This window comes from Schistocerca serialis, chromosome 1 (assembly GCF_023864345.2).
Source record: "Schistocerca serialis cubense isolate TAMUIC-IGC-003099 chromosome 1, iqSchSeri2.2, whole genome shotgun sequence".
Lineage (NCBI taxonomy): Eukaryota > Metazoa > Arthropoda > Insecta > Orthoptera > Acrididae > Schistocerca > Schistocerca serialis.
The window spans coordinates 277,702,763-277,774,851 of record NC_064638.1 but is presented as its reverse complement, the minus strand read 5'-3'; positions in this window follow the sequence as shown (position 1 = coordinate 277,774,851).

Sequence of the window (72,089 nt, the reverse complement as noted above, 5' to 3'; positions counted from 1 at the left end):
TGGCCCTGTGCAAAAAAAAAAAACCAAAATTAAATTCTTACCTCATTGCAACACCTAGTCAAATTTCTGCTCTTGTTGTTGCGCACCGCTTGGAGGAACTGCATTGCAAATAATAATATACCCTTTTTTTTTTTTTTTGTAATCTAATTGAAAACTGAAACTTTTGTTTAGGGGAAGTGGAACGAAATAGTTACTTCAATAAAAATGAAAATTTTATGTAAAATTGCTTTTGAAATCAAAGTTATTATTGGGGGCACTTGTTGAAAATTAGTTACAATAGTTAAACTTTACATTATCCGATGATTATCTTAATTAACAGTATACCTCATTCAGCATCTTGACCAGTGTTGTCGCCAGACCACATCACGCAATCCCACTGGGCTGCTACCACTGACCGAGCGCTCTGCATGACGACTACTAGCGTACTGCACGCGACGACTACTGACAGAGTACTGCTCGCGACGACTACTGACAGGGTACTGCCCTCAACTAGACAGAGCTACAGACTCGTAACGACTGACTGACAGACTGAGAACCGCTCGCAACACTCGCACGGTCAAGCGCATACTCTCTGGTCACAGATGCTACAATGCCTCGCCATCGCTGCTATGTTACATACGTGTTTCATAACCCTCCACTGGGGGGGGGGGGGGGGCAAAAATTTGGCAGCGATGGTGAGTCATTTGGACTTGCCAAGCGCGGCAAAATTTTTCTTTAATTAACAAAATTCCAAAATATATCAGACAAAGACAAAATGTGAGTACAAAACATAGTAGCAAATCAGAAAAAATGTATATACAAATTATTTGACAGATAACAAAGTGCACAGGCACTGAAAAAAAAAATTCTTTAGCATATTCAGAACAAATAAACAGACTGGCAAAAAATATTATGTTGACAAGTGACATGAGTGCACATGCACTGCAGTTGAGACCATATCAGTAATTGATGAAATGTATGAACAATTAGTAACAAATGACATAAGTGCATACGCATTAAAGTATTGAATATACAGAATAGTAGAAATCATATTGAAAAATGAGAAAAGTGTACAGGCACTGAAGTTCAGTAGAAAACATATTAAAACCTAACAGAAGTGCTCATGCACTGTAGTTCAGAAAATAAAAAATGGACAAAAGTGCACATATACTGTACTTCAGAACAAATCAAAAAAATGTCTTTAGCATTTTGGCAATAAATAAACATAATAGCAAAAAAAAAATCATGTTGACCAGTGACATAAGTGTACTCGCACTGGAGTTTAGCGAATTGAAAAAATGTATAGCCATGAACATAAATAATGTTAGCAAAAATGATTTTCACTATGTGACAAGAATTAGGATAGGAAAGGGAAGGATTGCATCATGGTTGTAGCACTTTAGATTGCACACAGCTGTTTTGAAAGTCCATATCTTTCCACAGAAGTACAACACCAAGTGACACAACTTGAAGTTCTTTTCCCCTCAGAATTTATCAGCGTAGCCAAGACACTGAACTGTCGTAGTAATATTCCATTTTTTTTTTTATTTTGGTAGTATATTAGGTGCACCAAACAGTGGGACCATAATAACGTCTTCATCGCTCACGGTGGTGGACAGCATGTCGTGTCAACACCACGCTCTTACACGGCACATCAACGTAGAATTAGTGCAAAACCAAATATAGTGCTCCATGATCACTAGGATAAACAGGACAAATGGACATTGCAGTAATTCAGGGTAGTTAGCTCATAAGGTGAAGGACATTAAGTCACATAATATTGTCAATTACAGTAGTAGTTTGCGGCATTCATAGCCCAGTTATTGAACATTTCTGTACCATGTATGTAGTATTACAGAAAAATGTTCATTAATTGTTTTACATAGAATCAGTAATCTTCTTTTCCGAGTTACAAAGCATTATTAAATAATCGCATTCTTTTCCAGTTACAAAGTATAGCATAGTTAATTAATCATTTGTCATTTCAATAGTAATAATCATTAGCTTTTTCCTAATTACAAAGCATTATTAAACAGTCACATTCCTTTCCAATTATAAAGCATAGTTAATTAATCATTTGTCATTTCAATATAGTAAGAATCATTAGCCTTCTAAGTACAAAGTATTATGAAACAATCGCATTCATTTCCAGTTATAAAGTATAGCATAATTAATTAATCATTTGTCTTCCAATAGTAATAATCATTAGCTTCTTCCTAATTACAAAGCATTATTAAACAGTCACATTCATTTCCAATTTTAAAGCATAGTTAATTAATCATTTGTCATTTCAATATAGTAAGAATCATTAGCCTTCTAATTACAAAGCATTATGAAACAATAGCATAGTTAATTAATTATGTGTCATTCCAATCTAGTAAGAATCATTAGCCTTGTTCCAATTACAAAGCATTATTAAACAGTCACATTCATTTCCAATTACAAAGTATGAACATTGAAAACAAGAGCTAATTAATGGCATAATTAATAACAATTCATTAATTGACACTAATTATTGGCACTCAGTGGCCATCAGGTATCGAATAGTATAAAGCATTGTTCCTCATTCAGTATTATTCAGATCATTACGAAGTCATTATTAAAAATCAGTTAATTATAGTCATAGCATTAATAATCATGAGGATTATAAGTAGTCTCATTACAATAACAGTGGCAATTACTAGCCAGTTACTAAGCATTATTTTATATATATGTGTAACTTTGTTGTCTCATTAAGAAGTCATTACTCAAGTGACATACTATTCAGAGCTAATCAGTATTATTCAGAATTTTCTCAAACTGGTATCACTATTTGGGACTGTTAATACAATTTTTTTTTTTTGTTAGCAATGCATTGCGTTGGGATCGATAATTAATTGCTGAGGCATAACACTTTTTGCTTTTGACCTATTGCTGCAAATGAGGATAGGTAACGTCATTCGTCATGAGTCAGCTGTAGCAAGGTTATGTAACAAGGCAGTATATGTGATTACATTTATAAATGGTAAACACAAATGGTAAAAAAAAATAAAAATGCAAGTACTAGAACAGGTATAATAAGTAACAGTTTTAGTAAGTATCATGACAAGCATCTCCTGGAAAAAATACAAAATGGATTATTGACCTGAAAGAAGAAACGCACACTATGCTGAAAAGTAGTGAACTTCGAATTAACAAGTAGTGAAATGTGTATAAAATGTGTTCCATAGCTGTCCTTTCCAAAACTTTCCGTCATCCTACTATGCAATATAACACCTGCTGTCAAAACAAACTGCAACAAATACTTAAATAACTACATAGCATAAATATAAAACTCCAACATTATCCTCATCTGTAAAGAAAAAACTTCATTATCAATCACTTCATTATCCATATTATCATAACTTCACTATTATCATCACCTGTAAATAAAATCTTCATTATTCATAATACCATATCCTTCATCATTATTCATCAGTATTCATTATCATCTGCAAAAAATCACTTCATTACTCATTATACAACTATTCCTTATCTCTAGCATATTTCATCACTAAAACTAAGATGTGTAGTTCAGTCTGACAGCCCGTATCAATCACCTTGTATTCTGAAAGAAAAAATTAGCTAAGGCTGCTATTCTACGATGAGTATAGTACATTCTTGTTAATGCTTGTTAATCCTGATCCATTTACTCTTCCTCATAAAGTTATTGCATCTTCTATCGTTTATTCCGTAGGTGAAATTCCCATTTCTGTTGAATTTATTTCTTACACGCATCATTTCTTTCTGAAATTGATGAACAAAGATTAATGTCCTGCATTTATATCATATACCCACTAGATAATGACTGGTTTATGATGACATAATTAACCATACAGCATAACATGACAGAAAACGTAATATGTCAAAGACATTGACCATGTTCAGATGCAAAAATGTACACAAAATAATACAATGCAGCAGCAAAATGTAAAACAGTCACGATGTTGAGATGTCATAAGGCAAAAAAAAAAAATGTCAAAGTCAACTGGTGTGAGTTATATCTTAACTATTTCACAGTGCATACAAACAAAACTGGAATACAATCATATACACAAAAAAAAGTGGAAAATGTGCACGGTCTGATGTGTAACGACAAGAAAAGCGACCTGCTAACCTTACCTTGCCGGGCACTTGCCAAGAAAAAATGCGATAATCATCAGTAATTAGTCAAGTGAAATAATTGCATTAATAAACGACATCATAGTGTGTTGAATCATAAAGTGTCTTCATTCAATAAACGGTTTAATGTTTGAGATATGGTGGTTGCCTTTCGATTTTCTAGTTCTCAAAGTTTCGACGTGTACAACATTGGGATGAGGGATGCTGCGAATCCGATATGGACCTGCGTATAGAAGTTCAAATTTACTGCACTTACCTTTTAATTTGCTGGATAAATAGTGTGTTCGTACTAATATTTTCTGTCCAACGTGAAAGTCTCGGCGTCTACAAACCTGTTTTTGCTGTCTTCTCCGGCGCTCTGCGGCACGTTTGATGTTGTTCAGCGCAATGTCAATTATTTCGTGGTGTCTTAGTCGACGACATTTAGGGAAGTTTACTAATTCTTTAATTTTGTTTGGTGGTTCAACGTTTTTCAGTATAATAGACGGAGATAACATAGTGGATTCATTTGGAATGTAATTAATTACATCTTGGAATGAGAGTATGTGTGTATCCCAATCAATATGTCTTTTGTGGCAGTATATTCGGCACAGCTTACCAATTTCTTTCATTAATCTTTCACAGGGGTTCGAAGAAGCGTGGTACTTGGATATATAAATCGGAGAAATGTTTCTAGCTCGTAACATGCGTGTCCATACGCTACTACGAAATTGAGATCCATTGTCAGAAATTACTTTCATCACATGCCCTACATGAAATAGAAAATGTTTTACAAATGCTTTCGAAACAGTTTTAGCAGTAGCTTTACGTAACGGAGTGAAAGTAACAAATTTTGAAGTGAGCTCAACAGCGACAAAGATGTAGCAAAAACCTCTGTTAGTTCTCGGAATCGGACCAAAAATATCTACTGCGGCCATGTGTCTTAATTTAACAGGTATAATGGGATATAATGGAGGAATATGTGAAGTGGTGTCTGATTTAGCTTTCTGGCAAATTTTACAAGACGCTAAAACTCGTCGTATACGTTTCTCCATGTTAGTAAAATAAGAGTTCTGTCTCAGTATAAGAAAACATTTTCGTGCTCCATAATGTGCGTAACTTAAATGAGTGTACCAAATTAATTTGTTAACCAGTTCGTCAGGAATGCATAATAACCAATTGTTGCTGTCAGGATGAGAGCGGCGAAACAGAATGTCATTGCATACAGTGTAGTAGTTCCTAATCGTAACATTTTTCCTATCTTGCAAAGGTGTTTAATTTCTTTCCACACATTGTCCTTATTTTGCTCTTGCGCTATGTCCTGTAGTGACGATGAAATAAAGTTTTCAAATGCGACTTGCTGAATGTACATGACACTGAAATTTGTTTTGCAGAAGTTGGTTGCTACGTCTTGCTGATTGTTGCCGAGAGAACGCGATAGTGCGTCTGCTATAACATTTTGTGTGCCGGGAATGTGAACAATCGTAAAATTAAATTCTTGTAAATATAGTTTCCATCTACTTAACCTGTCGTGAGTAAATTTAGCCGAAAGTAAAAATTGTATCACTCTGTGATCTGTGTAAACGGTGGTATGTCTGCCATAAAGAAAGTGCCTAAACCTCGTAAAAGCCCATACAACACATAATGTTTCCAGTTCTGTAACGGAATAATTTCGTTCAGCATGTGACAGAATGCGGCTTGCAAATGCGATGTTTTTAATAACTGTAGAACCATCTTCTTCAATTTCCTGGAAAATATGTACGCCTAAAGCGGTGTTAGAACTGTCGGTGGCAATGGAAAAATTTCTAGTAAGATCGGGGTGCGATAAAAGTGGAGCATTCAACAAAGCATGCTTCAGGTTCATGAACTCAGAATGTGCTTGCTTATCCCAAGACCAAATAGTGTTTTTACCTGTTAATTGACATAATCTGGGTGTGTCTAAAGCGGAATGATGAATAAATTTACGGAAAAAGTTAATTAAGCCCAAAAAACTGCGTAGTTGTTTCTTTGTCGTAGGAACAGTAATGTCACGTAGAGCCTGAAGTTCTTCCGGATCAGGTGCAATGCCTTCTGCTGAAATTACGTGTCCAAGAAATTTTATAGAAGTTTTGCCAAAGTGCGATTTACTAAGATTAACTGTGAGTCCTTGAGCATGAAAAGTTTGCAACAGTTGTTCAAGAATCATATTGTGTTCAGACCAGTTAGTTTTTGCAATAAGAATGTCGTCTACTTACGTCGTGATTCTGTCTTTAATGCAAACGTGTGGCGGATGGCGTCAAAATTAATAACATTTTCGTGAACAAGATTCTGCGTGCCTAAATTATTGCTTACGTTATTGGAATATGCAATCTGTACTGTGTCTGGTCAAATTCTATCGTACGTGCTATTATTTACGGGAGAATATTGTGGCATATCCACTATATGAACTGCTTTGTTATTTCTTACTGACGTGTTACGCTATGGATGACACCTATTGTCTGTTTCATTCATGATTATTTGTTGTTGCTGATGTTGTTGCTGCTCATAAGATCGACTGTTATTAAATGTACGCCGAGAATTGTGCTCATTATTTTTACGTCTGTCGTGATAGTCATTCCTATACGGTGTATTGCGATACGAGTTGAAATAGAGTGTTGTCTGCACGTAGTTATTTCTTTGCTGCCATGCGTTACCATTTGTTGGAGCTGGGACTATATGTGCACGCGGCGAAACATTAAAGTTTGGTTGACCTTGTAGACTGCATTGTTGGTTACGTATGCTAAGCGGTTGACTTTCATGCTATTGTGGTGAAAAACATCTATTGTTACCAAAAAATGCGTTTGCTGTTAATTTTACACATACTGATGATTACGATTTTATCTGTTATTAAAATTACGCTGGTTCTGGAGTGCCTACTGAAAATTGTCACATTCGGTAAAAGTTTGTCACATCGGGTTTACATTACTCGTTTCTTAATACTAGGTAGAGCAATAGTTAAAGAGCAGTTTGGATAGATATAAAGGATAGTAGAAGAAAAGGCAGCAGTGCAGAAAACTAAAGATGAAACAGCACTACTACAGCTCGGGGCCCTATGCTCGCTACGGCACATATTCATTAAAGCGTAATGAATCCCCTGAGGTCATTTACGCACTGCAAATCAATTTTAGCTTTTGCGTTGCAGGAAATGGCGGTACAAATTCAGAAATAAATTGCTGTCTGCATGCTAATTCTAGTTTCTTCATTATAGGCAATGCTGTTGTAAATACAAAAATAAATTGTCGCATCTGGTTCAAAGCTATCTTCTCCATTACAGGTAATAGCGGTGAATGTACAAAGGTAAATTGTCGTATACAGTGCAAAGCGTGTACCTGTACGCTGTCATTATTAAATTCCTTAGATTTTCTTACAAATGCAAATTGCTTGAAATCTACGTTCTCGTCACTCGGTTTGATAACACGTTCAGGTTTGTGAGTGAATCTGTTCGTCTGTGTCATTTCGGATTTCAAGTTGCATAGCTTTTCAGATTTTAAGTCGCGTGGCTTTTCGGATTTTAATTCGCGTATTCTCTGTAAATTGTTCACATTATACACGCTGCGTGAGTCAGACAAATGTTCGCAAACTGGCGGATTCTGTGACGTATTGGTGACTGGAATAGTTTTCAACTCTGTTACTGTAACACTTTCGTCAATTTGGTTGATCTGCCGTGCAAATTTCTCGTCAACTTCCGTATTCGGAGTGTGTGAAACTTCCACTGACTCTAAATTAACCTCGTCGCGAATCTGTACTGCGTTTTTACGGCATTGTTCGGTGACTGCATTAATTTCGTGTATCAATGTTGCGTTTGCCGAACATTGTTCGGTGATTGCAATAATCTCGTCTTTATGTGATTCTGTTGTGTCTACACGTGTGCTACTTAATTCTTGTGCAAAAGTGCCAACTTCTTTATTACTGTTTTTAGCACAATCCTCAGTATCCTCACGTAATTGTTCTTTATTGTCCTGACATTGAACGGTAACAGCTGTAATCTGTTCACTAACTTGTTTCTTCTGTTCATTAACGTTGTCGTGTTTTTCGTTCTGCTGTTTAAAATTTTCAGAAAATTGTTTGTTCCGTTCTATAAATTCTTTGTGCTGCTCATCAAATTTTTCACAAATTTGGTCAAGTCGTTGCAACACTAGTGCCAAAAATCGATCAAAGCCAAAATTAGCGTTTATACTCTCTGTGCTGTTTAGTGGTGGATCTGGAATTCTCTCGCTTTCTGTAACCATTTGGTTATTCTGAGATTTACAAAAAGGTTTGCCAGACGAATGTACACTGTCACTCACTATTTCGGAATTAAATAAATCCGTCTTACTTTGTGTATCCTGTTCATTTTCATTAGACAAATTTGTCTGTTCGTCACTTAAATTTTCCAAATCGGGTGTGTTAAGCTCGGCAGCGCTCATTACAATAGAGCGTCCCGCGTCATCAATTGTCGTCAAATTAACAGACGAGACAATTGAGTTCGTTTGTTCATCATTAAGATAAAAGTCATCATCAGTGGTTGTAATGCAGTGATTGTTAGTGAACGCAGGATTGTCATCATTACACTGCGTGTCACATGTCCTATCGGTAAAGTTGTTTGGGTCGGTAATTTCATTCATAATACCTCGCGATACACTATTCACAGTCTTTCGCGGCATTTTAACAATAGTCAATTATTCACAAAATAATAAGCACAAATGCAAAAGCAACACACAAATACAATAGAGCAACGAATTGCCGTTGACCTGTAGAAAGAAAGTCACAAGATTAATAAAAGCGTTGCGCCAAATCCTAATTATATCTAAGCAAACAAGAGCAGATATCTGACTGTTGTTCAAAAGACTCTCAACGAAATACGATCCTGGACTGGGTGTCGCCAAGTGTAACCTCCCCACAAAAATTTTACAAGACAGAAATATTATTTATGGAATGCCAATGGACATTGCTCTAAGTGTAACCTCTCCACTGAAATTTTAAAGACAGAAATAATAAATGAATGGGAGCCAAACGTAACCTCCCTGCAATTAAATTTAATGACAATGAAAGTGAGAATCGCAATCTGACTCAAGTATAAGTTCTTCATAAAAAAATTAAGGTCCATTCAGTGATAAGAAAATCTCAGTGATAATAATGATTCAATTAAACCGAAATATCGGTCTTTGGCCCTGTGCAAAAAAAAAAAATCAAAATTAAATTCTTACCTCATTGCAACACCTAGTCAAATTTCTGCTCTTGTTGTTGCGCACCGCTTGGAGGAACTGCATTGCAAATAATAATATACCCTTTTTTTTTGTAATCTAATTGAAAACTGAAACTTTTGTTTAGGGGAAGTGGAACGAAATAGTTACTTCAATAAAAATGAAAATTTTATGTAAAATTGCTTTTGAAATCAAAGTTATTATTGGGGGCACTTGTTGAAAATTAGTTACAATAGTTAAACTTTACATTATCCGATGATTATCTTAATTAACAGTATACCTCATTCAGCATCTTGACCAGTGTTGTCGCCAGACCACATCACGCAATCCCACTGGGCTGCTACCACTGACCGAGCGCTCTGCATGACGACTACTAGCGTACTGCACGCGACGACTACTGACAGAGTACTGCCCTCAACTAGACAGAGCTACAGACTCGTAACGACTGACTGACAGACTGAGAACCGCTCGCAACACTCGCGCGGTCAAGCGCATACTCTCTGGTCACAGATGCTACAATGCCTCGCCATCGCTGCTATGTTACATACGTGTTTCAATGTTAAGTCCCATAGTGCTCAGCGCCATTTGAACCATTTGCGGGGGCGTTATCGTGATGCAGTTGCCAGTTTTTCGCCGTTCCACATGTGTGTCTTTTTGTTTCTGGCTCGTACCCGTACACCTATGACTCTCTAGTTATCACGGTATTCAGAAACCCAGGATCAGTGTTGGTGATGTCCAGAAGGTCCTGTGCAACGTCAGAACAGAGGTCTTTTTGTTGCGGCGACAACAACTTGGGCACGAATTTCGCAGCCACTCGGTGCATGTTCAGATCATCACTCAAAATTGCATGTGCAGAATCTTTACTCACTCCAACCTCTTGGGCAATCTCCCTCACGGTGAAACGGCGATCTGCCATCACCAAATTTTGCACCCACTCAACAACAGCTGCACTCCGAGCAGTTTGGAGCCTGCCAGAACGCTGGTCACTCTCTGCTGATGTGCGGCAATTTTTGAATCGGTTGAACCACACCTCAATTTGTATTACACCCATCGCATCTTCTTCGCTTTAAGAATCGCCAAGCTTTTGAAAAAAATTGATGCAGTATCTTTGCTACCATCAGCTCTTACCGCGTGAAATCGGGACTCATCTGATCGGGTCACGGTTTTCCAGTCGTTTGGGGTCCAGCTGGTATGGTCACGAGCCCGGGAGAGGTGCTACAGGCCATATGGTGCTAATAGCAAAGGCACTCGCGTCCGTTGGCTGCTCCCACAGCTCATTAGCGCCACATTTCGCCGTACTGTCCTAACGGATAGATTCGTCTTACGTCCCTCATTGATTTCTGCGGTTATTTCACGCACTGTTGCTTGTTTGTTAGCACTGACAACTGTACGGAAACTCCGCTGATCTCGGCCGTTACGTGAAGGCCGTCGGCCACTTCATTGTACGTGGTGAGAAGTAATGCCTGAAACCTGGTATTCTCTGCACACTCTTAACCCTGTGGATATCGTAAAGTAGAATTTTGTAACGAGATGCGAAATGGAATGTCCCACACGTCGAGCTCCAACTACCACTCCACATTGAAAGTCTCTCAATTCCCGTTGTGCCGCCATTATCACGTCGGAATGTTTTTCACATTAATCAGCTGAGGGCAAGTCTCAGCTCAGCCAACGCACTTCCTTTTTATACCTTTTGTACGCGATACTACCGACATTTCTCATCTCAGTGTATAATACGTGGCAAATTTGAAGTCCTGTCCATCCCTACGACAAGTTTCTGTGGACGCCTATCTTATAGGCTGTGATAATCGGCGTGTTTCTTAAGTAAGTACCGTTTTGAAATTAAAAAAAGATATCTCAATAATTTTATTTTTACATGAAAGCCTGTACCTTAATCTACGCACTAGCGCCATTAAAGTCTGATTCTTCCTTGTTTACGTTGTGTACTGAGTGTTTAAGATGCCTCCGATAATCGTAGTCCCGCCGATTGTGAAGTACGGGCTGTTATAAGATTTCTTAGTGCTAAAGGCCTAAAAGCCATCGATATTCATCGTGAGATCTGTGTAGTTTACGGAGAAAACATGATGAGTGATGGAATGGTAAAAAAGTGGGGAGAGCATTTAAAGATGGCCGCACAAATGTGCATGGTGAACAACGGAGTGGGCGTCCTTCGGTCGTTAATGAAAGGTTGGTGCAGGAAGTAGACAATGAGTTGAGAGAAAACAGAGACTTTACGGTTTCCTCCTTGCGGGATTACTTTCCTAATGTTTCTCGTAGTGCTTTGTATGGAACTGTGACTGAGCACTTGAATTACCGAAAATTGTGCGCACGTTGGGTAGCGAAAATGTTGACAGATGTGCACAAAACCAAACGTTTAGGCAGTGCATTGACTTTCCTTGAGCGGTACCACAACGACGGTGATGATTTCTTAAGCCAAATTGTTACGTGCGATGAAACACGGGTGACCTACGTCACACCAGAATCAAAGCAACAGTCCATGGAAGTTGAGCAAGGGCATCGTTTTGCTGCAAGACAATGCTCGTCCGCATAGATCTCATGACATCTTTTTGATGGGAAACTCTAGATCATCTTCCGTACAGCCCCGATCCTGCGCTCAGTGACTATCATCTGTTCCTGCACTTGAAGAAACACATGGGCGGTCAGCGTCTTGAAGACGATGACGAAGTCAAAACAGTGGTGATGCAGTGGTTAGCAAGTCAGGCGGCAGACTTCTATGAGGAGGGTAATCAAAAACTGGTACAACGTTATGACAAGTGCCTCAATATTGACGGAAATTATGTAGAAAAGTAGATTAAGGTACAGGCTTTCATGTAAAAATAAAATTATTGAGATATCTTAGCACGTCTTTTTTAAATTTAAAAACGGTACTTAAAAAACACGCCTCGTATTTGAATGTATATTTGATTGCGGGATATGGTGCAATGTACACGAAATTGTGCAATATGAGCTTCGCCATCAGTTCGCCTTGCAGCTTCCCGTTTAGTTAGGCAGTACGAAAATACGCGGTGGTGCGCTGTCGGCCACTTCTCGGCCAACCGTAAAATGCGGCAGCTGCCAGCTAGCTTCCTTAAGGCGCACACGTGGACAGCAACACGTCGACTCAGCTTCAAACGTCCCTTCTTCTTGTCCTTGAGAAGCCGTGGTGTCTCATTACGTCTCTCTCGCGGGCACGGCTGGAATACGGACAATTTTAAAGATGAATGGCGTGCTAGGACAAATTACGCAACGTGTTGCACTATTGATTAACAAGGAATCGTTTATCGCTGGACCTGCATCAATTTTCTCCTTCGATGAGCTTACAAAAGAGCCTTAATAACAGTTAGTAACTTCGCTTTGACCCGCGAGACTAGGTTAAAATTATCGTTGTCCCAAATCTATTGACGTCTGCCTTCTGATGGTCTAATTGCAGTCAGAAAGATCTGAGATCTGACTATTGTACTATAAAACATACGAGACGTGTTCACAAAAAGACCAAACTTTTGAAATAGCGCATCTACCGGTAAAGGGAGCGTGTTGGAGGTACTGGGAAGCCTTTTGTGGCAACTTTAGACAACAAGTTGTTGTTAGCCACGTTTCACTGCGACTTTTAGCTACCGGGTACTGCCACTGAGAATTCAGCAGCACAAGCTGTTTGTCGGATGTCATCGTGACATGGAAATAACCTGAAGAACAACGTGTCAGTGTGAAATTTTGCCACAAACTTGGTAAAACTTTCGCAGAGAAATTCGATTGTATACGCTGGTGCTCCAGTGAGTGGGCAAAGGGTGTCCTTGTCCAGAAAAGACACGCATGAGTCCGTCAAAGATCAAGGTGATGTTGGTTGGGCGGTTGCGTTCATGTTCTCTTTTTCCTGGGAAGCCATTGTTCATCAGGAATTCGTACCAACTGATCATATGGCAAACTGGGAAGTCTGCCAGCGAATTTTCGGACGTTTGAGGGATGCTGTGAGCAGGAATAGGCCTGAAGTGTGGAGAAACCATACTTTTTTTTGTTTATTTTTTTATTTTTTTTGTTCGGTTTCGGTCGTTGCATCTGCTCGGGGCGGACGTCTTAAGACATCCATTTCAGTTCGTTGTTGATCGATTAACTCAGTTTTTTTATTACAGAGGGCAGCTAACCCTCTGACCGAACACGCTGAGCTACTGTGCCGGCACTTGGATGTTGCCTCATGACAATGCGCCAGCTCTCGCGTCGCTCCCTGCCCGTACTATCTGGAAAACCATCAAACTCGGGATGTGCCCCTCCCAACGTAGTCTTCGGACCTAGCCCCAGCAGACATTTTCTCGTTTCAGAAACTTGAAACCGAATTGAAAAAACCTCGTTTCTAAAGCACACAGACGATTCAGTACAATGAGACAAGAGATCTGCACGTCATCGCAGAAAGTTCATTCCAGGACGGTTTCCAAAAATCGAAGAAACGTTGTGAATGGTATATTGCCAGTGGACGGGACTACTTTGAGGGAGCAGTGCTTGAAATGTAGTGCAATGAACAATACGAATGTTATCAGCAAAGCTCAGTCTATTTCTGAGCACCCGTCGTACATATTTAAAATTCAATACCCTGTTACCAAGTCGTTCCTTGCAATATCCGCAGGTACTCATGGACAATTATGTAGATCGAGAGACATGCCTGCCGGTCGTTGTGGCCGAGCGGTTCTAGGCGCTACAGTCTGGAACTGCGCAACCGCTACGGCCGCAGGTTCGAATCCTGCTTCGGGCATGGATGTGTGTGATGTCCTTACGTTAGTTACGTTTAAGTAGTTCTATGTTCTAGGGGACTGATAACCTCAGAATTTAAGTCCCATAGTGCTCAGAGCCATTTGAACATTTTATTTTATTTTATTTTATTTTTTGAGAGCCACGCCTAAACCTAACACACCACCTTTACATGGAAACAGAATAAATTTATTGATTTCAGTTAGGCCCTAGCAAATCCGTCTCTCTCATTAAACACAACCAACAACTAGCTAATGACTCCCTGATCTGATACATGGCCTCTGCCAATCAACAAAAACGTTCCTGGTGTTTCTAACTTCACTACTGGTCATTAAAATTGCTAAACCAGGAAAGATAACAAATATAGAAAGTTTACTTTTGTGCGTATACATGTTCTGGTACCGAGCACAGCGGGTTTCAAATCCGCGCCAGACGGCATGGAACGAGATGACCACTAGAGGTCACTGCAGCAGTCGCGCCGTAAGCCGTGGCTGAGCGCGATCCTGGCCCCGAGTCTAACGTGAGGGCGCCACTGTGGAGCACGTGGTCCCAGAGGTCAATAGCGACATACCCTGTCGTGTATTTAGGCGGCTGCGTCTCACTCAGCGAACCCCTCCTACCTTTTACAAATCCCTTCTCATCCTAGAACGCCATGCAATTCGCCTCGCCTATCGCATTCGTTTCCCCTCCCCCACGCGGATCCTGTATGACCTTATTCCGTTCCCGCACATCTTGCTTTTCCTCGAACGGATACGAATCCTCTACACCTCCCGTAAACTTGATCCCCCTCACCCGCTTGTCTCTCCCATCCTACCCCACCCCCATCCGCTGCCGCGCCTGTATTCCCACGTCCCACCTGCTCTCCATCTCTCCACTCTCCATACCCTCGCCCAAGGTGGCTTCCACCAACTCCCCCTCCCTGATGATGCCCTCATCCTCTCCATCTACCCCTCCTACCAACTCTGATCCTCCTCTACCGCACCCTGTGTTTTTTTCCCGAGGGCACCCTCTCTCCCTTCTCTCCCTCTTCCCTTCCTCCCTCCATCCCCCCCCCCCCCCGAGCTTCCCCTACCCACCTACCTTCCCCCCTACATTCTTTCCTCCCCCTCCCATCTCCTCTGCCACTGGCATCTACACACTCCCCTCTCCCTTCCCCCTTTTTTCCCCTTTTGGCAGGTCCCCCGGACTCGTACACGTATAGTGAACTTTCGCGGGCCGGAGATCATCGGTAGTGTTTGTCTGTGCCGGCGTGTTCGTGCTCCAGTGTTTAATCGTTTGTGCTCCAACGTTCGCGTGAGTCATCTGTCATCTCTGTGCATGTCCACGTGCCTGAATATTTTTATTTTGGACTCTGTGCCCGTGAACGGCTCCGTGTGTTTTAATTTTGTATGTCTACGTTTGTATATCCACCATGTCTGTTCTGCGATTGTTTTCTTTTGTATCATTAGTTTTATCTATGACCGAAGAGCGGCGTAGTATGCCACTGCTGGCCTACTTGTATCCACTTACAGACATCGTGTTTACGTTGCCTGTGCTTACTTCCCGTTTAAGAGTGGGCGTTGTTTTGATTTCGTGAGGTTGTCTCTTGTGACCCTGTTGCTTAATACTTTGTTGTTGATCTTGGTGCCTTGCTCGGTTGTCTGTCGTCGTGCTTGTCCTTCCATTCCCGTTTGTCCTTCCATTCCCGTTTGTTTGCGCGCCGCTCCCGTCGGTCACGCCGCGTTTTCGTTGGCGGCAGCCCCTCTACAGTTCCCGTCGCGGTTACAACACATGTAGTAGCAAGGACACATTATTAAATCTGAGGGTGATTTGGAGGTGTACTGGGTGCAAATATTAGTGCACTGAATCGCGAACTCTGGCCGCAACTGAGCATCTAATCCGGCGGGCATCACGTCGAAAACAGCTTGGATAACAGGTTCTATGCTGCTTCAACTCTACGGTGAAGATCATTAATCGCAGTTGCTGCCGAGTGGTCGTATGCCAGTCTTTCGGCAACCCTCACCGCTTGTCATAAGGTGAGAGACCTGTATCGAGGTAGGTCAGGAGGCATTGGCTACGTGTTGGCCGCATCTTGTTGGAAGATAACGTCAGGGAGACCTCGAAGATAGTGTGTAGCCACCGGTCGAAACGCGACAGGAATGAAAGGCTTTTGTGCAAATTACCGGCAATACGAACCATGGGTAATCGCGTTATGTACCCACTGGCACCCCGTGTAATCACACCAGGTAAGCCTACTGCGCCCATATGACGAGGACGAATGCGGTCTGATAGTGTTCGTTCTCGTCGGAGCCTCCAGACACGGATACGTCGTTCGTTATTCTGTACGAGGAACTAGGAATTGGGATTGAAAAGACAACTTGGTGTGTCCCTCCTGTGTCCAGTGTTGTCGTTGAACGCACCACTGTGGGCATGCATCTCTTTGTTGCCAGGTCAGGGACGAGCGCAACAGCTGATAACAGTTCGTAACAGTTTGTTGTGCTTCAGACGTAATCGCACTGTTCTTATGGACAGTTGTCTTGCTATAGACAAGTCATTTCCTGACTCAAGGATCGTGACGTTTCTGCACGAACGTACGCAGCCGAGTGTATAATAAGAGGGTAGTTTGATAAGTCCAGTAAATTTCCTCAAAAGAATGGAACATTTTTGTTGCGCCTTCATGGCTGGTAAGCTTGATTATTCCAAGGATTGTTTACAGAAGTTCAACAACGTACAGTGTACAGTTCATTGTTGACAACCGTCTGAATTGATCAATGAGTCGACTGCGACTGTAAATGGAAGTAACCGAGTTTTGTGCTGTTATTAAACATTTTCTTTTGAAGGGCTGGCCTGCCGCACAAAACAAAACAGAATTTAATGTAGGTCTTGTGGACTTTGTACCATCACTGAAGACCATTTAATTTTGGATTAATGAATTTACACTTAGTCGGACAAGCACCAAAGACGAAGCGCGCTCCGGCCGTCCAATTGAGGTCACCACAAAGGGCACCATTGAAAAAACCCATGACATGGTAACGTAGGACCGCCGATTAAAAATTCGTGAGATCCCGAGACTGTAGGCGTCCCTACAGTACGAGTGCATAATATCCTGCACAGAGAATTGGCTATGAAGAAGCTATCTGTGACGTGGGTATCACAGTTGATCACAGTGCATCCGGCACAACGTTCCAGCACAATGTCTATATATTTAGTCGCACTCCCAAGACGTTTATCACCAATTTGTAACTGTTGATGAAACTTGGATCCATCATTACACACCAGAGTGAAAACGGCAGTCAAAACAATGGACAAAGGCTGAAAGTGCACCGAAGAAGGTTAAGTATACTTAGTCAGCTGGTAAGGTGATGGTAATTGTTGATGGGATTTGTAAGTAATAACCCCCTAAATTACTTGGTAAAAGGCAGAACCATAAGTGGGCCCTATTATGCTTCATTGCTTGATCATTTGGAACTTGCGTTGGCTGAAAAAAGACCGAGACTGGCACAAGAAAGTGCTCTTTCACCAGGATAACGCACCATCCCACATATCAGCGATTCCAATAGCGAAAGCGTATAAATTGATCTTTGAATTCGTTCATCATCAACCATACTCACCAGACTTAGTGCACAGTGACTCCTTCCTGTTCCTTATGATGTGTTGGCAAATGTGCCAACACCTTGTAGATAGAGGAGGCCGAAATGCACGCTATCTAACGCAGACGGTCGTGAATTCTAGAACAGGATAAGTAGTGAATTCTAATAAGAAAAGTATGCAGCTCCTCAAATACTTAACTTTTAATTATCCTTGTTGGTTTACAACGTTCTGGATGAGACATTTCATACGATAACTATCATACTATGTAAGGCTAATGGCGCCTTGCTAGGTCGTAGCCATGGACTTAGCTGAAGGCTATTCTAACTGTCTCTCGGCAAATGAGAGAAAGGCTTCGTCAGTGTAGTCGCTAGCAAAGTCGTCGTACAACTGGGGCGAGTGCTCGTCCGTATCTCGAGACCTGCCTTGTGGTGGCGCTCGGTCTGCGATCACACAGTGGCGACACGCGGGTCCGACATGTACTAAATGGACCGCGGCCGATATAAGCTACCACCTAGCAAGTGTGGTGTCTGGCGGTGACACCACACCTTATCTTGAAACTTTGGCTTGCTGGGAAGACATTTTCATCAAATGAGGAAGTGAGTATTTTGTAAAGGTTGACAAAACCTATGTTCAAAAATGGCTCTGAGCACTATGGTCATCAGTCCCCTAGAACTTAGAACTACTTAAACCTAACTAACCTAAGGACATCACACAACACCCAGTCATCACGAGGCAGAGAAAATTCCTGACCCCGCCGGGAATCGAACCCAGGGACCCGGGCGCGGGAAGCGAGAACGCTACCGCACGACCACGAGCTGCGGACAAAAACCTATGTTTTCGATGTGACAAAAAAGCCAGAGGATTTCTACACGAAGTGTATATCCCTCAAAGGAGACTATGCCGAGAAATAAGGTGAGCTTTTTACGGAACAAACATATTTTCTTGCTTTTCTGCCCAAGCTGTCAAACCACCCTCGTTTCTGAGTACGCTTGTCCTGACCCCATCGACTTGATATTCACCTGAAAGTCCTGCGATCCCGATCATCGAGAGCAGACATATCGCCGGACGGTAAACTTTATTCTCTCTAGGACACGATCCTCCTGCTGCCGAATTCTGATACGTGATTGTACATATTCCTCATTCTTCGACGAGGCATAATCTTCTCACGAACAAAGCACATTCAAATGGGATATCTGAACGACAAACCCGCTGTGCAGTCTTTCCTTAATGGAGCCCTCTAGCCTAAAACTTCATTTTTTTTTTCAAGAAAATTTCAATGGCTATTTCACATCTTTGGAGTGTTTACTTCTAGAGGCGAAAACGATTTGGCTGTATTCGAATTACAAGGGTTAGGTGAAGTACAAAGGCCTCACAGAGATAATATTCATACTTCTCTTTAGTGCAAATGTCGTGTTCAAGATAGTACCTGTCTATCAGAGACTTGCATCCGACACGCTACTGGCAAGATGTACTAATTGCAACACAAAATGCAAATGAAGTCTGCACAGTGTCATTTGGTCCAAGTGTCCCAAAGAATTTTTTGCGTCTAAAAAGAAGATACTTTTGGGTCTTATAGAAGCTTTTTGTCAGTTCAGTGTGGAATGTTTGGAGATTGAAGAGAGCAGGAGTCCCAGTACACATTCATCATCCTCCTAAAAGAAGTTCTGCTTATCTAGAGATCAAGGTACAAATGGTTCAAATGGCTCTAAGCATTATGGGACCTAACATCTGAGGTCATCAGTCTCCTAGACATAAAACTACTTAAACCTAACTAACCTAAGGACATCACACACGTCCATTCCCGAGGCAGGATTCGAAGCAGCAGTGCGGTTCCGGATTGAAGCGCTCAGAACCGCTCGGCCACATCGGCCGGCAGAGATCAAGATTGCAGTCCACAAGATGCTGCCTGGAGAATAAAAATTCAAGAAATAGGCTACTCTGGTCTTGCAATTACATCTTACAGGAGCAGGAAGGGAAAACGTAAGGTGCTAGTGAATTTTAATTGTTGTTTATTTTCTACAAGCAATCACTTTTAATAAAATTTTAAATTCCATTGTTTTCTACGTTCAATGCCAACTTTTTTATCCTAAACATTAACTAATGTAAATCAAATTTGTGAGAGAGGTAGCGTTGAGGCATTTGCATACTTCTATGGGTTAATATGATCGAAAATGTAGTTTCTCTATTATACTGTCACGTTCATGCACCGATAATGAAAATTTAACTTTAAAATTTGAAAAAAATAATGAAAGTAAATCAATAACATTTCTCATAAAAGATTCCGCAAAACTACTGGACTATCTCTTTCGAATGTAGATAAAAATCTGGAATGTGAAAATTGAGGTCTGAGTACCAACCGTTGCTTTTCAATAATAAAATTAAACTCATATTAAAAATTCAAAACACAGAAATCAATGAAGTTCTGAACATCGGAAGTTGCTGCATCTTTGCATGATAGATACGATTTTAAAATTTGGTTGAAATTGGCGGTTCAGAAGAAATCAAAACACAGAAATCAATGAAGTTCTGAACATCGGAAGTTGCTGCATCTTTGCATGATAGATACGATTTTAAAAATTGGTTGAAATTGGCGGTTCAGAAGAAATATTAAATTCTTGGATAGAGTCTCCCCTTAAGAGGCATTCACTCGTTCAATATTTATTGCACAATACTGAGTGTTGCGCAATAATGTTGGCCGTCTGAGAATGGTATGGTCCGCGCAATATACTGAAGGAGACGATAGAGATTAAAAAATATTGATGCTAGCTCGACATATTGCACAATATACTGCACCTTGCAAGGATATCACTGTGCAGGAAAGCGCAGTTCCCGCCGAATCCGAGAGAAATTCCGATCGCTCGAAACGAGTTTCCGCGACGAATCGAAAAAAGAAGGTGAGAAAAGATCAGGGAATGTACTAGAGGATGTATATTATAGATCCAGGCTTTACTTTGAGAAATGAAATTCCTGATTGTTTTACAAACGCCATGTATCTCACGGTCCACAACAGCAAATGCAACTGAAAATCGTTGTGTATGACAATACAGAGAAATGTTTATTTTATTTGTAGCTGTTTTCAGAACTGCCCCCTAAGAACGAGCCTGGTGTCCAGTGAGTACAATTTTCTTTTTTCTTTTTTTTTTCTCCTTTTTCCAGTTGTTATACTACGGACAGAAGATAATGCAAGCTTTCAATCAGTAATCACAAACAATTGTATTATATCGTTTGCAAAAGTTTGTACGGTACAGAAATGCAAGGGGAAACAGCACATACTCGTATACGCGGTAAATAACGCGGTTCACTTTCTTAGTTCGTAATCAGGTATTGTTGTCATTTACGAATCCATGTTGCAGTGAATGAGGCACTGGTACACTGAAATGATTACTGGAAGCTTTACGGACTTGTTTCGTCCGTTCTGCTTGTGTTCTGCACAGAAAGCAACTCAATGGCAATAAGTAAGACTTTCACGTCGTCGAGCACCGATACGTTCGCTATGAAGATAAAGAGTCCTAACTAACGCCATTCCAGGTATAAATATTGTGCAATAATATTGTGTCGTTCTTGACCTCGCACTTCCGCGCAATATATTGACGCAATATTTTTGCAGAATAAATACTGAGCGTGTGAGGGGCCCATTTACTACTATCCAGTTTATGCGGTTGCGCTTAAATGCTTATTACTTGCATATCCAAACTTGTACTACATTTCGTGACAATCTGGCGTTTGTTGCCTGTCGCCTTCGTTGTCTTGATTTTTCAGTGGCCAGTAGTGTACCTGAACGACGACAGTAGCTTTAAAGAAAAACTGGAGAAAAATTCCGCCTTATGCAAGACACCATTTTATTGTTTTGTTGATACCTATGAATATTTCAGTACTGTGTGTGCTACCTTCAGGTGGATACTTTTTTTATTTACTTCTCACATGAGGTTATTTGCTGTGTACGCTGGTTGTTTCATGTCTGCCATACTGCTGGGACCTTAGAAATTACATATCAGCTCATAATGGGAAGAGTAATCAGTGCTCCATAGTCAAGCCGACCTACGTACGTGACAGATGGAAGACAAAGAGGGTATTGGAAGGGAAGTAATGTTCAACATTCACAGCAGCCACGTCTGGAAGTCGGAAAATCCCAAGGGAATTCAACAGACATTTAGCATAAATATCTGTACTGGTACTTTTCGCGATCGTGTGATAGGGCAGTATCTTTTGCTTAATACGCTCAGTGGAGGTAATTGTCATATCTTTCTCCGTGAAGTACTACTGGAAATGTTGGGCAATGAGACAGCAGTTTTGGTTCAAGCATAATGGAATCCTATCGTACTTCGCTGTTGATGTCAGAACATTCAGACCATGTTTTCCTCAATTGTTGGGCTTCGAGAGTGGGCCAGTACTCCGGTCATCAAGTTGTTCCGAACTCACGCCGATGGGTTTATTTATATTTGGGGATATGAAGTATCTGTTTACGAGACACCGATAGTCACTTCAGTAAAGCTGGTTGCCCTTTCGGCTGAAGTTCTGAGTGTGTTAGACCATCATCAGCCCGCAGATGGAAGTTGTGAATTAACGTAAACGGATGACATTTTTCAGCAACATCTCAACAAATAACTGTAGTACCCCTACGTAAGCGCACCGTCATTCGAACCGAAGCGAAACTCACCGAGGGATGTAGTGCAGTGGTGAGCACGCTGGATCCGCGTTTGCTATGTTGACAGTACATCCGGCCAACCTTGAGTAAGTTTCTGAGACTTACCTGTATCGCTTAAGGCAAATGCCGGGATGTTTCGTTTCATAGAACACGGTCCTTCCCCATCCTTTCTTAATCTTGGCTTGCGCTACGTCTGTAATGAGTTCAGATTACGTGACTTGTCACTGCAGCTTCGAGAATGAGTAAGCAAGGCTGAGAGTGACAGGGAAGTATACTGCAACGGAATTAAAGGGCAATGAGACAGCAGTTTTGGTTCAAGCATAGTGGAATCCTATCGTACTTCGCTGTTGATGTCAGAACATTCAGACCATGTTTTCCTCAATTGTTGGGCTCCGAGAGTGGGCCAGTACTCCGGTCATCAAGTTGTTCCGAACTCATGCCGATGGGTTTATTTATATTTGGGGATATGAAGTATCTGTTTACGAGACACCGATAGTCACTTCAGTAAAGCTGGTTGCCCTTTCGGCTAAAGTTCTGAGTTTGTTAGACCATCATCAGCCCGCAGATGGAAGTTGTGAATTAATGTAAACGGATGACATTTTTCAGCAACATCTCAACAAATAACTGTAGTACCCCTACGTAAGCGCACCGTCATTCGAACTGAAGCGAAACTCACCGAGGGATGTAGTGCAGTGGTGAGCACGCTGGATCCGCGTTTGCTATGTCGACAGTACATCCGGCCAACCTTGAGTAAGTTTCTGAGACTTACCTGTATCGCTTAAGGCAAATGCTGGGATGTTTCGTTTCATAGAACACGGTCCTTCCCCATCCTTTCTTAATCTTGGCTTGCGCTACGTCTGTAATGAGTTCAGATTACGTGACTTGTCACTGCAGCTTTGAGAATGAGTAAGCAAGGCTGAGAGTGACAGGGAAGTATACTGCAACGGAATTAAAGGGCAATGAGACAGCAGTTTTGGTTCAAGCATAGTGGAATCCTATCGTACTTCGCTGTTGATGTCAGAACATTCAGACCATGTTTTCCTCAATTGTTGGGCTCCGAGAGTGGGCCAGTACTCCGGTCATCAAGTTGTTCCGAACTCACGCCGATGGGTTTATTTATATTTGGGGATATGAAGTATCTGTTTACGAGACACCGATAGTCACTTCAGTAAAGCTGGTTGCCCTTTCGGCTGAAGTTCTGAGTGTGTTAGACCATCATCAGCCCGCAGATGGAAGTTGTGAATTAATGTAAACGGATGACATTTTTCAGCAACATCTCAACAAATAACTGTAGTACCCCTACGTAAGCGCACCGTCATTCGAACCGAAGCGAAACTCACCGAGGGATGTAGTGCAGTGGTGAGCACGCTGGATCCGCGTTTGCTATGTCGACAGTACATCCGGCCAACCTTGAGTAAGTTTCTGAGACTTACCTGTATCGCTTAAGGCAAATGCCGGGATGTTTCGTTTCATAGAGCACGGTCCTTCCCCATCCTTTCTTAATCTTGGCTTGCGCTACGTCTGTAATGAGTTCAGATTACGTGACTTGTCACTGCAGCTTCGAGAATGAGTAAGCAAGGCTGAGAGTGACAGGGAAGTATACTGCAACGGCTGACTTTTTCGAAAGCCCGAAATTGTCTCCCGTTGTAACACAAAAGTTTGCAATTTGGCTACAAAGTGAGTACAACCTTCCTCACTAATGGCTCGAAGACGCTTCAAATAGCGTTGTGTCGATACACACAAAAGAAAGTCACAGTCAGAAGTTCGTGATTTCACCCCTTCTTTTGACGCCTCTGCGATGGAGGTTAGGACCGAGATGCCCAGCGTTGGAATGAGAGGCCGAGGAAAACATTCCAAATACGCCGTCGCTCGGAAACGGCACGGAAACGCCTACGTGTTAGCGTAAAGGGCGTCTTGCGGCAGCTGTAGCGCCTGAAGGCAGGCAAACATCGCCTAAAGAGTGTAGAGGGGTTCGTTAAATCTCAGCCGCTAGAGCTGCCACGAGGTTTGATTTGTGTCCAAGTTTCAGACAGGCACATTTGTAACATGCTCAACTGAGGTGCGCTGATGGCACACAGGATATTGCCGAACTGGGAGGTTTTAGAGGAAACATTTGCCATTTTATTCACACACATCTCTTAATGTTGCACCCCCCTCCCCTCTTCCACCCCGCACCTCACGGGACCACCCCATATGAGGACGCGAAAAAGGAGGGATGAAAGTGTTGAAGTACCCTTTCCTGTCACAGATCACATTCAAATTTTGAACGGTCCCTAGTGGTTGCAACCTCTACACAAGATCAAAAATTATGGTTGCACTGCCCTCCAAACGGGTCAGATGTATAAAGGGAACGTAGCCCCACAGTGTCGTAAGCGGTTTCAAAGATTATCATGAACGTCTTTCTGTTGCTCACCGGACTGCGAACTTCCGTTTTCGACCGCGAAATGGGTGGCACTGAAACACGTATGTTGTGTGGCGGCGGTGGCGAGGCATTGCAGAGTCTCTGACCAGAGAGCCTTTTATCGTGGCTAGTCTGCGCTTGACCGCGCGAGAGTTGCGAGCGGTACTCTGTCAGTAGTAGTCGTGCAGTACAGTTGCGAGCAGTAGTCAGTGGGCAGTCTGTCAGTAGCAGTAGGGCAGAGCAGTATGTCGGTAGTAGCAGCCCAGTGCAGTTGTGTGTGAGGAGTCGGCGGGCGTCGACATGGCACTCTGGTCAAGATTCAGGATGAGGTATATTATTTTTAAATGCGCTCAGCTAATAATGTAAAATAACTGTAACTAATTTGTGCAACAATCGCCCCCATAATAATTTTGGTTTTCAAAGCAATTTTTTAACAAAGAATTCTTTAATGAAAGAAATATTCCCTTGATATTCCTTAAAGAAAAGCTTCCCTTAAATTCAAAATTTTTGCAATCAATTTCCTCCAAGCTATGGCAAAAATAAATAAGAGCAGATGCAGCTTTACTAAGGTAAGAATTTCAGTTTAATTAATGAACAGGGCCTAAGATCGACATTTCGATCTGTTTTGTCACTGAGATTTTAGTATCACTGAATTGACTTTCACTTTTTGTGAGGAACTTATATTTGGGTCAGATTGCTAATTTTTGTTTAATTGTCATTGTCAGTAGATTTCATTGCGGGCATTCAACTATTGTGTTTCAAAATTTCTCTGGGGAGCTTACACTTAGCTCAATGTGCATTAGCATTTAAAATAAAATTATCTTTAAAATTTCGGTGGGGAGGTTACAGCACTCTACGCTCCAAAGAAAGGGGTGGTTTCATTGATGCCATTCATGCCAACCCCTGAGGCCTTTTCGTGCCGATTCTGAGAGTTGGTGTGTCTGGAATGTTTTCCTCGTCCACTCATAAGAAAATCTGGTCGTTGTGGTTCTAATCTGCGTCGCAGTGACCTCAAAAGAAGGGATGAAATGTGGGTAAGTGGATGTGTGGCGACCTTCCCATCGTGTGACACATCAACAATGACACTGAGCTGAACTGTGGTGAAGTTTGGTGGCAATGTGACGTCATTAACATCTTACACACATGAATTGCCGAGCTGTGGCCTTTTCTTCGCATGTGACACGCGGGGGTAACGTTGCAAGGCGCCACGTTTGTGTATCGTTTGAGAGGTGGGTTGTACGCAAATTTGAGACAACTTTCAAAGGTTATGTGTCACAATGGGGGACAATTACGGGTTATGAAAAAGTGACCCTTCAATTCTCTTGTGCAGTGTATTTATAATTGTTGGATGTGCGATGCGCCAGTTATGCAAAACACCTTTTTTTCTCAGTACCCAAACATGTTTCGGCACCACTGTGCCATCATCAGTGGGGTTTCGTTTTTATTTATTCTGTAATGTGAACATTTTTGTTAAATGATTATAAAATTATGTGGATGTTTAGTTCGAACAACAGATCGTTTCTGTTTGTAAATATCTTTACAGTTGGTGTGCATGAATTTTCTGGATCACTTGTGTGTTAATTACTACAGGTAGCTTGTCATCTGCAACCAAATGACGTTGATGAGAAAGTTTTTTGCTGGGAGTTAACCTATCTTCTAAAATGTAATTTAGTTTGTCGCGATGTTTTCGAGCCTATATTCGTTTTTACGTACGAAAGTGCTTGCCACACGAAAACGTAAGTAAAAATGAATATAGGCAGAAAACATCGCGACAAACTAAATTACGTTCTAGAAAATAGGTTAACTCCCAGCAAAAAACTTTCTCATCAACATTATTTGGTTGCATATGACAAGCTACCTGTAGTAAATTAACACACAAGTGATTCGGAAAATTCACGCACACCAAATGTGAAGGTATTTACAAAAAGAAACGATCTATTGTTTGAACTAAACATCCACATAATTTTATAATCATTTAACAAAAATTACAGAATAAATAAAAACGAAAACCCACTGATGATGGCAAAGTGGTGCCGAAACATGTTTGGGTACTGAGAGAAAAAGGTGTTTTGCATAACTGGCACACCTCACATCCACCAATTTTAACTGCAAAGTCGGCCAACACAAGAAGCTGCAAATCAAAATGACGAATTGTATTTATAGATGAAGACAGGAATAGATGTTGCTCCGCAATACGAAATATTCTCCACACTTGCTGGAAAATACCAGCAACATCTCGCCAGTATGTCGGCAACGACCTGCAACAGCCTCTCTCTCACCAACATTGCCCAGACATCCTGCAGTATTGAGGAATATGGTAGCCACATGGCAGCAATATTGATGAGAATACGTCTGCGGCTACACATTAGTGTAAAACATAGCCCGTGTTAACGCTCATTTAGGGTGTGCGTGCACCTGTTCAAGTAAGCGCTCTACGAAGTTTCCTTCGGTTTCTGACGGCTGGAGCGCCGCCGCTCAAGGTCGTATTGAAGATACAGACATTCGGCCGGCAGCAGCCGGCGGATGTCACCACAGACCGCGTAACGTATGCCCCTAGTGACGCAGGCCTTGTAAACAGCATTTCGTTCGATGAAACGACACGCGTGCCTGCGTCTAAATAGCGTGCAATCAGTTTCCCGGGCGTCGTAAGCAAGCTGTCCCCTGGCGCCCTAAGGCGCACACCTGCTGCTCCCGGAATTCCCCGAAGGCGACCATTCACAGCCGATGCTGCGCATTTAGCGCCACTGGAAACAATCAAACCAACTGCGTCTCGATTCTTCGACGTGCTGACGTCTTCCGTGGCGCCTCACGACAGCACGTCGTTACTCATACAGAGGGGCCTGCGGAAAAATATGTTGAAACACACTCACGAGTGTCGGAATGTCCCGGCAACCCGCTAGTCACGTACGCCGCTAACAGTGCAGAACTCAACATAACAACCATACTGTAACCTCCCAAAAGATAAATTCCGTAACCTCGCAATAAAAATGTGACTAACCTCCCAATGAAAATGTGACTCATATATAACCTTTCATTAATTAAATGACTGTGAACCTAAACTGGTAAATCTGGACGTCAGCAATGCTTCGTCATGGCCCGGAAAAGTCATTCTGTACGAACTGAAAATTCTTACCTCAATTAAGTCGCCGGATAACGCGTATATATCTGCTCCTATAAGAAATTTTTCTGGCACAGTCCAGTGCAATGCTGGCCACTAGATTTTGTTACGTATAAAAAAGAAAACAACGGATTTTTCTTTACGATAATTGGCATGACTGCATAGGAGAAATTAGTAAAAACTTTAAATTCAGATGGATGACTGTCAAAAGTTATCTTTGTAAGAAAGATTATTATTGAAAAATTATGGAAAATTATTTAAATGTGACTTCGATATAACAATAGTACAAAATGAGTTGTTGCAAATTACATATGCACGCGGCAATAAATAATAATAATTTTGCTTTTACCTTATACTATATCGCTCAGGCACCGCCATCGTTCTCCACGACCGGCCTTCGTAATTCCATACAGGACACAAGTGCTCTCTGTGAGCTGTACAACTAGACAACTGCTCTCTAAGAGCGACCTGACCCAACCGCCAGACTGCGAGCTGCTACCACTACTGCTGCCGCCACTGCTCTCTGGTCTGCGATTCTCCTGTAGCTTACATATCGCAGGCAGCGCGTGAGCAATCCATCGAGGTTACATCTGCTCGAGTGCGCTAGCAGTAAATTCCTTAGTCATGGACCTCTTACAATACTGTTACAGTTTTACAACTAAAGTGTTCGGCGCACGGCTGTTGAGTTGCTTTAATCGAACAAGATGTACGATAGTAGGACAGCAGTCTGCGCTTCTGCAACATAGTCGAAATTCTCTCCCCTGTGCTCTGATAATTTCAGTCAAAAAAAGCTCCCTGTGCTCTGCTAATTTCAGTTATAACACGCTATAAAACCCGCCTGACAGCATCCTGTCCTGACCGTGACCCAAAAAATTGGCAGGGTGAAACTTACGGCCGGACGTTCTGCTTAACGACGGCAATTGGCTGGTTAATGCTATACATAGAATGATTCTGACGGATATGGAAAATGTAACACCATGAAGCTACAGTCCAATACTCAAGAAACTTGTGGAAATGTTCGTCACATATGTTGTTGTCATGATCTTCAGTCCGAAGACTGATATGATGGCACATTCCATGCTAGTCTCCCCCGTGCAAGCTTCTTCATACAAGCATAACTACCAAAATCTAAATCCATTTGAACCTGCTTACTGTATTCAAGTATTAGTCAGAAAATTTAACCCCTTTCTTCCCTCAGTTGCCAATTTGGTAATTTCTTGATGCCTCAGGATGTTTCCCATCAACCGATCCATTCTTTTAGTCAAGATCGTTGTAAATTTCTTTTTTGCCCCAGTTAAATTCGGATTTACCGATCTAATCTTCAGCATTCTCCGGTAAAAAGCCTGCACCTTCTTCTTGTTTGAATTGCCTATCGTCTACGTTTTACTTCCATAGAAGGCTACTCTCCAGACAAATACCTTCATAAAAGACTTAATGACAAATTCATGTTTTCCGAAATCCTTTTCTTGCTATTGCCGGTCTTCGTTTAATACCTTTTCTAATTCACGTATCATCAGTTATTTTGCTGCCGAAATAATCAAACTCACCTACTACTTTTACTGTCTCATTTTCATATAATGCCCTCGGCACCGCCTCAATCATTTTGACCACATACCATTATTCTTGTTTTATTTTTACTGACGATCATCTTATGGTCTCTTCGCAAGACACAATCCATTCCGTTCAACTGGTACTCCAAATTCTTAGCCGTCTCTAACAATCACAATGTAACTCGCAAATTGCAGGTTTTTATTTCTTCTCCCCGAGCTTTAATTCCTTTTCCAAATGTGTCCTTGGTTTCCTTCACAGTTTCCTCACTGTACAGATTAAAAAATGTCGGGGATAGGCTACAACCCTCTCTCACTCCTTTCTCAACCAATTGTTGCTTTGACTTTTATAACTGCAATTTGGCTTCTCTACAAGCTATAAATCACCTTTCGATTCCTGTATTTTATCCCTGCTACCTTCAAAATTTCAAAGAGTGTAGTCGAGTCCACATTATCAAACGCTTTCCGTAAACCTAAAAGTGCTATAGGCGCAGGTTTGTCATTCTTTAACTTATCTTGTAGGATAAGTCATAGGGCCCCCCCCAAGAACCATAGACCTTGCCGTTGGTGGGGAGGCTTGCGTGCCTAAGCGATGCAGATAGCCGTACCGTAGGTGCAACCACAACGGAGGGGTATCTGTTGAGAGGCCAGACAAACGTGTGGTTCCTGAAGAGGGGCAGCAGCCTTTTCAGCAGTTGCAGGGGCAACAGTCTGGATGATTGACTGACCTGGCCTTGTAACACTAACCAAAACTGCCTTGCTGTGCTGGTACCGCGAACGTCTAAAAGCAAGGGGAAACTAGGGCCGAAATTTTTCCCGAGGGAATGCAGCTTTACTGTATGATTAAATGATGATGGCGTCCTCTTGGATAAAATATTCCGGAGATAAAATAGTCCCCCATTCGGATCTCCGGGCGGGGACTTCTCAGGAGGACGTCGTTACTGGCGTTCTACGGATCGGAGCATGTAATGTCAGATCCCTTAAACGGGCAGGTAGGTTAGAAAATTTAAAAAGGGAAATGGATAGTTTAAAGTTAGATACAGTGGGAATTAGTGGAGGTCGGTGGCCAGAGGAACAAGACTTCTGGTCAGGTGAATACAGGGTTATGAATACAAAATCAAATAGGGGTAATGCATGAGTAGCTTTAATAATGAATAGTAAAATAGGAGTGCGGGTAAGCTACTATAAACAGCATAGTGAACGCCTTATTGTGGCCAAGATAGACGCGAAGCCCACGCCTACTACAGTAGTACAAGTTTATATGCCAACTAGCTCTGCAGATGACGAAGAAATTGAAGAAATGTATGATGAAATAAAAGAAATTATACAGATAGTGAAGGGAGAGGAAAATTTAATAGTCATGGGTGACTAGAATTCGGTAGTAGGAAAAGGGAGAGAAGGAAACATAGTAGGTGAATATGGATTGGGGGTAAGAAACGAAAGAGGAAGCCGCCTGATAGAATTTTGCACAGAGCACAACTTAATCATAGCTAACACTTGGTTCAAGAATCATAAAAGAAGGTTGTATACATGGAAGAAGCCTGGAGATACTGACAGGTTTCAGATAGATTGCATAATGGTAAGACAGATTTAGGAACCAGATTTTAAATTGTAAGACATTTCCAGGGGCAGATATGGACTCTGACCACAGTGTATTGGTTATGAACTGTAGATTAAAACTGAAGAAACTGCAAAAAGTGATGGGACCTGGATAAACCGACTAAACCAGAGGTTGTACAGAGTTTCAGGGAGAGCATAAGTGAAGAATTGACAGGAATGGGGGAAAGAAATACAGTAGAAGAAGAATGGGTAGCTTTGAGAGATGAAGTAGTGAAGACAGCAGAGGACCTAGTAGGTAAAAAGACGAGGGCTAGTAGAAATCCTTGGGTAACAGAAGAAATACTGAATTTAATTGATGAAAGGAGAAAATATAAAAATGCAGTAAATGAAGCAGGCAAAAACGAATACAAATGTCTCAAAAACGAGATCGACAGGAATTGCAGAATGGCTAAGCAGGGATGGCTAGAGGACAAATGTAAGATGTAGAGGCTTTTCTCACTAGGGGTAAGATAGATACTACCTACAGGAAATTGAAAGAGACCTTTGGAGAAAAGAGAACCACTTGCATGAATATCAAGAGCTCAGATGGAAACCCAGTTCTAAGCAAAGAAGGGGAAGCAGAAAGGTGGAGGGAGTATATAGAGGGCCTATACAAGGGCAATGTACTTGAGGACAATATTATGGAAATGGAAGAGGATGTAGATGAAGACGTAATGAGAGATACGATACTACGTGAAGAGTTTGACAGAGCACTGAAGGACCCGGGTCGAAACAAGGCCCCGGGAGTAGACAACATTCCATTAGAACTACTGACGGCCTTGGGAGAGCCAGTCCTGACAAAACTCTACCATCTGGTGAGCAAGATGTATGAGACAGGCGAAATACCCTCAGACTTCAAGAAGAATATAATAATTCCTATGCCAAAGAAAGCAAGTGCTGACAGATGTGAAAATTAACGAACTATCAGTTTAATAAGTCACGGATTCAAAATACTAACCCGTATTCTCTACAGACGAATGGAAAAACTAGTAGAAGCCGACCTCGGGGAAGATCAGTTTGGATTCTGTAGATATATTGGAACACGTGAGGCAATACTGACCATACGACTTATCTTAGAAGCTAGATTAAGGATAGGCAAACCTACTTTTCTAGCATTTGTAGACTTAGAGAAAGCTTTTGACAATGTTGACTGGAATACTCTCTTTCAAATTCTGAAGGTGGCAGGGTTAAAATACAGGGAGCGAATGGCTATTTACAGTTTGTACAGAAACCAGATGGCAGTTATAAGAGTTGAGGGACATGAAAGGGAAGCAGTGGTTGGGAAGGGAGTGAGACAGGGTTGTAGCCTCTCCCCGATGTTATTCAATCTCTATATTGAGCAAGCTGTGAAGGAAACAAAAGAACAATTTGTAGTAGGTATTAAAATCCATGGAGAAGAATTAAAAACTTTGAGGTTCGCTGATGACATTGTAATTCTGTCAGAGACAGCAAAGGACGTGGAAGAGCATTTGAACGGAATGGACAGTGTCATGAAAGGAGGGTATAAGATGAACATCAACAAAAGCAAAACGAGGATAATGGAATGTAGTCGAATTAAGTCGGGTGATGCTGAGGGAATTAGATTAGGAAATGAGACACTTAGAGTAGTAAAGGAGTTTTGATATTTGGGGAGCAAAATAACTGATGATGGTCGAAGTAGAGAGGGTATCAAATGCAGACTGGCAATGGCAAGGAAAGCGTTTCTGAAGAAGAGAAATTTGTTAACATCGAGTATTGATTTAAGTGTCAGGAAGTCGTTTCTGAAAGTATTTGTATGGAGTGTAGCCATGTATGGAAGTGAAACATGGGCGATAACTAGTTTGGACAAGAAGAGAATAGAAGCTTTCGAAATGTGGTGCTACAGAAGAATGCTGAAGATTAGATGGATAGATCATATAACGAATGAGGATGTATTGAATAGGATTGGGGAGAAGAGAAGTTTGTGGCACAACTTGACTAGAAGAAGGGATCGGTTGGTAGGACATGTTCTGAGGCATCAAGGAATCACCAATTTAGCATTGGAGGGCAGCGTGGAGGGTAAAAATCGCAGAGGGAGACCAAGAGATGAATACACTAAATAGATTCAGAAGGATGTAGATTGCAGTAGGTACTGGAAGATGAAGAAGCTTGCACAGGATAGAGTAGCATGGAGAGCTGCATCAAACCAGTCTCAGGACTGAAGACCACAACAACAAGTCATATGGTCAGTATTGCCTACATTTATTCACAGTCGAAACTTGTTCCATCCTTCTGTATGCAATTCGTGTCAGTGGTTTGCAATCATGACTTATTAAACTGGTGGTTCTGCAATATTCGCACCACCTACCTTCTTTGGAATTTGAATTATTACTTCTTCCGGAAGGCTGAGGTATTACCACTGTCTCATGTCTCTCGCATATCAGGTGGAATGATTTTGCAATGGCTAGCCCCTCAACGAAGTATTGAAAAAACACGCCACGTGACTATACAGGAACTCGAGACACTCGAACAATCCTTTCATCCTCACTCTGGGAAACTACGATCACAACCACAGGTGGAAACACAAGCGGCCAAAGACACTACTAGCTAGGGCATAGCCAGCTATGGTAAACTAACATACACTAACAAGCGACAAACGTCGGCAAGCCCCTGCATATCAGCAACACTGACTGGTAATTACCAGCTGCTACTAGAGCCGACCAACAGGCCACAGCAGGGACACCGACAGCAGGGACACCGACACTGACGCACAAACAATTCACCAACATCACCCTACACTGTGCATCCGATATATGACCTATCGGTCACATAAACGATAGTAAACCTAACTGTTGCAGGTTGCTGACGCTGAACGAGAGCTCTACACCGGCACCCAGCGGCAGCCTCCGAGCAACACCACCGCACAACGTCAAAGGTATCGTCGTGCATGATACCCACTACTAACAAAGCCTACCCTTGCACGACCTATCGCTGGCAGCAAGACATCCGCTACTATTCTTACCACCGGACCTAACTATCGCAGAGGTTTTTTTCCCTTAGCTTTTGCCTTGGCACTTTTTTCCCTGCTCTTCAAACCGCTACCCTTCTTTCGACTTCGACCCGATCTATCTCCTGATGAGCGCGTATTAATGGTTAACCTTAACCAGACATATGCAAACGTCACAGTACCCACATCTTTCGACACCTCATTTAGTGAAAACTAACCCCTATGCAGAGATGGCAGTAGACCTATTGAGTTGGCCATCATGCCGGTGTGGGTGTGGAGGTGCTCCACCTCCTTTTTTTTAAAAAAAAAAAAAAAACTCCAAGGTTCTCAATAATTCGGAGATAATGCCATCTACTCCAGGAGCTTTGTTTCCACTTGGGTATTTCAGTGTTCTGTCACATTCTTCTTGTTTGTAGTACTGTATCTCCTTGCTCATCTTCACCTATTTCTTCTTCTCTTTATATACTAATAGCGTCAAGTGTGTATTAGATGATTTGACTTAACATTTCATTTTGAGTAGCATCAGTATGTGGTGTGACCTCCATAGGTACGAATATACTTGTAGGATGGCTATATACTCCGACGCCTCAGATGTTCTCTCACATGTTTATTAACAAACATATTTAATATGTAAATTAATATATGAATTTGGCCCTCGATTCAGTGTTCCTTTGTCATAATTCTTTGGTTTCAAAAATACTGTGAAAGAAGGAATCTTTCAGAAAAGTACTGCGCTAATCAGACTATCGCGTGAGAAAACGCATATTGTTGCTTTGAGCAGCTATTTGGTTTTCACTGGATCAGAGCATGACAGGATGGTGGAGACACAGAGTTGAACAGACGCTAGGGAGGTGACTTGAATGTGGGGACTGTAGCATAGATACTGGAGAAAAGCCGCTTGAGAGGAAGCAGGGAATGGCTTATAACCACCGTCGGAAGTTTCTACGCAAAACTGACAAAAGTTAACGACTGTAAAAGTCATGTACAAGAGAGGCGCGAGTATCGCGAGTGAATAACACACAAAGTACTATATTCATCTCAGTGTTTACGGAAATGTCTAACGTGATTAATAAATATGATGCAATTGGTACTAGCTCTGTACAGTAACAGTAGATGCCTAGAAACTAAGAGATCAATCAAAATTCGTAAGTAAAAAAAAAAAAAAAAAAAAAAAGAGAGTGAGAGAGAGAACCATTGGGCGCTTTTTATTTTACCTAACCATCTTCCCTCTGTGATATGATAGCATTGAACTCGCCCCTCTTTTCACAAGTCCGAGCTTGACAAAAACTACTCGATTTATTCGACATTGATTTCTTTAGTGACGTAACAGATTTTGTGGCGTACAGCTTCCACGAACTGATCCCAGCACTGCTCGTCGTAATTTCGACAATTCTTTAGAAAGGCGTTTTGGGACACTGAAACACGAGTCAAAATACCTAGATTCTGATAGCTAGTTATATTTTAAATAAAAAATGATGTTTAAAACATCGATATAGATAAGCCGGCCGCGGTGACCGAGTGGTTCTAGGCGCTTCAGTCCTGAACCACGCGGCTGCTACGGTCGCAGGTTCGAATCCTGCCTCGGGCGTGGATGCGTGTGATGTCCTTAGGTTAGTTAGGGTTAAATAGTTTTAAGTTCAGGGGACTGATGACCTCAGCTGTTGAGTCCCATAGAGCTTAGAGATACTTCGATAAGCTTATTTCGGTTTCGTAAAACTCTGATCAAATGGAATAATTTGGTACACATCACAATGTCATACTGTCTGATTTTTAAACAGTTTTTTTGTGTTTTTATCAGTTCCACCCCCCACCCCCCATTCAGACAATCTCATTGAAGGTATTATAAACACGATAGGCAAGCGAACAGAACTGACAGTTGCGAGGGCTCCGAAAGTCATTTAGAGGCACTGAGCTACACGTTTAATCAGCCATCAGCAGAGCCTAAAATTAAATGAACTATAATTTGATTCATGATATACGTCGCAGTTCAGACATGGGGTTTGTTTGACGCCACAGGAATGACGTCACAACCCACTGGAGTAGAAGAAGCGGTGTCAGATCAAGGAGGGCAATTGTAGTAACAGTTATGGAGAATATTGAGTTAGTTTTTCTATATTATTTATGAAGGAAAGATCGCCTCAATGAGAGACTGGGTCCTTTGACCTGTAACTCTAAACAACCAATGACCATAAGATACGTATATCCATGGGAGTAGTGGATTTGAGAATCGGCTGGTGGCGGTTCGCTTTTTGTAAATTAAACAACATAGCATGGACAGAAATGAACAGTGATAGACCGCTACGGTCGTAGGTTCGAATCTTGCCTTGGGCATGGATGTGTGTGATGTCCTTAGGTTAGTTAGGTTTAATTAGTTCAAAGTTCTAGGGGACTGATGCCCTCAGATGTTCCGTCCCACAGTGCTCAGAGCCATTTGAACCATTTGAACAGCGATATGGTTCAAATGGCTCTGAGCACTAAGGGACTTAATATCAGAGGTCATCAGTCCCGTAGAACTTAGAACTACTTAAACCTAACTAACCTAAGGACATCACACACATCCATGCCCGTGGCAGGATTCGAACCTGCGACCGTAGCTGTCGCGCGGTTCCAGACTGAAGCGCCTAGAACAGCACGGGCACAATTGCCGGCAACAGCGATATCACGCTCATGATACATGTAAAATAGAAATTATTGGCATGTTCCGGTGACCATCACATGGAGCGGAGATGAGCGATCAAGACACACTTTCAGTATGAGAACAATTGGATTCTCTGTTCAAGAACACACATTACGTATCGCAGATTCTTTGACATACACAGTTTTTGAGAAAAAAATCGTTGTGTAACAAAGCGGTAAATTAGAAATACACGTCAATAAACAGTAAAAATGACAGTTTCATACGACATACTAAATACTGAAAAGTGGTGCAGCTACTTTATGCTTGGCTTTCGGTGCCAGAATAAAAACTAATAGTTTTATTTCAGTACTTCTATACATCCATCCTAATTTCTGTGCCATTCAGTTCACAGTCAGTAACGGAAGTCGAAGTGCCGAGGGGGGTGTGCGTGGTGGGGGGGGGGGGGGGGGGGGGAGGTACAAAAATATGGGAAAAACCGCCAACATAACACTCTGCCTAATATGGTCTGGGAAAACCGTTGGCACTTAAAACAGCTTCCAGTCGTCTTTGTATGGGTTAATACAGGTCCTGTATGGTTTTCAGTGGAATCTTACACGGTTCTTCGTGCAAAACGACGGCAAGCTCAGATATCGGCGATGGAGGCACGTAGCGGTCACGCAACTTTCGCTCCAAAGTAGACCGCAAAAGCTCAAATTATTGATATCCGGTGAGTGCGGTGGCCAGGGGAGATGTGAAAATACATCCTTGTGCTCACGAAACTAGTCCTGGACAATGCGAGTTGTGCAAACAGGGGCCCTGTTATCTCGTAACACAGCATCATCACTGGTGAACAAACACTGTACCACGGGGTAGACCTGATCAGCCAAAATGATCACGTAATCCTTGACAGTAACACGACCTTGCAAAGTAACCGTGCTGCCCATGGAATACCACGATACGGCTGCTGGCCAGGGCAGCAGTAGAACATTCTCTGTACCAAGAAAGGCCCGTACAGGACCTGCAACATGCGGCCGTGCATTATCCTGCTGAAATGTAGGGTTTCGCAGGGATCGAATGAAGGGTAGAGCCACGGGTCGTACCACATCCCGAATGTAACATCCACTGTTCAAAGTGCTGTCAATGCGAACAAGAGGTGACCGAGACATGTAACCAATGGCACCCCATACCATCGCGCCGGGTGATAAGCCAGTATGGCGATGACGAATACACGCTTCCACTGTGCATTCACCGCGATGTCGCCAAACACGGATGCGACCATCATGATGCTGTAAACAGAACCTGGATTCATCAGAAAAAATTACGTTTTGCCATTCGTGCACCCAGATTCGTCGTTGAGTACACCATCGCAGGCGCTTCTGTCTGTGATGCAGCGACAAGGGTAACCGCAGCCACGGTCTCCGAGCTGATAGTCCATGCTGCTGCAAACGTCGTCGAACTGTTTGTGCAGATGGTTGTTGTCTTGCAAACGTCCCCATCTGTTCACTCAGGGATCGAGACGTGGCTGCACGATCCGTTGCCGCCATGCGGATAAGATGCCTGTCATCTCGACTGATAGTGATACGAGGCCGTTGGGATCCAGCACAGCGTTCCGTATTACCCCCCTGAACCCACCGATTCCATATTCTACTAATAGTCATTGGATCTCGACCAACGCGAGCAGCAATGTCGCGATACGATAAACCGCAATCGCGATAGGCTACAATCCGACCTTTACCAACGTAGGAAACGTGATGGTACGCATTTCTCCTCCTTACACGAGGCATCACAACAACGTTTCACCAGGCAACGCCGGTCAACTGCTGTATGAGAAATCGGTTGGAAACTTTCCTCATGTCAGCACGTTGTAGGTGTCGCCTCCGGCGCCAACCTTGTGTGAATGCTCTGAAAAGCTAATCATTTGCGTATCACAGCATCTTCTTCCTGTTGGTTAAATTTCTCGTCTGTAGCACGTCATCTTCGGTGTGTAGCAGTTTTAATGGCCAGTGCTGTGTAATGGTTTCCGCACCACTTTTACCAGTTGTGGATATTTGCATTATTGATGAGTTGCTTTGGAATTGCAGTTCGCTCAAAAATTTCCTGCTTCTGGAGCTCCCTTCGTGTTGTTTTGGTGCTGATAGGGTTCACGTGTGCGACAATCAGTTCTGCAGCGACTTTTGCAACTGTCATCCTTTTCTTTTTCGTCACGATCCTTTTCAATGACCACACATCACGGTCACTCAACAAACCTTTTCGTCCGCTTTTTGACTTAGCAGATGATGTACTTCCACTTCCCCTGTATGCGGTGTAAGTCTTCGATACGGTGCCTCTTGAAACACCAAGCACTTCAGCTTCCGTGGATACGGAAGCATCCACTATAGGAATACCAACAATTTGCCCACGTTGGAATTCACTTAGCTCCGACATAAGGCACTCACAACTTCACAGAACAGTCTTCTAATCACGACTGATATTTGCAACATATTAAGCACATTGCACAGGTGCCATTCTGGTCATATACAACAGTGCAACCTGCAGGTTTGGTTTGTATCTGGATTTATGTCCAAGCAAACATTTTTCCGCTGTTTCCAAATTTTTGTTCAACGCTGTACATACTCTTGTATTTGTTTATGGCCTGGAAGCATACAGCGTCCGAATGTCATTCTAACGAATTTCTGTTCCTATTTGAAACACAAGATGTATCCGTTGCTGACGCTTGGTTGCTGGAGAATTTAATGTAGTTATACTTTTTGCCACCACACCTCTGACATTCTCTATGGATGACAAATCAGGCGACTTGGCAAAGTAGTCGAGGAATCGTACATTTGTCAGAGTAGTTTGTGGCGTGACTGCAGTGTGAGGCCTTGCATTATCTTGCTGGCAACATGCCATTTGGTACCCTGGTCATTAGTCATGTGTCAGAAGAGTTTACCATTCTTGGCAAATAGTGTGGGGCCATTCAGCCTTTCTTCACTAATTACAGAATCAGTCCTATCGTCTTAACTCTTTCATGCTTAAAATTTATTTTGCTTATATCTGAAAAATGGAAGATCAAAAACTGTCGTCCTTTGCGATAATACACTTTCGCTACGAAAAAATTTAAGCTGACACATTTTGGAAACTGGTGAAGTGGGACACATGTATCCCACTAATCTAACTGGATCCATGTTTTAATGTAAACCTAGGATTTTCAGAGATAAATTTTTAAGTTTAGAACAATTTCATCGGGATGGCAGTTACGGAAAAAAGTATAACACATGTATTCTCCTGACAATGAAAAAACCATTAAATACTACACACAACGTTTCAACATGTTGTTGTTGTTGTTGTTGTGGTCTTCAGTCCTGAGACTGGTTTGATGCAGCTCTCCATGCTACTCTATCCTGTGCAAGCTTCTTCATCTCCCAGTACCTACTGCAACCTACATCCTTCTGAATCTGCTTAGTGTATTCATCTCTTGGTCTCCCCCTATGATTTTTACCCTCCACGCTGCCCTCAAATACTAAATTGGTGATCCCTTGATGCCTCAGAACATGTCCTACCAACCGATCCCTTCTTCTGGTCAAGTTGTGCCACAAACTTCTCTTCTCCCCAATCCTATTCAATACTTCCTCATTAGTTATGTGATCTACCCATGTAATCTTCAGCATTCTTCTGTAGCACCACATTTCAAAAGCTTCTATTCTCTTCTTGTCCAAACTATTTACCGTCCATGTTTCACTTCCATACATGGCTACACTCCATACAAATACTTTCAGAAATAACTTCCTGACACTTAAATCTATACTCGATGTTAACAAATTTCTCTTCTTCAGAAACGCTTTCCTTGCCATTGCCAGTCTGCATTTTATATCCTCTCTACTTCGTCCATCATCAGTTATTTTGCTCCCCAAATAGCAAAACTCCTTTACTAATTTAAGTTTCAACATAACACTTGAAAATGGCCTTTACATACCACACACAAATCATTTTTACATTCTGTGAAGTTTTCGGGAGCATATACGCCCCACTACAGACAAATTATGTAAAAAATAACAGAATTACTAAGGTCTGTAGCAATGTCTCAATACAATGTGTATCATGTTTAAAGAAACAAAATTAGTTATTGTAGACAGTCTTGGAATCCAGAAGATGGTGATCTGATGTGATTCTCGTGAAAGAGACACACTATAAACACACACCGCCCCATTTCATCGCTCACAGCTTCGTATATATCCACCCCATGGTCCACAGTATTACTCTCCAAGTTTCAAAAGCATCTTGCTAGATGCTAGCACTAGACAGATGTGAGATGTAGATGTCTCAACGCTCAAACCCGTGTATTACTTTCCTGGGGGGCATATGTGCCCCACCAACGACACCCAAAGGGTTAACTAACAGCTCTCGACATGGCGGTTCGCCGGTTTCTAGTTTGTCACATCCAAACAAGTCCCTTAACTGCAACTCCGTGATCGTAACAATAGTAGTTCATCGATGGATTTTTTTTTTTTTTGTCTCGCTGTTTCTGAAGGCGGAGAGAATGGGCAAAGCTGTTGTTCTGCTATGCCATTCAAACGGATAACATACAGGGTGTTACAAAAAGGTACGGCCAAACTTTCAGCAAACATTCCTCACACACAAAGAAAGAAAATATGTGAAACTTCCTGGCAGATTAAAACTGTCTGCCCGACCGAGACTCGAACTCGGAAGTTTCATATCAGCGCACACTCCGCTGCAGAGTGAAAATCTCATTCTGGAAACATCCCCCAGGCTGTGGCTAAGCCATGTCTCCACAATATCCTTTCTTTCAGGAGTGCTAGTTCTGCAAGGTTCGCAGGAAAGCTTCTGTAAAGTTTGGAAGGTAGGAGACGAGATACTGGCAGAAGTAAAGCTGTGATGACCTGGCATAAGTCGTGCTTCGGTAGCTCAGTTGGTAGAGCACTTGCCCGCGAAAGGCAAAGGTCTCGAGTTCGAGTCTCGGTCGGGCACACAGTTTTAATCTGCCAGGAAGTTTCATATCAGCGCACACTCCGCTGCAGAGTGAAAATCTCATTCTGGAAGAAAATATGTTATGTGGACATGGGTCCGGAAACGCTTACTTTCCATGTTAGAGCTCATTTTATTACTTCTCTTCAAATCACATTAATCATGGAATGGAACGTACCAGTGTGACTTCAAACACTTTGTTACAGGAAATGTTCAAAATGTCCTCCGTCAGCGAGGATACATGCATCCACCCTCCGTCGCATGGAATCCCTGATGCGCTGTTTCTGAAGGCGGAGAGAATGGGCAAAGCTGTTGTTCTGCTATGCCATTCAAACGGATAACATACAGGGTGTTACAAAAAGGTACGGCCAAACTTTCAGCAAACATTCCTCACACACAAAGAAAGAAAATATGTGAAACTTCCTGGCAGATTAAAACTGTCTGCCCGACCGAGACTCGAACTCGGAAGTTTCATATCAGCGCACACTCCGCTGCAGAGTGAAAATCTCATTCTGGAAACATCCCCCAGGCTGTGGCTAAGCCATGTCTCCACAATATCCTTTCTTTCAGGAGTGCTAGTTCTGCAAGGTTCGCAGGAAAGCTTCTGTAAAGTTTGGAAGGTAGGAGACGAGATACTGGCAGAAGTAAAGCTGTGATGACCTGGCATAAGTCGTGCTTCGGTAGCTCAGTTGGTAGAGCACTTGCCCGCGAAAGGCAAAGGTCTCGAGTTCGAGTCTCGGTCGGGCACACAGTTTTAATCTGCCAGGAAGTTTCATATCAGCGCACACTCCGCTGCAGAGTGAAAATCTCATTCTGGAAGAAAATATGTTATGTGGACATGGGTCCGGAAACGCTTACTTTCCATGTTAGAGCTCATTTTATTACTTCTCTTCAAATCACATTAATCATGGAATGGAACGTACCAGTGTGACTTCAAACACTTTGTTACAGGAAATGTTCAAAATGTCCTCCGTCAGCGAGGATACATGCATCCACCCTCCGTCGCATGGAATCCCTGATGCGCTGATGCAGCCCTGGAGAATGGCGTATTGTATCACAGTCGTTCACAATACGAGCACAAGAGTCTCTACATTTGGTACCGGGGTTGCGAAGACAAGAGCTTTGAAATGCCCCCATAAATGAAAGTCAAGAGGGTTGAGGTCAGGAGAGCGTGGAGGCCATGGAATTGGTCCGCCTCTACCAATCCATCGGTCACCGAATCTGTTGTTGAGAAGCGTACGAACACTTCGACTGAAATGTGCAGGAGCTCCATCGTGCATGAACCACATGTTGTGTCGTACTTGTAAAGGCACGTGTTCTAACAGCACAGGTAGAGTATCCCGTATGAAACCATGATAACGTGCCCCATTGAGCGTAGGTGGAAGAACGAAACTAAAATGACCTCTGACATGGAAATTAAGCGTTTCCGGACACATGTCCACATAACATCTTTTCTTTATTTGTGTGTGAGGAATGTTTCCTGAAAGTTTGGCTGTACCTTTTTTTAACACCCTATATATTCTCCTATTCGCCAACCATTAAGAGTATTTAAATGAGTGCATAATATAATCCGCCATTACATGTAAGCTTATTGAGATAAACTGTCAAGTGCAAAAATCGATATTTAAAATAAATTATTAATATCTCACAGCTGCGAGGAAAGATAAATTATAAACAAGAGATAGTTATCAAAATCTATTCATTATCTTGTATACATTACTGACCCGTATAAAGATTTTTGCCCAGACTCCTATCGTCGTCATTGTAAATTTGTAATAACTCTCGCACCAAGAAGAAGAAAGAAGGACTACATGGACATAAAAAATAAGAATGCTCTGAAGGACACAACTAAAGGAACAATATAAAAAGAATAAGCAAAGAAAGAACGAATATTATATATAACCTTAATCCCTAATGTTCCTTCTTTTTTTCGGCAGCGGAGCCAGGTTCCAGCAGGAAATAATTTTCAACCAGGGGAATATAGTGAAAAATAAAACAGGAAACAGAAACTCTGGATAAAACATATTGCTTGCTATTTGTGTGCATGCGTACATGGGCGTCAGTTAGATTTATCGCTGCGCTTCGGTGTTTTTAGGGACGAACGATTAGTGTGTGAGGTAACAGGTGAATATGCTTGCGTCTCTAATGGGAGAGATGATTTGTACGCAGAAGAGCCGCACCAACAAGGTAATTACGCCAGTTTGGCGACACGGCGCGCAATTCACGAAGCATCGACAATCGTTATAAGGAAATAATTAATTTTCTACACCCACGTCTCTAGGTGGAGAAAGCCAGCACGTTCCAAACAACGTGTGAAATCTTTTTATGTTGTCAGCTGAGTAACATCGTTTCCAATTCGTCATGTACTCGCAAATTTAATAATGAAGAAGAATATGAAACTCGTCGAAGCGTGATTGAAGACTATTTTGTTAGAGAAGATTTCACCAACCTCGTTAGAGTCCCCTGCACAGCAGTACGACTTATTCCCAACCTCGGATATAAACATCGAAGAGAAAACGTTAGTTCTACCGTGTTTTATCACACAAGCACGAAGTTGTTATGGCGGGGAGAAACGAATAAACTATACTGTCTGATTCAATGTACAAGGAATCATGTACTTATATGCAGAGTATTAAATTAAGTAGTGTCATATTTTACCTTTACTATTTAAATTTCGGTTCTGCCATGTTTTCCCACATTATGCCCTATATTTCAGACGTTCATATCCTACATTTCATTCAAACGATTTGGCAGCCCGAGGAATACAATGTACGGAAATCATTTGTAATGGGTGACTGTGAATGTAAACACCAGTGATTCATTGTATCTTCGGCACAACACGAAGTTGCAATTAACTGATGTAAAGATTGGAAGACTTAAAAAAAGAAAATGTTTCTTGCTTACCCCCATCTCCGCTGTCACATTGGTTACTTTGAAAGACGGCGAAACTATTATGCAAATTATATAGCGTGATAATAGATCGAATTAATCTGATTTGAAAATAGTGCATCCATTTATTTTTATTAAAGATTATACGATTGTGAGTGCCAATATATGAAATACTTGTGTTGTTGTTGTGGTCTTCAGTCCTGAGACTGGTTTCATGCAGCTCTCCACGCTACTCTATCCTGTGCAGGCTTCTTCATCTCCCAGTACCTACTGCAACCTACATCCTTCTGAATCTGCTTAGTGTATTCATCTCTTGGTCTCCCTCTACGATTTTTACCCTCCACGCTGCCCTCCAATGCTAAATTTGTGATCCCTTGATGCCTCAGAACATGTCCTACCAACCGATCCCTTCTTCTAGTCAAGTTGTGCCACAAACTTCTCTTCGCTCCAATCATATTCAATACTTCCTCATTAGTTATGTGATCTACCCATCTAATCTTCAGCATTTTTCTGTAGCACCACATTTCGAAAGCTTCTATTCTCTTCTTGTCCAAACTATTTATCGTCCATGTTTCACTTCCATACATGGCTACACTCCATACAAATACTTTCAGAAACGACTTCCTGACACTTAAGCCTACACTCGATGTTAACAAATTTCTCTTCTTCAGAAATACTTTCCTTGCCATTGCCAGTCTACATTTGATATCCTCTCTACCTCGACCATCCTCAGTTATTTTGCTCCCCAAATAGCAAAACTCCTTTACCACTTTAAGTGTCTCATTTACTAATCTAATTCCCTCAGCATCACCCGACTTAATTCGACTACATTCCATTATCCTCGTTTTGCTTTTGTTGATGTTCATCTTATATCCTCCTTTCAAGACACTATCCATTCCGTTCAACTGCTCTTCCAAGTCCTTTGCTGTCCCAGACAGAATTACAATGTCATCAGCGAACCTCAAAGTTTTTATTTCTTCACCATGGATTTTAGTACCTACTCCAAATTGTTCTTTTGTTTCCTTCACTGCTTGCTCAATATAGAGATTGAGTAACATCGGGGAGAGACTACAACCCTGTCTCATTCCCTTCCCAACCACTGCTTCCCTTTCATGTCCCTCAACTCTTATAACTGCCATCTTGTTTCTGTACAAACTGTCAATAGCTTTTCGCTCCCTGTATTTTAACCCTGCCACCTTCAGAATTTGAAAGAGAGTATACCAGTCCACATTGTCAAAAGCTTTCTCTAAGTCTACAAATGCTAGAAAAGTAGGTTTGCCTTTCCTAAATCTAGCTTCTAAGATAAGTCGTAGGGTCAGTATTGCCTCACGTGTTCCGGTATTTCTACGGAATCCAAACTGATCTTCGCCGAGGTCGGCTTCTACTAGTATTTCCATTCGTCTGTAAAGAATTCGCGTTAGTATTTCGCAGCCGTGACTTATTAAACTGATAGTTCGGTAATTTTCACATCTGTCAACACCTGCTTTCTTTGGGATTGGAATTATTATATTCTTCTTGAAGACCGAGGGTATTTCGCCTGTCTCATACATCTTGCTCACCAGATGGTAGAGTTTTGTCAGGACTGGCTCTCCCAAGGCTGTCAGTAGTTCTAATGGAATGTTGTCTACTCCCGGAGCTTTGTTTCGACTCAGGTCTTTCAGTGCTCTGTCAAACTCTTCACGCAGTATCATATCTCCCATTTCATCTTCATCTACATCCTCTTCCATTTCCATAATATTGTCCTCAAGTACATCGCCCTTGTATAGACCCTCTATATACTCCTTCCACCTTTCTGCTTTCCCTTCTTTGCTTAGAACTTGGTTTCCATCTGAGCTCTTGATATTCATACAAGTGGTTCTCTTTTCTCCAAAGGTCTCTTTAATTTTTCTGTAGGCAGTATCTATCTTACCCCTAGTGAGATAAGCCTCTATATCCTTACGTTTGTCCTCTAGCCACCCCTGCTTAGCCATTTTGCCCTTCTTGTCGATCTCATTTTTGAGACGTTTGTATCCCTTTTTGCCTGCTTCATTTACTGCATTTTTATATTTTCTCCTTTCATCAATTAAATTCAATATTGCTTCTGTTACCCAAGGGTTTCTACTAGCCCTCGTCTTTTTACCTACTTGATCCTCTGCTGCCTTCACTACTTCATCCCTCAAAACTACCCATTCATCTTCTACTGCATTTCTTTCCCCCATTCCTGTCAATTGTTCCCTTATGCTCTCCCTGAAATTCTGTACAACCTCTGGTTTAGTCAGTTTATCCAGATCCCATCTCCTTAAATTCCCACCTTTTTGCTGTTTCTTCAGTTGTAATCTGCGTTTCATAACCAATAGATTGTGGCCAGAGTCCACATCTGCCCCTGGAAATCTCTGTCCTACCATTATATAGTCTATCTGATACCTTTCAGTATCTCCAGGCTTCTTCCATGTATACAATCTTCTTTTATGATTCTTGATCCAAGTGTTAGCTGTGATTAAGGTGTGCTCTGTGCAAAATTCTACCAGGCGGCTTCCTCTTTCGTTTCTTACCCCCAATCCATATTCACCTACTACGTTTCCTTCTCTCCCTTTTCCTACTCACGAATTCCAGGCACCCGTGACTAATAAATTTTCGTCTCCCTTCACTATCTGAATAATTTCTTTTATTTCATCATACATTTCTTCAATTTCTTCGTCATCTGCAGAGCTAGTAGGCATATAAACTTGTACTACTGTGGTAGGCGTGGGCTTCGTATCTATCTTGGCCATAATAATGCGTTCACTACGCTGTTTGTAGTAGCTTACCCGCATTCCTATTTTCCTATTCATTATTAAACCTACTCCTGCATTACCCCTATTTGATTTTGTATTCATAACCCTGTATTCACCTGACCAGAAGTCTTGTTCCTCTGGCCACCGACCTCCACTAATTCCCACTATATCTAACTTTAACATATCCATTTCCCTTTTTAAATTTTCTAACCTACCTGCCCGATTAAGGGATCTGACATTCCACGCTCCGATCCGTAGAACGCCAGTTTTCTTTCTCCTGATAACGACATCCTCTTGAGTAGTCCCCTCCCGGAGATCCGAATGGGGGACTATTTTACCTCCGGAATGTTTTACCCAAGAGGACGCCATCATCATTTAACCATACAGTAAAGCTGCATGCCCTCGGGAAAAATTACGGCCGTAGTTTCCCCTTGCTTTCAGCCGTTCGCAGTACCAGCACAGCAAGGCCGTTTTGGTTAGTGTTACAAGGCCAGATCAGTCAATCATCCAGACTGTTGCCCCTGCACCTACTGAAAAGGCTGCTGCCCCTCTTCAGGAACCACACGTTTGTCTGACCTCTCAACATATACCCCTCCGTTGTGGTTGCACCTACGGTACGGCTATCTGCATCGCTGAGGCACGCAAGCCTCCCCACCAACGGCAAGGTCCTTGGTTCATGGGGGGGAAATACTTGTAGACATTTTATTTCTTGAGAATTACGTTTGGCTGGGCTGGCAGTTTCACACACAGACAGCAGATCAAAGCGGGCCGGTGGGCACCGTCAATTTAACGCAAGTTATAAAAGGTGAAGCCTTGCGGTGGTTATTCTTACTGTATTGGTATTATTTCTGTCTTTTTCTCTCTTTCCGTTCACTTCAAAAAGATCTCTGGGTGAAGGTCTCTGCGTGAGATCCGTTAGCAAACGTAAGCTGCTGCTTTAGTGCCTCAGAGCATAAAATGTTAATTGGATCCATCTATCGTCCACCAGGCTCATCTCTTGACGTAACCGAAAACTTTAGAGAAAACCTCAGTCCACTTGCACGTAAATTCCCTAGTCATACTATAATCATTGGCGGAGACTTTAATCATCCAACAATTAACTCGGAAAATTACAGTTTTGTTAGTGGTGGGTGTATCCTGTGAAACTTTATTAAATGCCTCTCTGGAAACTACCTACAACAGATAGTTACACTTATGACGAGAATGTATAAGATACGATTGCAACAAACAGACCTGACGTCTTTGAGAATGTCCACATCGAAACTGATCTCAGTGACCATGACATGGTTGTGGAAACAATGAGTACCAAAGTACAAAGGACAACGAAAAATGGTTCAAATGGCTCTAAGCATTATGGGACTTAACATATGAGGTCATCAGTCCCCTAGACTTAGAACTACGTAAACCTAACTAAACTAAGGACATCACACACATCCATTCCCGAGGCAGGATTCGAACCTGCGACGGTAGTGCCGGACTTAAGTGCCTGGAACCACTCGGCCACAGCGGCCGGCAAAGGACAACGAAAACAAGAAGTATGTTCAGTAAACCTGATAAAAAAATCAGTTGTGTTTTCTCTCAATGAGGAACTTGAAACTTTCAGTACAGGAGAGGAGCATATAGAGGAGGGAAGCCTGCCCGGCTAGCCGCACGGTCTAACGCGTGGGTGATTTTTCAGGCGGTTTTCCATCTAGCTGGGCGAATGCGGGCTGGTTCCCCTTATTCCGCCTCAGTTACAGTGTCGGCGATTGGGGGGGGGGGGGGGGGGGGTTCCACTGGGGGCCGAACCGCACAATAACCCTGGGTTCGGTGTGGAGCGGCGGTGGGGTGGGTGGACTGCAGTGGCCTGTTGTGTGCGGTTATGTACCATTGAGGGCTGTGTCAGGTCGAAGCCTCTCCGTCGTTTCTACGTCCTCAGTTCAATACATACATACATATAGGGAACTATGGATCAAGTTTAAGAGAATAGTTGACTGTGTACCAGATTGTGCATAGAGGTATGTTCCCAGTAGAACAGTTTCTAATGGGAGGGACCCTCCATAGCAAACATTGACAGTAAAAAAAAAAAAAAAAAAAAAAAAAAAAAAAAAAAAAAAAAAAAAAAACCGGAGTAAATGAAATTGAAGGTAGCAAAAGAAAGCTGAAATGCTTAACTAACCGTTTTCAAATACTTCTTTACGAAGGAAAACCCAGGAGAACTGTTCAGATTTAATTCTCGTACCACTCATAAGATCAGTTAAATCAGTATTAATGCCAGTGGTGTTGAGAAACAGCTGAGATCGTTAAAACTGAACAAAGCTCCAGAGCCCGCTGAAATTCGTATCAGATTCTATGCTGATTTTGTGGCTGAGTTAGCCCCTATTCTAACAATATCGTAGGTACCACGAACAAAAAACCTTGCCCAATTGTTGGAAAAAATCTTAGGTCACACCCGTCTACAAGAAGGGTAGTAGAGATTATCCTCCAAACTACCGACCGATATCCCTGACGTCGATTTGCTTTAGAATCTTACAACATATTCTAAGTTCAAACATAATGAGGTATGTTGAACAGAATGAGCTCCACTATTCCGAAAATATCAATTGGCACTCGCCACTGTGCTTCTTGAACCACTCCAACACATTCCTGCCCTTGTGACATGGCGCATTATCTTGTTGAAAAATGCCACTGTCTTCGGGAAATATGACCGTCATGAAGAAGTGTACATGGCCTGCAATCAGTGAACGATACTCCTTGGCTGTCATGGTGCATTGCACGAGCTCCAGGGGCTGGACCCATGGATTCCCACATGAGTGTTTCCAGAGCATAATGGAGCTGCTGCCAGCTTGTCTCCGTCCCGCGGTACAGGCGTGATGGAACTGTTCCCTTGGAAGGCGTCGAATTCGCGTCCTCCGATCGGTATGATGGAGAAGGTATGGGGATTCATCAGACCATGCAGTGCTCTGCCACTGCACCAACGTCCAGTTGTGATGAACATGTACCCATTTCAGTCGTAGTTGCCGATGTCGTGATGTTAACTCTGGCACATGCATGGGTCGACGGCGGCGGAGGCATCTCGTTAGGAGTGTTCGGTGCACTGTGTGTTCAGACATACTTGCACACACTTGTACTGTGCTCAGCACTAAAGTTTCATGTTAGTTCCGCCACAGTTCGCCACTTGTCCTGTTTTTCCACTCCGTCCAGCCTACGACGTCCGATATCTGTACTGATGGGTGGCCGCCCAACTCTACGACATTTGAACGTGGTTTCGCCTTGGTCTCGCCACGTGTGGAGGACACTCACCACAGCACTCCTCGAACACCCGACAAGTGGTCCAGTTTCCGATATGCTCGTGCCGAGCCTCCGCGCCATCACAATCTGCCCTCGGTCAAATTCAGACAGATCACGCGCCCTCCGCATTCTACACGCGGACGCCACATCAATGATACTACTTGCACCGTGCGTGTGTCTGACTAGCATTCGTTCCCCGCCAGGTGACGCTGCTATCGCCTGGGCAGGTTGATATCGATCGTAGGTCGCTGGTCATAATGTTCTGGCTGATCAGTGGATATGGCACCAGATGACTACGCGCAGATCGTGCAGTTTTCGTAAATTACCAACTAGTGGTCTGTGATCGCGGAACTGGCGTCTGATAGTGCCCGTGTTCCATCGGGTTTAGATCAGGTGAATCTGATGGCCATGATATCAACGTGAGTTCATCATCAAGCCCTCCAAACCACTGTTGCGTGATTCTAGCGTTTTGACACGAACAGCTATCCTGTTGGAAGAAGACAACCATGAAGGGAATCAGTTGGCCCGTAATAATGGTCTTATAGTCCACAGCCGCCATGGTGCCTTCGAGTTTTACCCCATGTCCCATGAAATCCGAGGTGAAAGTCCCAAGGGGGCCGCAGTGGCCGAGCGGTTCAGTCCGGAACCGCGCTGCTGCTACGGTCGCAGGTTCGAATCCTGCCTCGAGCATAGATGTGTGTGATGTCCTTAGGTTATTTCGGTTTAAGTAGTTCTAAGTCTAGGGGGCTGATGACCTCAGATGTTAATTCCCATAGTGCTTAGAGCCATTTGAACCATTTGAATGTCCCCCATAGCATAATGCATCCCCCACTGGCCTGCGTTCATGGTGCAGCGCACGTTTCGAGCAACCTTTTTCCTGAATCATGTCGCTTCAGCCACGACCATCAACCTACTGAATCACGATATGTGATTCACAGGAACAGGCGACATGTTCCTGTTGATCCACGGTTCATTCTCGTTGCTCTCGGATCCAGTTGAGGCATCATTGACGATGTGGTGTTTGCAGAGTAACACGTAGGCGTCGTCTGCTGCAAGTACCATATTTGATCAACGTCTTCTGAACGGTGTGCTTCGAAACACTTGCCTGGACCAGCTTTGTACACTGTCGACAGATTTGCCACAGATACTCACCTATTCCGCTTTACAGAGCATCCCGCGTCCGGGCTCGCGGGTTCGATTCCCGGCGGGGTCAGGGATTTTCTCTGCCTAGTAATGACTGGGTGTTCTGTGATGTTCTTAGGTTAGTTAGGTTTAAGTAGTTCTGAGTTCTAGGGGACTGATGACAGTAGATGTTAAGTCCCGTAGTGCTCAGAGCCATTTGAACCATTTTTTTACACAGCACGCAAGCCTCTGACCTCCAAAAATCGCACACCCAAAAATTAGCCACAAATTACTGTCAAATCGAGAAAGCCTCGTACTCCGAGTGCTCAGGTGAGATCCTTGAACCTTCTGAGGGAGGAAAAATAGCACAGAGAATTCGCCTAGAGAAATTCAAAACGGCGCACAGAAGAATTCGCGAGATCTACAACAAAAACGACACACATTTACCAAACCAGAAGCCCTAAAAGTTAGCGAATTCTCAATTTTCGCGTGAAAGGTGACATGGAAAATACCCTGAAAGACGATGGCTAAATGATGAGGACAAAGTTCTCGGCTCAAAAAGAACTGAAGATGTCTAGAAATTAAAATCCCGCAAAAGAACAGAATAAGTATTCGATACCATGGAAGTAATTCGAAAAGGAAGATCAAATTTTTTGGAGACATTCACGGAATCCCAAGATAATAACCCACAAAATCTTAGCGTACACTGAACAAATGATAACCGTATTCTGGAAAAAATGAAATGAGCGTATGGCATCTTTGGCCGAGAGGCCCCATCCGGGAGTGTTTGGCCGCCAAGTGCAAGTCTTATTCCAGTCGACGCCACACTGGGCGAATTGCGCGCCGGTGATGAGGATAAAATGACGGCGAGGACAACACAACACCAAGTCCGCAAGCTGAGAAAATCTCCAACCCAGCCGGGAATCGAACCCGGGTCCGTTTGCATAGTAGGCGAGCACGTTACCACCCAGCTAAGCAGCGTATTCTGGAAAAGCGCAGCGATAAAATTCTTGCGAGATTTATGACAAAAAAACTGAAAGATGGGAAATGCTGTCGGAGAACGAAACTTTCGTGGAAACAATAACAAAGTCTACTGAAGAAAGAAAATGGACTGACGCAGAAGCTCAGAAAATCGAATTATAAAACTCTGCGTCATCCAATAGCATCCAGTCGCTCCAATAATAATAACAGCAATAATAATAATAAGAAAGTGCGCTTTTACATTTCGATCTTGACCTGTTACTGCCACGAGTTTGATGAAAATCAATTTGTTCAGTGGGAGCTTACCTAGAATTTATTACATGCGCGATCTTTTGCTCACGTCGAACCCCTGCGCAGTTTTGCGGAAAATGACGCAAAGAAATACTGGTGTTTACCAAGAATGTTTGCCTATCGAGGCCGCAGGGTGCAAACGATATATATCGAATGTGCGATTCTAAATCGATCACGCGATTGTGGTAATGGGCGTAATGAGCATGTTCATAGTGGTCACACAGCAAAGACAAAAGAGCGTTACTAAAATAGTTGTAATTACAGAGGAAACGACGAAACCTCACTCGTCGCCGACGTTGTCGTCCTGAGAAAGTCCATTTGATGTGTATGCTACGGGAAGCATTGGGAAGCATTCCGTTTTTGCCGTAACCGGGGTAGACTCTGCCAGTGTCACGCAAAAATATGGATAGAGTGTCACATTCCCAACAAAAATTCAAACTATTTTCTACATTGGAATTAAATCGTTCCACGTGAGGCAATCGGCCGAAGAAACGTCTACAACACCAGACATTCCACTCATTACCGGCATAAATCGCTTGAGTTTTCCTAGAATCTCACAAATAATTTATCATATTGCCCGCCACCACAGTCGCGTGATCGATTTCGAATCGCACATTCGATATATATCGTTGCACCCTGCGGCTTCGATAGGCAAACATTCTTGCAAATTACCGAAATGTTTTATGCAATGAAAGGATGAGAAGAAGAAGAGGAAGAAGAAGGTGATCACCACAAACTCAGTATATCCGTTATGTACACAACTTTGCATCAGTCTCTTTTTTTTTAACACAACAAGTCGGCTGCAGTAAACTGCTCGCCCACTGGGAATGAGTTGATCGATTTTGATAAAGCATATCACGGCTTAAGGACACAGTTCAATAATGGAAAACAGTCGTGACTAATACTTTATGACAAATCCTTTCAAAGGAACACGAGCGGTCTCGGTAATTTGTATCGAGGGAAATACGGAAGCGTCCGATCTAACCCGTCGGCTTTGACCCATGACGTCACAAATATAGCGGAAACGACAATTCCAATATGGCGGATATTGAAACGTTGCATACGTATCACAAAGACGAAAACACATAGAAAAACAACACACACAAAGGTTTCACAAGAACAATCTGCTAACATTGATAGCAAACAAAGATAATAATAAACAAGTGGTACTCAAGGCCAGGCCAGGCAGACCCCCCCGCCAAAAAAAAACTCCCAACCTAACCTCGTATTCAGGGCTACGCTACAGATCAATGTGTAGGTCAATCAAAAGATAAAAAAAAGAAACAAATTAAAAAAAAAAGAAAAAACAATATTGATTCATTAGACATAACGAGTAGCGACAAAACATATAGACCATAAAGTTTAAACAATCTAATGGCAAACTGATAAAAGCCTCATAGACGACGTTAAAACAAAAAGTACAGTAAAAAGGTAAACTATATATTACGGGCCCTAAAACTCCTACTAAGGTAACGTCAACGAGGCAACATCTACAAACACGCCACACACACAAACCAAACTCCGCGCCCTAATGACGTCACACACCACAACACCCTTACGTCACGGGTCAAAGCCGACGCGTGAGATCGGATGTTTCTGTTGACCCGTATCGAGATGCAATACCTCACGCTAAAAGTAAAGAAAACAATTGTACTAACTAATACTTACCTCAGCTTCCACTTGAACGGCTCTCGTCCTGACAGGCGTTGCGATGCTGGTAATGCTCACATTAGGTAACTCGTCGGTTTGCAAAGTGTGAGTCCTTCCGGAAAAAGATGTCACCGACACAAAATAGGAATTATCGGTGAAGAAAGTCTGACATGTTATTGTGCAGCGACATGGCGCTGCATACTTGACCTCCAGGAAACAGGCTCGTTGCCTAGCAACATATTACCAATTTAGTCTAAGACACATCTCTGGAGTCTGTTGCCTAGTAAAATACGACACCGAAGACAATAGAGGATCAAATCTTTTGAAGCTATTGTGCAGCATCGCAGTTCACCGGCCGTTAATGATGTATTCCAAGTAAAATAGTGTATTATATTTTTAATTTTTATATTAGAACGTTTACTAAATTTTATAGTTACGTATCATACTGTAAAGATAATGCTTTATTTTCATGGAAGACATGAACCACGTGGAAAAGAGGGTGTAATTGAAAAGAGAGTGACACATGGTTGAAAGTACACTGACGAGCCAAAACGTTACGACCCACTGCTTAATAGCTTGTTTGTTCGTCTTTGGAAAGAAATACATCACTGATTCTGCGTATCAGGGATCCGACATTTTGTTGATCGGTTTGTGGCGGTATGTGGCATTATAGACTCCTGGAAATGGAAAAAAGAACACATTGACACCGGTGTGTCAGACCCACCATACTTGCTCCGGACACTGCGAGAGGGCTGTACAAGCAATGATCACACGCACGGCACAGCGGACACACCAGGAACCGCGGTGTTGGCCGTCGAATGGCGCTAGCTGCGCAGCATTTGTGCACCGCCGCCGTCAGTGTCAGCCAGTTTGCCGTGGCATACGGAGCTCCATCGCAGTCTTTAACACTCGTAGCATGCCGCGACAGCGTGGACGTGAACCGTATGTGCAGTTGACGGACTTTGAGCGAGGGCGTATAGTGGGCATGCGGGAGGCCGGGTGGACGTACCGCCGAATTGCTCAACACGTGGGGCGTGAGGTCTCCACAGTACATCGATGTTGTCGCCAGTGGTCGGCGGAAGGTGCACGTGCCCGTCGACCTGGGACCGGACCGCAGCGACGCACGGATGCACGCCAAGACCGTAGGATCCTACGCAGTGCCGTAGGGGACCGCACCGCCACTTCCCAGCAAATTAGGGACACTGTTGCTCCTGGGGTATCGGCGAGGACCATTTGCAACCGTCTCCATGAAGCTGGGCTACGGTCCCGCACACCGTTAGGCCGTCTTCCGCTCACGCCCCAACATCGTGCAGCCCGCCTCCAGAGGTGTCGCGACAGGCGTGAATGGAGGGACGAATGGAGACGTGTCGTCTTCAGCGATGAGAGTCGCTTCTGCCTTGGTGCCAATGATGGTCGTACGCGTGTTTGGCGCCGTGCAGGTGAGCGCCACAATCAGGACTGCATACGACCGAGGCACACAGGGCCAACACCCGGCATCATGGTGTGGGGAGCGATCTCCTACACTGGCCGTACACCACTGGTGATCGTCGAGGGGACACTGAATAGTGCACGGTACATCCAAACCGTCATCGAACCCATCGTTCTACCATTCTTAGACCGGTAAGGGAACTTGCTGTTCCAACAGGACAATGCACGTCCGCATGTATCCCGTGCCACCCAACGTGCTCTAGAAGGTGTAAGTCAACTACCCTGGCCAGCAAGATCTCCGGATCTGTCCCCCATTGAGCATGTTTGGGACTGGATGAAGCGTCATCTCACGCGGTCTGCACGTCCAGCATGAACGCTGGTCCAACTGAGGCGCCAGGTGGAAATGGCATGGCAAGCCGTTCCACAGGACTACATCCAGCATCTCTACGATCGTCTCCATGGGAGAATAGCAGCCTGCATTGCTGCGAAAGGTGGATATACACTGTACTAGTGCCGACATTGTGCATGCTGTGTTGCCTGTGTCTATGTGCCTGTGGTTCTGTCAGTGTGATCATGTGATGTATCTGACCCCAGCAATGTGTCAATAAAGTTTCCCCTTCCTGGGACAATGAATTCACGGTGTTCTTATTTCAATTTCCAGGAGTGTATGTCTACACACAGGTCATGTAATACGCGTAAATAACGGGCTGCTGATTTGCTTAAGCGGAGATGGCGCCATATAGCGACTCAGACGGGTTCCATAGGACTTACATCACGCAAATTTGGTCGCAGAGACATAGATATGAGTTTACTACACTCATGCTCATAAATTAAGGATAATTGCAGAATGTGGTGCCACACAACGTGGCACTACACAAAACTGGCGCTAATAGCATAGGCACATAGGGAACACACACGACACAGATCTGTAAGTCCACGATATTGGTCATAAGTTGAGAAACCCGTCCCGAAACACAAGTGCTACAAAACGCCACTGTTTCCTGCGCATGTACCGCGATACCAATAAGGGATATGATCACCATGCACACGTACACAGGCCGCACAATTGGTTGGCATACCCTGGATCAGGTGGTCGAGCAGCAGCTGGGGTATAGCCTCCCATTCTTGCACCAGTGCCTGTCGGAGCTCCTGAAGTGTCCTAGGGGTTTGAAGACGTGCGGCGATACGTCGACCGAGAGCATCCCAGACGTGCTCCATGGGGTTTAGAGGAGGAGAACAGGCAGGCCATGCAGGCCACTACGTTCGCATGATGTCTGTTTCAAACTACTCCTCCATGATGGCAGCTCGGTGGGACCGTTCGTTATCATCGATCAGGAGGGAGGTGGGATACACTGCACCCCTGAAAAGGCGGACATACTGGTGCAAAATGACGTCCCGATACACATGACCTGTTGCAGTTCCTCTGTCAAAGACACGCATGGGTGTACGTGCACCAATCATAATCCCACCCCACACCGTCAAACCACTACCTCCATACAGGTCCCTTTCAAGGTCATTAAGGGGTTCCTGGTTCACGCCAGATGAAAACCCGGCGAGAATCACAGTTCAGATACCTGGGCTCGTCCGTGAACGTAACCTGGGACCACTGTTCCAATGACCATGTACTGTGTTCTTGACACTAGGCTTTGCGGACTCTGCTGTGAGCAAAGGTCAGTGGAATGCACCTTGCAGGTCTTCGCGTGAATAAACCATGTCTGTTCAGTCGTCTGTAGACTGCGTGTCTGGAGACAATTGTTCCAGTGGGCGCGGTAAGGTTCCGAGCATGGCTACCTGCAGTACTCCGTGGCCGTCTGCGGGCACTGATGGTGAGATATCGGTCTTCTTCTGGTGTTGTACACCGTAGCGCCTGGACACATTTCCTGTCTGCTGGAATTGTTACCATAATCTTGAGATCACACTTTGTGGCACACGGAGGGCCAGTGCTACGAGCTGCTGTGTTTCACCAGCCTCCAGTTTCCCTAGTATTCTACCCCTGACAACGTCATCAATATGTGTTCTTTGAGCCATTTTCAACACACAGTCACCAAAAGCACGTCTGAAAACGTCTGCACACTTACTCGCTGCACCATACTCTGACATGCACCAACACACCTCTGCGTATGTGGACTGCTGCCAGCGCCACCGTGCGACGACCGCAGGTCAAATGCACCGCATGGTCATACCCTGAGGTGTTTTAAACCTGCAAACCGCCCACCAGAGCGTCGTTCCACCATGTATCAGCATTATCCTTGATTTATGAGCATGAGTGTATAACGCTCCTCAAACCACTGTTGCACGGTTCTGGCCCCGAGACACGGATAATTGTACTGCTGTAAGTTGACATCGCCGTCGGGGAAGACATCAAGCGTGAAGGGATGCGGATGGTTCGCAGCTGTCTGTGTGTCTTCGGTTACTCTCGCAGGTCCCATGAAAGCGCAGGAGAATGTTTCTTACAGCGTAATACTGATCCCACCAGCCTGCGACGGTGGCCTGCCGCACATTTCGAGGCGCCATTCACCTCGACGACGGGTTTTATGGAGACGACCATCGACCTAATGCAGAAAAAAAGTGATTTATCCGAAGAGCCTACACGTTTCCATTGATGACGGTCGAATCTCGATGGTCCCGAGCCCAATGCCCTCGTAACTGCCAATGTCGTTGGGTCAAAATGTGAACACTACGGGTGGTATGCTACGGAGCTCCAAAAAAAAAAAAAATGTACGATGGACAGTGTGCTCCGAAGCACTTGTATGTGCACCAGCATTGTGTTCTTTCGGCAGTGATGTGACAGATCACCATCTATCCTGCTTTGAAGAGCAGACAAACCTCTGAAACCCACGTTCTGTCAAGAGTCGTGGACGTTCAATCATTTACCGCCTAGTGGTGGTTTACTGTCCTTCGACCTCTTTCCATAGGTGCTCACGACAGTAGCACGAGAACATTCGACCAGCATCGCCGTTTTCGAGATACTCGTTTACAGGCTCTGTGTAATAACAATCTGTCCTTTTGTCAAAGTCGCTTATCTCAGTGGATTTCCCCATTTGCAACCCGTATCTTCGCTAGCATGATCCACCTACACTACTGGCCATTAAAATTGCTACACCACGAAGATGAAGCGCTACAGAAGCCGAATTTAACCGACAGGAAGAAGATGCTGTGATATGGAATTGATTCCCTTTTCAGAGCATTCACACAAGGTTGGCGCCGGTGGCGACACCTACAACGTGCTGACATGAGGAAAGTTTCCAGCCGATTTCTCATACAAAAACAGCAGTTGACCGGCGTTGCCTGGTAAAACGTTGTTGTGATGCCTCGTGTAAGGAGGAGAGATACGTACCATCACGTTTCCGACTTTGATAAAGGTCGGATTGTAGCCTATCGCGATTGCGGTTTATCGTATCGCGACATTGCTGCTCGCGTTGGTCGAGATCCAATGACTGTTACCAGAATATGGAATCGGTGGGTTCAGGAGGGTAATACGGAACGCCGTGCTGGATCCCAACGGCCTCGTATCACTAGCAGTCAAGATGACAGCCATCTTATTCGCATGGCTGTAACGGATCGTGCAGCCACGTCTCAATCCATCAGATGGGGACTTTTGCAAGACAACAACCATCTGCACGAACAGTTCGACGACGTTTGCAGCAGCATGGAGTATCAGCTCGGAGACCATGGCCGCGGTTACCCTTGACGCTGCATCACAGACAGAAGCGCCTGCGATGGTGTACTCAGCGAGGAACCTGGGTGCACGAATGGCAAAACATCATTTTTCGGATGAATCCAGGTTCTGTTTACAGCATTATGATGGCCGCATCCGTGTTTGGCGACATTGCGGTGAACGCACATTGGAAGCGTGTATTCGTCATCGCCGTACTGGCGTATCACGCGGCGTGATGGTATGAGGCGCCATTGGTTACAAATCGCCTCTTGTTCGCATTGATGGCACTTTGAACAGTGGGCGTTACATTTCAGATGTGTTACGACCCGTGGCTCTACCCTTCATTCGATCCCTGCGAAACCCTAGATTTCAGCAGGATAACGCACGACCGCATGTTGCAGGTCCTGTACAGGCCTTTATGGATACAGAAAATGTTCGACTGCAGCACATTCTCCAGATCTCTCACCAACTGAAAACGTCTGGTCAATGGTGGTCGAGCAACTGGCTCGTCACAATACGCCAGTCACTACTCTTAATGAAGTGTGGTATCGTGCTGAAGCTGCATGGGCAGCTGTACCTGTACACGCCATCCAAGCTCTATTTGACTCAATGCCCAGGCGTATGAAGGCCGTTATTACGGCCAGAGGTGGTTGTTGTGGGTACTGATTTCTCAGGATCTATGCACCCAAATTGCGTGAAAATGTAAACACATGTCAGTTCTAGTATAATATTATTTCTTCTTGGTGTAGCAGTTTTAATGGCCCGTAGTGTACATACCGCCTCACGTGCCCGCAACGGTACCAGGCGGTACTGAACGTCGCGGTGAGCAGTGGTTGTGGTGTCACCGCCAGACACCACACTTGCTAGGTGGTAACTTTAAATCGGCCCCGGTCCATTAGTACATGTCGGACCCGCATTTCGCCACTGTGTGATCGCAGACCGAGCGCCACCACAAGGCAGGTCTCGAGATACGGACTAGCACTCGCCCCAGTTGTACAGACGACTTTGCTAGCGACTACATGGACGAAGCATTGCTCATTAGCCGAGCCAATAGTTAGAATAGCCTTCAGCTAAGTCAATGGCTACGACCTAGCAAGGCGCCATTAGTAACATTGCATGTATCTAAAGAGTCTCACTTGTATCGCCACAATCTCCAGATGTACCAAAAAGGATGGATTAAAGTTAAGTATTCCAGAAGCTACGTACTTTTCTTTATAGCATTCATTACGTATCCTGTTTCAGACCTCACGCACCCTGCTTTGGCTTAGCGCGTGCCTTTCGGCTTTCTCTCATTGTGTCTAGGCTGTCTTGTCTAGACACAACAGTGGTCAGAATGTTTCGATTTATCACCGTATTTACTTAAGTTCACAGAGACGAAATGAAACCTTCGAGGTTTATTAATGGCACTGTAATTCTGTTGATATGGCATAGAATTAAGAAGATCACTTAAACGAAATTGGTACTGTTTTGAGAGGAAGTAAACATGAATGTCAAGCAAAGTAAAAAGAAGGCTAATGGAATATGCTCGAATTAAATCAGGTGATGGCGTGGCGCATAGATTAAGAAATGAGACACTGAAAGCAGTAGGTCACTTTTGTCATTTTGGGAGCAAAATAACTGACGGCGGCGGAATGAAAGAGGATATAAAATGTAGGTGGGCGGTATCAAGAAAAGCGTTTCTAAAAAGAGATTGTAAATTTAAGCATTATGAAGTGCTTTGATCCGTGTGTGGCTCGTGCTCGTGTCATCTCTTATTTTACATCCTGTTTCTTCGTGTTGCCACCTCGTTATGTTAGTTTCAATTTCTGTTGTCACTGAGTTGCTGCTTTGTCTGCCCAGCGGCAGAAGCAGCGCCTATCGATATAGCCCTCACGTGTTATCTTTGCTGCACTGCTATTACTTCCCGGTTGTCGTCTGTCGTGGAGTGAGTTGGAACGTGCCAGGAGGGCAGTTCGGACCTGGAGTTGGAATGCGGCACTAGTTCAGTCGGGTTGGAGCAGCAGTGAGGCCTGGATGTCCATGGCTCGCCCGACTGTTGCCGCCACGCATCACTTGAGCCAGGGACTGTCTTCAAGGATCGTCGGTCGGTCGTCCTACTGGACGACGTGAATTGGTTTGCCAATTGCTTATAGGGTGTGTGTGTGTGTGTGTGTGTGTGTGTCGACTTTCGATTTGCCTTCGTGATTACACAGCCACTGCTGAATATCGTTCAAGCCTTTGTGCAAGTGTTTGTCAAATTGTGTGCCTAGTTGGTGTCATTTCTACTGACAACTTGTTATAAATGTTGTCGGCGTACTGGCAGTGAGTCGGTCGGTTGTAGCGGATCAGCAAGCAAGTCTCCGCGCGCCACAGTCGGCTGGGCCTGCTGGTGGCCTCTATGCAGTGTCTGAGTGTGAGGGGGCTGTTCCGAGTGCCGCGAGGTTCGTGGCTCACCGATCCAAGACATGAAAGTTGAGTGGTGATTTAATTGCCGAAGCCACGTCTGTTCACGTTGTCCCGTTGGTTGGTGGTTCGCTGTTGGTAGTACTCCTGGGAGCAACAGCAAGTGTTTGAGTTGGTGAAGATTTAGCCACCGTGTGGTGGAATTAAATATATTTGTCGATTTGAAATTCAGGTGCACCAGCGGAATTTTCTGCTTTGTGGCCATTAGTGTTCCGGTTACCTGCCCTGGTCGCTGACGGAAATTCAGGCAGTGTCCTTCCCTCATCTGTTGTCGCTGTCCAACATGGTGTGTAGTTTTTGACAGCTTAATGTATATTTGGTTGTGGGCAGCTGTGTCTGTGCGTCCCTGACTATCTCTTGGTTGTGTTGCTGACGGATCGAGAATAGTTTTGGCGACTTCTTGTCTCATCTAAGCAAACGTTAAGATTTCAAGGGCAGACTGAGCCCCCTGGAAACTTCTGAGCGCCGTCGCCTATACTGCCTTTCTTGTTGGCGTTTAATTGTGTATTTTTAATGGCTCATAGCCGATGGTTGGAATTTGTATGCTTGTAATTGTTTTAAAATCAGAGGTCTTCACCCGTTTTAAAAGTAAGTTTTATAAAGTCGGCAATTCTTACACTGTCTGAAGATAAAACTTGGGCCTTCTGCCTGCTGAAAATGTATTGTTTTAAAGCAGCGGCCTTCAGCCGCTCTAAGTTTTAAGGATCCTACTTATCAAGTATTACCTTTTAGAAGATAAAGCTGTGGGTCTTCTGCCTGTTGATAATTTATCGTTGCCACTTTAAAATTTTGGATTCTTACTTATCACGTCTTACATCATTTAGGCTTAAATGCTATTTAAGGTTAAAGGGCCTTGGGCTTTCTGCCTTGGAAAATTGGTTGCAGATTTTTTTTTAAAGAAAGGCCTTCAGCCGTTTTGAAGTAAGGTTTCTTATTGGTCACAAAGCTTGGGCCTGCTTCCTATTGAAAGGTTATTGTAGTCATGTTTTAAATTTATCGGCCTTCAGCCGCTTTCAAAAAACTTCATCTGACTAGTCAAGTCTTGCATCGCTTGGCCTTAAATACTATTTAAGGTTAAAGCCTAGAGCCTTCTGTCAAAAACAAAAAAAAAAGTACATGTATTTAATTCATGGGCCTTCAGTCGTTTTAGAATTAAAGACGTTTCCAGTCGATAGTCAAGCTGAGAAGTTGCGCTGTAATGTTTGAACAACTAACTAAAGTGTTATGTTTGGAGTGTAACTGACAGCCGCTCATTCTGGCCCCCTTCCGCAATTCCTACTACTTGCCCGGTCCTGCGGGTTTAGCTGGGCGTCTCACTAATGTTATTTATCTGGAATGTACTTATAATGCCAAAATGAATCGTGTAAGATAAGCAGTAAGGGAAAAAGAGGCGAATACAGTCTTTTGAAATGATACAGAAGAATGTTGTAGATTAAATGGGCGGATCGCGTAACAGATAAGGTACTAAATCGAATTGTATAGAAAAGAGTGTTACGGCACAACTTGATTACAGGAAGGGATCGGTTCATAGGAGAAATCCTGAGGAGTCAAGGAAGAATTATTGTGGTAGTCTAAGAAAGTGTACGGGGAAAGATGTAGAGAAACATCAAGTCTTGCCTTCCGTAAACATATTCGTATAGATGTAGGCTGCAGTAATAATGCAGAGGTAAAGAGGTTTGCTTAGAATATTTTGCAAATAAATATTAATTGCCAGAAAGCAATTAAAGAAAAGGTAATTAGTGATTTGTGGGAAACTCACACAACGGATTTTTGTCCGAATTTTCATAGCCAAACGAAGAATTGGAAGTAGACAAACCGGGTATCAAACTGACCAGTGTGAGGTCCAGTCTTGCAAAAAAGGATTTAATTGCTTGAACGTAATCAGGATAATCAACAAATATGTTATTATGGAATTTGAAAAGAAATAGCTCATGAATTTTTATAGCCAAACGAACAGTGGGAAATGAACGAGTAGGGTAAATAACTGACAAGTGTAAGGTCTAGTTTTACGAAAAATATTTGATTAAAACTTCCTGTCCGATTACAACTGTGTGCCATTCTTGGGCAAGTGTTCTGCCGACGGAGCCGTCCAGCACGAGTCACGACTCATCCTCACAGCTTTACTTCTGCCAGTACGTCTCGTCCTGCCTTGCACACTTCACAGGCGGCTCTAACGCTCCTGGGAGAAAGGATGCATGTTTGGAACTTAGGAGATGATGAGGCACTGGCGAGGGTAAAGATGTGAGGGCGGGTCGTGACTCGTGTTTAGATTGCTCAGTCGGCAGAGCACTTACCCACGAAAGGCAAAGGTCTCAGGTTCGAGTCCCATTCCGGCACACAGTTTGAATCTGTCACCAAGTTTCAGATGAGTGCACACTACTGCATAGCAAGAGCCGGTTCTCGAAAATATTTAATTGCTTGAAAGTAATAAAGGTAATTAAGAAAACTCCACCGGACAGATATCCTGCAGTATTCTTTAGAACTCTAAGTTAAACACTAAACTTTAAATTCTCAGCTGACACCTCATTCGCTGTCTATTGATCAGTATACTCTTAATAAGAATAGAATACCCATCGACATATAAACATTTTACATTTCTTGCTTTCTGAACATACTACACAAATTTAAAAAAAAATTGGAAACAGCCTAATGTTTTATGAAAGTAAAATAGAAAATATACCAGCGAAACATTTGAAGCGCCTTTGAATGATGCTCGAATTCATGAATGGGAAATCAGACGCTTATTGTGAATTTAAAGTTCAATGTTTAGTTCAGAATCTTAGAATATCAAAGAGTTCTCCAGCACGTTTTTCGAGTGGATTGTCTACACCGGGCAGTTTGCTGTTGTGTGGCCTATCTTTCTAGCATCTATGGCATGATAGCATAAAAAATTTCCAACAATTTTTTTGAGTCTTACAAAATTTTCATTAGGAAATTTCTCAAATGCCAGGAAAGTAAATGCGTGTTGCGCAAGTAGTAGTATCTCACAACTGCTTTCGATACCGTTATTACTGGTCACTCAGTAATCTCGTGAAAAAAATACACTATTTCGAGCACCATCAAAGGAGGGTCAAATATTTTTCTCATCAGTTTTATTTCTTACTTTTGGAAATATGATTTCCTAAAACGTTTGAACGTTTTTTCTAATTTTTTTGTTACTACTCTTAGACATTAGTAAATAAGAACGTCAACCACCCGTGTGATGGAGGTAATAATAAACCTTCAATCTCAGTCCAGTTTGCGCTCAGTCTCCAGTCGTGAACGGAACAATGTAGTTTGTATACATATTCCAGTCCTTCAGCCTGCGATGAAGACTCGTTCAGGCTTAGAGCGTACCCACATTGTCACCAAATGGCAAGAAGTGTTGAAGCTACCTGTCGAATGGGCGCACACCACAGAGATGCAATACGAAAATTTAGCTGGTGTCGCGAGACACAAAGCAATGAAGTTCTATCTCATAGTGGTCACCCAAGATCAACAACTCCAGCTGAGGAATGCTAACGACAAATTATGAGTTGTAGGTCCCTGAATAAAATGCAACAGAACTGTATGCTGTCTTTTTAGAGGCAACTGAGAGTGCTTTGCCCATCCACACACTACACAAACGTCTCCACACGGCCAATTTGGTCTCTAGGCGTCGAGCACACACAAAAAGGGATAGCACCGCGGTGCGCAAATTTGATGGGCTGAGGCGCACAAGATGGCCAAAATGAAAATGGCTCGAAAATTGTTTTTGGAATTTTGCGGCAACGTATTCTAAACAGCGAAGAGTCCATTACATGATGAACGATTGTGTGCATATTCGTAACATGACGGAGACACTTTCCTGATGACGCTGTGGTGTATAGGAAAGTGTTGTCGTGAATGGTTGTAGAAGGATATACGATGATTTAGACAGTTTTCATTTGGTGTGATGAATGGCAGCTTGTTGTAAGCATAGAAAAATGTAAGCTAACGCAGATGAGTAGGAAAAAGATCCTGTAATATTACTAATGTGCAGCTTGACACAATCACATCAATTAAGTATCTACCGGACCATGTGGCCGAGCGGTTCTAGGCGCTTCAATCCGGAACCGCGTTGCTGCTACGGTCGCAGATTAGAATCCTGCCTCGGGCATTGATGTGTGTGGTGCCCTTAGGTTAGCCGGCCGGAGTGGCCGAGCGGTTGTAGGCGCTTCAGTTTGGAACCGCGCGACCGCTACGGTCGCAGGTTCGAATCCTGCCTCGGGAATGGATGTGTGTGATGTCCTTAGGTTAGTTAGGTTTAAGTAGTTCTAAGTTATAGGGGACTTATGACCGCAGCAGTTGAGTCCCATAGTGCTCAGAGCCATTCGAACCATCTACTCGTGTTGAGTGACTACTTAAACCGAACTAACCTAAGGACATCACACACATCCATGCCCGAAGCAGGATTCGAACCTGCGACCGTAGCGGTCTCGCGGTTCCAGACTGTAGCGCCTAGAACCGCTCGGCCACTCCGGCCGGCCTATTGTAAAATAATCTTATTTTTACTATTACTTATTCAGATCTGCTGTGTTTCGTTTCAATAGCTAGGTCTCGCTCATACGCAGCATCTGTAATATCTTTGTATGCCAATTGACGGAATTAAAGAGATGCAGTGTGCATAAATGATAAGAGGGTACTACTCTCCCTGCGTATCGAGCCGTCAGGTTTACTAAATATGTTACATGGCGGACAAATTAACTTCGTATTCTTAATGTATCGCTTAACGAAAGGAGAGTTGGGGTCCTCCACCGACAAACTGGTAAAATTTGGTGTTGCTTCTGTATGTTCTGGAAAACTACTGCAGATACGCGTCTGGGACATGTTTTATTAGATTCACCAGATCAGCAACGACAAAATAAATGGAAATCGTGCTTGACTTCAATCTCGTAGAGTTTTGCGATGGCTTCCATGTCAGCGAAGTCGCTACATTTCAGGCAAAATATATTATTAGCCCTAACTCCGTAACCAAACGTTTGCGGACCTATGTTTATATGAACTTTTTTCTTTAATTTTACTTGTAGAATAACATATTAAAATATTTGCAATCTTCGTGAAGCACCCTGCATATAAGAAACAGCAGAGGACCTGTAACAAGTAGAATTGATGTACCTGGTAACACACTAAACCACCTTTCTCATCTTCAAAGCTACGAGAGTAGTAGGTACTACACTGTTTTCTATGACAACATACCAAATATGCCGTAGTACTTATGCAGCTACTGCTGTATACTGTAAATGCTTAATGTGCAGAAAAAACCGTGTATAGAAAATTCTGATTCTCCGTTAATTTTTTTTTAAGCGGACTTCTTGTTTTTCAGTCCCTCGAGATTTGCGTCAACGAGGATTTACTGCACTTCGTGATTTGTAAAGGTTTTAAAAAAATTAAGGGAGCGGCATTTAACTAGGAAGTTTCAAAACACCACACATTCCGTTCAAAGGTGAAAAATTCATTCTGAATCCGTTCCATGGGACTACTGATAATAGAAAAAATGTATTCTGTGTCCAAAGCACTAATCTGAGCCCAGAAACTACTATTCTCCTGACGTACTGGTTTTCAGTGATATCCACTGGATAATACTGGCACAGGCATTACTTTGCAAAATTTTGAGCGTTGTCTCCCTTGCGTTGTTTGCAGAGCTCACCTTAATTCCGCAGTACCGACGTCATCGTTGGGTGTGTAAGTAACGGGAAAGGACGCGAGCGTTGTTTTCCAGATAACGAGACTTAAGCAGCGGGCGTGCTGAGCTGAGTGCTGATAGCGTGTGCCCGAGGCGGGCCGCTTCAAGCTGTGGGCGGGAAGCACCAACCGCCCGGCTTAAAATAAACATGACTGCGCGGTCCGGGACTTCCACGTACGCGATCTCTGGTCCTCGGCGAAAGTGTTAACGAGAGTGCCAAGCTCAGCCCGACGAAACTCCAGCTCCCGCTCAATTTCAGCAATGCACAATGGGGCGCAGTGAGCCCGTAAAATTAAATCACCTTGAGATGCTACGGATGTCTGCCACTTATAATACACTACTGGCCATTAAAATTGCTACACCCAGAAGAAGTGCAGATGATAAACGGGTAATCATTGGACAAATATATTATACTAGAACTGACATGTGATTACATTTTCACGTAATTTGAGTGCATAGATCCTGAGAAATCAGTACCGAGAAGAACCACCTCTGGCCGTAATAACGGCCCTGATACGCCTGGGCATTGATTCAAACAGCGTGTACAGGTACAGCTGCCCATCAAGAGTAGTGACTGGCGTATTGTGACGAACCAGTTGCTGGGCCGCCATAGACCAGACGTTTTCAATAGGTGAGAGATCTGGAGAATGTACTGGCCAGGGCAGCAGTCGAAAATTTTCTGTATCCAGAAAGGCCCGTAAAGAACTTGAAACATGCGGTCGTGCATTCTCCTGCTGAAATGCAGTGTTTCGCGGGGATCGAATGAAGGGTAGAGCCACGGGTCGTAACACATCTGAAAAGTAACGCCCACTGTTCAAAGTGCCGTCAATGCGAACAAGAGGTGGCCGAGACGTGTAACTAATGGTACTCCATACCATCACGCCGGGTGATACGCCAGTATGGCGATGACGAACACATGCTTCCAACGTGCGTTCACCGCAGTGTCGCCAAACACGGATGCGGCCATCACGATGCTGTAAACAGAACATGAATTCATCCGACAAAATGACGTTTTGCAATTCGTGCACCCAGGTTCGTCGTTGAGTACACCATCGCAGGCGCTCCTGTCTGTGATGCAGCGTCAAGGATAACCGCAGCCATGGTCTCCGGGCTCATACTCCATGCTGCTGCAAACGCCGTCGAACTGTTCGTGCAGATGACTGTTGTTTCGCAAACGTCCCCATTTGTTGACTCAGGCAACGAGACGTGGCTGCACGATCCGTTACAGCCATGCGAATAAGATGCCTGTCATCTCGACTGCTAGTGATACGAGGCCGTTGGGATCCAGCATGGCGTTCCGAATTATCCTCCTGAACCCACCTTTATCAAAGTCGGAAACGTGATGGTACGCATTTCTGCTCCTTACACGAGGCATCACAACGACGTTTCACCAGGCAACGACGGTCAACTGCTGTTCGTGTATGATAAATCGGTTGGAAACTTTCCTCATGTCAGCACGTTGTAGGTGTCGCTACCGGCGCCAACCTTGTTTGAATGCTCTGAAAAGCTAATCATTTGCATATCACAGCATCTTCTTCCTGTCGGTTAAATTTCGCGCCTGTAGCACGTCATCTTCGTGGTGTAGCAATTTTAATGGCCAGTAGTGTACATATGTAAGGGTAGCTTTGAGGGATGAAGTAGTGAACGCAGCAGAGGATCAAGTAGGTAAAAAGACGAGGGCTAGTAGAAATCCTTGGGTAACAGAAGAAATATTGAATTTAATTGATGAAAGGAGAAAATATAAAAATGCAGTAAGTGAAACAGGCAAAAAGGAATACAAACGTCTAAAAAATGAGATCGACAGGAAGTGCAAAATGGCTAAGCAGGGATGGCTAGAGGACAAATGTAAGGATGTAGAGGCCTATCTCACTAGGGGTAAGATAGATACCGCCTACAGGAAAATTAGAGACCTTTGGAGAAAAGAGAGCCACTTGTATGAATATCAAGAGCTCAGATGGAAACCCAGTTCTAAGCAAAGAAGGGAAAGCAGAAAGGTGGAAGGAGTATATAGAGGGTCTATACAAGGGCAATGTACTTGAGGACAATATTATGGAAATGGAAGAGTATGTAGATGAAGATGAAATGGGAGATATGATACTGCATGAAGAGTTTGACAGAGCACTGAAAGACCTGAGTCGAAACAAAGCCCCCGGAGTAGACAATATTCCATTGGAACTAGTGATGGCCGTGAGAGAGCCAGTCCTGACAAAACTCTACCATCTGGTGAGGAAGATGTATGAGACAGGCGAAATACCCTCAGACTTCAAGAAGAATATAATAATTCCAATCCCAAAGAAAGCAGGTGTTGACAGATGTGAAAATTACCGAACTATCAGCTTAATAAGTCACAGCTGCAAAATACTAACACGAATTCTTTACAGACGAATGGAAAAACTAGTAGAAGCCAACCTCGGGGAAGATCAGTTTGGATTCCGTAGAAACACTGGAACACGTGAGGCAATACTGACCTTACGACTTATCTTAGAAGAAAGATTAAGGAAAGGCAAACCTACGTTTCTAGCATTTGTAGACTTAGAGAAAGCTTTTGACAATGTTGACTGGAATACTCTCTTTCAAATTCTAAAGGTGGCAGGGGTAAAATACAGGGAGCGAAAGGCTATTTACAATTTGTACAGAAACCAGTTGGCAGTTATGAGTCGAGGGACATGAAAGGGAAGCAGTGGTTGGGAAGAGAGTAAGACAGGGTTGTAGCCTCTCCCCGATGTTGTTCAATCTGTATATTGAGCAAGCAGTAAAGGAAACAAAAGAAAAATTCGGAGTAGGTATTAAAATTCATGGAGAAGAAATAAAATCTTTGAGGTTCGGCGATGACATTGTAATTCTGTCAGAGGCAGCAAAGGACTTGGAAGAGCAGTTGTATGGAATGGACAGTGTCTTGAAAGGATATAAGATGAACATCAACAAAAGCAAAACAAGGATAATGGAATGTAGTCTAATCAAATCGGGTGATGCTGAGGGAATTAGATTAGGAAATGAGGCACTTAAAGTAGTAAAGGAGTCTTGCTATTTGGGGAGCAAAATAACTTATGATGGTCGAAGTAGAGAGGATATAAAATGTAGGCTGGCAATGGCAAGGAAAGCGTTTCTGAAGAAGAGAAATTTGTTAACATCCAGTATTGATTTAAGTGTCAGGAAGTCATTTCTGAAAGTATTTGTATGGAGTGTAGCCATGTATGGAAGTGAAACATGGACGATAAATAGTTTGGACAAGAAGAGAATAGAAGCTTTCGAAATGTGGTGCTACAGAAGAATGCTGAAGATTAGATGGGTAGATCACATAACTAATGAGGAGGTATTGAATAGGATTGAGGAGAAGAGAAATTTGTGGCACAACTTGACTAGAAGAAGGGATCGGTTGGTAGGACATGTTCTGAGGCATCAAGGGATCACCAATTTAGTATTGGAGGGCAGCGTGGAGGGTAAAAATCGTAGAGGGAGACAAAGAGATGAATACACTAAGCAGATTCAGAAGGATGTAGGTTGCAGTAGGTACTGGGAGATGAAAAAGCTTGCACAGGTTAGAGTAGCATGGAGAGCTGCATCAAACCAGTCTCAGGACTGAAGACCACAACAACAGTGTACATATGTATTCAAGTCACCGTATGGTGCGTGGCGGAGGATACATTGTATCACTGCTAGTCATTTCCTTTCCTGTTTCATTTTCAAATAGAGCGAGGGTAGAAAGGATTGTATATATGCCTCTGTACGAGCTCTAATTTCTCTTTGTGGGCCTTGGGCGATCTTTACCAGAAGCATCTCTGCAATATTTGCTTGTTTTTCGAACCTACGGCAACAAATCTAGCAGTGCGCCTCTTGAAATGCTTCCTTTAACCCGACCTGGTCAAAATTCCAACTACTCGAGCACAACTCAAGAACAGGTCGCACTGGTGTTCTACACACAGCCTCCTTTACGGATAAACCACACTTTCTCGCGCGGCTTACCCCGTCAGAGTTTCGAGTCTTCCTTTGGACGTGTGTGTGTGTGTGTGTGTGTGTGTGTGTGTGTGTGTGTGTGTGTGTGTGTGTGTGTGTTTTTTGTCCTTAGCTCACGTTAGTTTAAGTTAGATTAAGCAGTGTGTAAGCCTAGGGACCGATGACCTCAGTAGCTTGGTCCCATAGAACTTACCACAAATTGCCATTAAACCACACTTTCATGAAATTCCATCAACAAACCGAACTCGCATTCGCCTTCCCTATCACAGTACTTAATGCCTGTTCCATCTCACATCGCTTTGCATCCTTGCCTCTACACATTTAATCCATGTGGCTGTGTCCAGCAGCACATTACTAATATTGTATTCGAGAATTATGCTATTGTTTCTCCTACTCATCTGCATGAACTTAAAATTTTCTACATTTACAGCCGCCTGCCATTCATCTCACAAACTAGAAGTTTTGTCTGAGTCATCTTGTATCTTCCTACAATCACTCAACGAAGACACCA